The following is a 70,331-nucleotide window of genomic DNA, read 5'->3' as shown; positions in this document are numbered from 1 at the left end:
TGGACGGCGCCGTGTACGAGTGGAGCGCGTCGACTGGCCGCCGCGAGTCGGAGAGCGTACTGAAGTCCTGCAGCTACACCGGCGTGGCCGTTTCCCGCGACGCCAGGAGCATCTTCGCGGTGGGAACAGACTCCGCCCTCAGAGAGATTCAGGACTGTGAGGTACGAGCGGCGGGAAAACAGTCATTACCAAGTTTGCGTTTTTTGTGTTACGGCAAACGCTCGCGTTTCTAGATTGTCCGGGAGCTGCTGGCAGATGATGTGACATTCACGGCCATCGCCATGTCAGGGTCGGGTCGAGTCCTCTTTACCGGCACGTCCACCGGCGCCGTCAGGGCCATCGGATATCCCTTGCCCCTCCAGACAGACTGGTTCGAGTACCACGCCCATTCTGCCGCCATTTCCAAGGTATATAGTAGCCTGAGGAGATGTCATCAGGAGAGGGCTTTCAGTCCAGAGGCTTTCATGGTTGTGCATCTCTTCAGATGGTCGTCACGTTTGATGATCAGTTCCTGCTGACTGCATCTGAGGATGGCTGCCTGCTAATATGGAAAATCTCTGGCCAGAAGAGGGATTCAGAAACCAGCTATGCTGAGGAGGTCCTGGTTACCAAGTCTGACCTTGAGGAGAAGGTGAGATTCATTTTTTGCTCTTCCTGAAATGTTCATGAACCTCTTCCATGCCGTACGGGGTAGGGCCACAGCAGAGACACAAGCATGGACTCAGCTGGAGCTCTGAAGGTATCTGCTGTGGTATCTGGAGACAAGCTCTCAGTAGTCGGTCCTTTAAGTCCTATAAGTTGTGAGGTACGTTTACATTTACAGCATTTACCAGGCGCTCTTATCCAGAGTGACTTACAACCAGTAGTTACAGGGACAGTCCCCCCTGGAGACACTCAGGGTTAAGTGTCCTGCTCAGGGACATGATGGTAGTAAGTGGGGTTTGAACCTGGGTCTTCTGGATCGTAGGCGAGTGTGTCACCCACTAGGCTACTACCAGCCTGTGAGGTGGTGACTCCATGGACAGATTATCCCACAGATGCTTGATTGAACTGAGATCTGGAGAATATGGCACTGCCATCATGGAATGTCGTTCCATAAAGGGGTGGACTTGGCCAGCAATGTTTAGGTAGGTGCATCAAAGGAGGTCCTAGCTGTGACCTGCACTGTGTATGATTCCTGTGTGCAGACTCAGGTCATGTTGGAGCTGAAAACTCGAGTGGAGGAGCTAAAGATGGAGAACGAGTACCAGCTGCGCTTGAAAGACATGAACTACAGTGACAAGATCAAGGAACTGACTGAGAAGTTCATCCAGCAGGTGGAGTCTCTGAAGGCTGAGAGCCAGGTGGAGTACCCTGCTGTTATCTGCACTTTCTGCTACATCTTACAAGGTCTGAAGGTCTGACTAAATGGGTGCAACTGCTCCATAGGTTTTAAGAAGAGAAAAAGAAAAGCAGAAGGAGACCCATGAGAAGACTCTGGAAGATCTGGAGGAGAGACATTCCAGAGAGCAGCAAGACTTTGGTAAATTTATGCAGTTTTTTGTACCTGTGAAGAACATGATTGATTGATTGAGCCGCCGTATCTCGCCGGCAGAATCGACTCATAACCAGAAGCTGCTGCTGGAGTATGAACGGTACGAGGAGCTCCGGCTGAAGTCTCAGCGGATGCAGGAGGACTACGAGCATCGGCTGCAGCAGGTGGAAGAGGCTGGGCAGCGGGCGCTGGAGGACATCACCGTGTCCTACGAGGACAGGCTGCAGGAGAAGGTCGTGGAGCTTGACCAGGTCAGTGTTGAGCTCATGGAGATGAGTTCAGGGTTTGGGAGCCATGATGTCACCTGGCCTTCTTCCCCCCGGGACAGTGTCAGGAAGAGTCGTGCAGACAAGTGCAAGAGTTTGAGCAAATGAAGCTGCTGCTGGAAGAAGATGGAGATCAGGAGATCCACAGTATCCGTCTCAGATACGAGAAAATGCTGCAGGAGGAGAAAGAGACAAATGCACGCCTGAAGGCCGACTCAGGCATAATGAAGAAGAAGGTACGTTCATAACAGGTCATTAATAACCGAGATCGCTGGATCCATTCAGACACCTTGAGGACCTTTCCATTCTTCTGTAGTGCATCAGCTTGCAGACAGACGTAAAGGAGCGGAACACAGAGATCCTCAGGCTGAAGGAGGAGCAGCAGAAGCTGGAGGGGGTCATCAGATCGCTGGAGAAGGACGTTCTCAGGCTGAAGAGGGACATCCAGGAGCGAGACGAGACCATTCAGTCCAAGGTGGGGAAATAAACAGCAGGACTTCTTAACTTTACGCATGGTGGGCATGACGGGAACGGAAGTAACTTCTCTCTCACAGGAAAAGAGAATCTATGACCTGAAGAGGAAAAAGGAGGAACTGGAGAAATTCAAGTTTGTCTTGGACTACAAAATCGAAGAACTGAAGAAGCAGATTGAGCCGAGGGAGAACGAGATGAAAGAGATGAAGGAGCAGATCCAAGAGGTGGAAACGTGTTCATCAAATGCTGAAAAGCTTCTGCAGAAGGACCTAATGTGCTTCTTTCTCTATCAGATGGAAAGTGAAGCGGAGGAGTTCCACAAGAAGAACACACAGCTGGAGATAAACCTGGCTGAGATGAAACACAAGCTGAAGGCCACAGATAAGGAGATGCACAAGGAGATGCAGAAGGTTGGTGTGGCCACATTACATATTTGACAGGCCCTTCAGTAGTAGAAGGTCCCAGAAAGAGTGCTTTCCCATGACCTGGTCTTGGTGTTCAGGTAAAAAAGGTGGAGGCCCTGGTGCACCGCTTTAAGACGGACCTGCATCAGTGCGTGGGCTTCATCCAGGAGCCCAAGAAGCTGAAGGACAGCGTGCGAGAACTTTACGAGCGCTACGTCCAGCAGAGCGATGTGGTAACGCCAGTCGCATTTGGGTTGTTCTTCTGGAGGAAACCAGAATAGGAATAAAACGCTTTCTTTTTTGGGTGAGGCTGAAATCGTGGGCGTGGACGCGGACATCCAACGGGAGCACGGTCGGCAGAAGGAGCTGCTGGAGAGGAACGTGGCCTCGCTCAAGAAGAAGCTGGCCAAAGACAGCGAGGTCCACCGAGTCAACAAAGTCAAGATCATGAAGGTCTGTGTGTGTGACCAAATTACGGGGACCCTACCACCAGCCCCCCTGGTTCCACGTTTATATTTATATTATCGGGACAGAGGAACGAACTCTGGTTTCATCTGACAGGAGAACGTTACCCTGATTAAGGAGATAAATGAGCTGCGCCAGGAGCTCCGTGGAGCCCGGACTCATCTCAGCGGGTTCCAGAGTCAGGAGTCTGTTGGCAAGAGGAGGAGGAGCTTCGGAGGTCCGAGACGTGAGACGCGCACCCACACCGAACCTCGTCAACGGTGAGACACGGCGCGAAGTTCCATCTTCACCTCTCCGTCCCCTGTCCCCCACCAGCGAGGAGCCCCCCGGACACGGCGGAGCGGCTCGCGCAGCTGCCCAGGGCGGAGGTCCCGCGCCCCCGTACGGAGATCCCGCCGCGCCCCACCTCCAGCGACACCAGGCTGCCCGCCGTGGTCACCTGAAGTCCTGCTGAGGACCAGCGTCACCTTCTCTCACGTGTCACCGCAGTAATAACAGTTCAATAAAGTTTTCCTGTCTCCAGTCGTGCTGACTAGACTCCCAGTTCAGGTGAATCCGGAAGAAAACGGGATAAATAGGGTGTGGTGGTAGTAGCCTAGCGGGTAACCAGAAGACCCAGGTTCAAATCCCACTTACTACCATCGTGTCCCTGAGCAGGACACTTAACCCTGAGTGTCCCCAGGGGGGGACTGTCCCTGTAACTACTGACTGTAAGTCGCTCTGGATAAGGGTGTCTGGTAAATGCTGGAAATGTAAATGGATAAATGAGCCGTACGGGGGAATTCTGCTCCGTTTCATCTCTGCCACATGAACAAACGCAGAAACACAACGGCGGCTTGAGAAGCAAGTGGCCGCAAGTGATTCTTTTCAATAAATCACATAAAGAATTTCAATAAATTCCCAATAATTTATGTATTTTGTCATCCAAGTTTGAAGGGCCCCTCAATTTAGTGCCACCTTTTGAGGCCATAAATATGTGTATAATGTCACATTTGACAGTCTTGGGTTGGAAATTAGGGTGGTAGTAGCCTAGTGGGTAACACACTCGCCTATGAACCAGAAGACCCAGGTTCAAACCCCACTTACTACCATCGTGTCCCTGAGCAAGACACTTAACCCTGAGTGTCTCCAGGGGGGGACTGTCCCTGTAACTACTGATTGTAAGTCGCTCTGGATAATGGCATCAGATAAATGCTGGAAATGTAAAATTATTATTACCAGGGGTCTTTACCAACAGAACCAACTACGGTCCCAAAACGGTTAAACCGCAAGCATGCAGAGGGATAAACGGAACATGGACGTTAACGGGCCGCTGGCAGGTGACGGGGACATCAGCAGTCCCTCTGCATGCTTGTGGTTTAACTAGTCTACTCCTTCCACAGCCCCATATTCCCAAGCCGCCTGTCTGTGCGCCGGCTTCGGCTTCAGGGCGCTGTAACGGGAATGAATAATTTAAGGGGACGTGCAGATTATTTCATTTTTTTAAAAGGTTTAAAGCGGCAGGATTTCTACAGTTTGCCATCTGGACTGTCTGGATGGACGAAGTCCATCTCCAGTGTGTCCAAGGCCCCGTGTCCATTTATTTAATTGCCGAGCAACGTCCACATATAGTTCATGCGTCTGTATGTTCGCTAGAAAAAACTATTTATTCTAGAAGCACTGGCGTTGGCCCGAATGACAGAAGCCAGCGCTTGGCTGGCATTAGAAGCCAGCGCTTGGCTGGCAGTAGTCATGGCCGCTGCCACGTCTCCACCACGGTGGGCCACACAGATGTGCTGTTTCAGAGCGACGGCAGCGGCAGAAAGGCCCCATTGTCACAGGCCTGAGAAGCAGGCTTAGATCACGTTATTGTCACCAACGCCATGGTGACAAAATGGGCATTATCTGGTCAGAGTGACATCAGAGCTTTAGTGGACGGCAGGAGACACCCCCCACCCCCCCCACCCTGTCTGCACGGTTGGACCATTGTCCTCCCATAATGCCTGGGAAGATGTCACGACCCCTCAGAGACGGCGTACAGTCGGTTTTACTCCCACGTTGAAGGGAATTTGTGTGTGTGAGCGCGGTTATATGTGTCGGGGGGCGTATACGTGACAGTTCGAGTGACGGCGCTCGTGGGACAGCTGGGTACTGGCGCCATGTCTGCAGCAGGAACTGGCAACCTGGAATTTTCTGCCCGGCAGCCTCGCCGGGGGCTGGAGAGCTGGGTGGAGACCTAGGAACATCAGGCCGACCCCGACATACACCTGCAGGGTCCAGAAGGTCACCGGGCCACCAGCTGCTGAAGACCTCGCCTGCTGGGATGAGTCGTGTGCCAGGGTCTCCGCTGGGTTTGCACCGGAGTGGATGGGTCAGTGGTGCATGAGGTGAGTGACTCGGTACGTCTTCATGTCATGGACCGGCGTGGCGCCATGGAAACGGGTTTTACTAACAACAATAGCACGAACATGCACACGAATATACCCTGTACATACTGCATTTATTCTTTTTTAAGGTGAAGTGATTGCAGTGTGATACACAGCAGCACAGCACACGGTGCACATGGTGAAACGTGTCCTCGGTATTTAACCATCACCCTGAGTGAGCAGTGGGCACTATGACAGGCGCCCGGGGAGCAGTGTGTGGGGACGGTGCTTTGCTCAGGGGTACCTTGGCGTATCGGGATTTGAACCGACAACCTTCTGATTACAGGGCCACTTCCTTAACCGCTAGGCCACCACTGCCGCTTTATACACGTAACGTCAGGAATTAAGGCGACAACAAAGACACCATGAAACTGGCATACGGAGCCGGGGTTCACTCCAGAACCAGAATCCTTCATCGTTGGTGACAAAGCACACGGTCTTCATCAATAATCAAAAGTGTCTTTTTTTTTAACATCCTTGCTCAAGCTGCTCAGGACAGTATAGTGAGGTTACAGTGGGCCACAACCATCCTCTGCTAATTTCCTCTTTTTTGGAGCAGCGGTGACCTAGCGGTTAAGGAAGCGGCCCCGTAATCAGAAGGTTGCTGGTTCGAATCCCGACCCGCCAAGGTACCACTGAGGTGCCACTGAGCAAAGCACCGTCCCCACACACTGCTCCCCGGGCGCCTGTCATGGAGCCCATTGCTCACCAAGGGTGATGGTTAAGACACATTTCATCCAAGTCGCCGTGTGCTGCTATGTACCACAATGACAATCACTTCACTTTCACAACTTATTAGCAAAAATCACTTTCATAAGTTCCCATACCAGAAGTGCTGATCATTTTCATGTTGGTGTTGGTAGTGGGCATGGTGACATCTGCGAAAACAAGGACAACTTAAATTCTGGAAACGTAAAAAAGTTTCAGATAAGGGACCCATTTAGATGTCTGTATGTATCTAACAGCCACTGTCCACCCCACAGCTGACCAGACTGAGAGGCGGTCAGTCATGGCCGAGATGGAGCCTCTCCGGCCGGTGCGGCCCAGGTCCGCGGGTCTCCGTCCGGACGTGACCTGGCTCCAGCGGCGGGTCGTGGAGGAGCAGGTGGAGATGTGGTGGTTCGGAGAGCCGGCGGTGTCCCTGCTGTGTTACTGCGCCTCTGTGGCCCTGGTGCTGGGTTTGGGTCTGGGCGGCGTGGGGCTCCTGTCCACAGCCGCCTCTGCGGTGGGGGCGTCGGCCGTGTGGAGGCTGGGCGTGGGCTCGGCGCTCTGCCTACTGGCGCTGGTGGTTCTGCTGAAGCAGCTGCTGAGTTCTGCAGTGCAGGACATGGGCTGTGTACGAAGCCGGCGGCGGGTGGAGACACTGCGCAGCGGCGGATGCCTGGATCCCGCCCTTCTACTGGCTGCCGGCCTCTCAATGTCCATTTGTGGGGCCACGCTGATGGGACTCAGTAGACCAGACATGCTGGTGACTGCAGTGGTCCTCCTGGCCTGCGGGGGCGCTGTGACACTGGGTGTGGCCTTGTATTGTGCAGTCGCGTTCATACGAAACAGAGAGAGGAGGAGGCAGAGGAGGAGAAGAGGGAGGCGGAGGAGGGTCTACACCATCACTGGACAGAACAGCCAGCCATGGAGAGACTCCGCCTCCAGCCAGGCTAGCCTCATATGAAACAATAAAAACGAAACAAAAAAATGAGGCAAGAGGCTCTGAAATGAATGACAGTTGATGTATCAGTCAGGCCTGACACTGGACTACATTTTGGACTTCCGAGGACCTCTACAACTGTAGGACTTTTTCTCTTATTGGACAAACCATCCCCAGCCCTGACACCATTTGCAGGGTCACTCTACCCTCTCTCTATCACTCCTTCCCAACGTTTCTTCCCACCTTTTTCTCTCTGCTAGAGTTTTTTTGTGTGGAGTTTTTCTTTGTGTGCAGAAGGGTCAAGTGTTGGGGTGTCAACTGTAGGGTTAAAGCCCATTGAGACATACTGTATGTGATTATGGGCTAAATAAGAAATAAATGTTGTTGATGTTTTTTGTGATTGATTTCACTTTCACATGTAAATTTACAGACGAGTTCAGGTCTTTATAAGGACTGTTGCATATTGAATATGTAAAGTCGCTTATGTTTCCAGAGAGCGGGATTTCCTGGGTTGATCAGAATGGCCACCCACCCAGTACACAGGGAGGAGCTCCTCAGACACAATCCAGCACCCTATGAAACAGCCATTCACATTTCACATAAAAATAACAAACATGACAACTAATTCATTTTTAGTCCGGTCAAGTGTATCTACATCAGTCCAGAGTATCAGATTTTTTACTTTATTCTTAGGCGCGCATAATATTTATGACAGTAAATGTTTGTGATTAACTTTCTTAATGATAACCATGACCGATTACTTTATTTGGTTAATTAACGAAAAAAAGAGCCTAACCCTGATTCAGATTCCAATTCAGTCTCTACTGGCACCAGTCCGTCGGAGTCTGTGACTGTAAACAGTAAAATGGACATCAGCAGGTCCACCTGAACAGTAACCCATTACATTCAATGATTTAGTCAAGGGCCGTTGCAACAGCGTGAACAGTTCAAACTGTATACTATATAGCTGAAACTTGGCAGGACTGTAGGTATTGAACATTTTTAGAATAAAAGAATACTAATTCATCGCACATTGACCTGTTTTAATAAAGATGGGGTGAACTGTGGCTGCTGGAAACTCTTCCATCACTCAGTAAAAGGATCAATAATAGCAAAGTTTATTGATTGTGTCAAAATTGTTTGCAATGTTCATCATGGTCCAGCTTCTGTTTCCTTCATCCTGACTGATTTAAGAATAAAAATGGTCTGAGAATAATTACAGTATTTATCAGATGCCATTTAATGGACATTCATCCCATCCCACCTAATGAATGATATGAATGAGTGAGTCTGGAAACTCTGCAGCAAACTGTGCATGAATTGTGCAAGAAATCAGATGCAATCTGAAATATCCCAGTTTTTACTAACGAAATGAAATGCATTTGTTAACTGATATATAATTTGTCAAAATTGTTGAAATAAAGTTGGTGCCTTTGGAGATGTAAATGTTGGTGAATGTTACATCTGGACCAGCTGCGTATTTCTGACATCAAATGTGAAATAATTCGAAATGAAAATTTGTCTTCAAGATCTTTGAGATGGTTTGGGGGATTTTAGATGGATTCTCTGTGTTCCTCCTTTATAATGTGAAATCAACATTCAGAATTGTAAGGAAATTAAAATATAACTAAATAACCCTTACTGGGTTGCCTGTATTTAATGCATTGTATTTTATGAAATGGTGGTCGCCTAGCGGTTAAGGAAGCGGCCCCGTAATCAGAAGGTTGCCGGTTCGATTCCCGATCCGCCAGGTTGCCACTGAGGTGCCACTGAGCAAAGCACCGTCCCCACACACTGCTCCCCGGGCGCCTGTCATGGTGCCCACTGCTCACTCAGGGTGATGGGTTAAATGCAGAGGACACATTTCACTGTGTGCATTGTGTGCTGTGCTGCTGTGTATCACATGCGACAATTACTTCACAAAAAAAGAAATGTATATTTATTATATAAGATGTCTAAAATGATAATACTGGATGAAGTTGAATGTTATATCACGAGGGATGAGCCCATTCTGCTTCTACGTTATGTGACGATTTCTGCGAGGTACAGACAAACAAGGACACTTTTAATCATCAGCATCATTTTATTTCTCAACTAAACATCAGGTTTTACAGAGAATAGAATCACTATCACACAATGGTAACCAAGGCTGAATGAATCTGAGGATCTAATCCTGTCCTGGATCTACAGTGCTGTGGACATGGTGGACATAATTACCATCATGTCTTTGTATTTAAAAATATGCACGCAGCTGCAGATTTGTCCCCTGTCTCTCCCTTGGTAGGCCCTTCCCTAAAACACTGATGAATTAGTTGGAGTTATCCACCAGACGCACTTTGCAAGGTTGGCCATCTTTTATTCCACAAAGGTCATTTAGATGAGAATGTGAATTCATGTAATTCATGTGACGTTGGTGAAAATCATTTTGTAAACATACAGCGGCTGAGCCCCGAAAAGCAGGTACAACAGTATGTGGTGATGGTGACAATATGGTGCAGGCAGGGGCTTTCACACACGTTTCATTTGCATTTAAACTAATCTTTGTGCTCACAGGTGTATAAAATCAAATTATAAAAGTGTCTTTCTGTATAAAAATATCAAGATTTTTTAGGAGGTGATTTGCTCGTTTGCAGCAGATTATTGAAGTGGGTTTATCAGAATGTAACATGAACTTGGCCAGAAGGAGAACTGGATCAGCCGATGGTGAACTGCTCAAGATCAAGTTCATCGTCGCTATTACCGCCCATCACCTCGTCTTCCCACTCAGCTTCTTCCTCCTCCTCCCGGTCCCTGTTAGGGACTTCTCTCTCGCAGGCCTGGATGTAGTTGTCCTCGATGAACCCGTCGTCATCGTCCTCGCACAGCCCCCTGGGGGACAGGTGTCCTGTGATGGTGCTGGGGGAAAAGCTGATCTCCAGGGACTTGTGGTCACACTGGCTGGTCGTGTCTCCCTCTGGCAGCAGGGCGTGGCGGTAGCTGTCCAGGTAGCGCTGGAAGAGGTGAAATTTCACTGCCGCCACCAGGAACAGGGATACGGCAAGAGCTGTGATGAGAGTTGCCACCAGGTACGGCCAGAACCTCGTCTGGCCAGAGGCTTCCCCACTATCTGTTAATTCTTAATGTTAAGAGAAACATGAGAGGATCTGTTGCAATACAACAAATGTTGACATATTTACATCATGAACTGTGTGGTGCATCTTCACAAATGTCACATTCACCAGTGGACCCAACAGAAGTCTTGATGTTGTTGGCGTGGTCACTAATGTTCACAAAGTCACCAGTTCCCCCATCAGAACGCTGGAATTAAAGCGCCTGATAACCTGCATGTTGGTAGTGGGCGTGGTCACTAATGTTCACAAAGTCACCAGTTCCCCCATCAGAACGCTGGAATTAAAGCGCCTGATAACCTGCATGTTGGTAGTGGGCGTGGTCACTAATGTTCACAAAGTCACCAGTTCCCCCATCAGAACGCTGGAATTAAAGCGCCTGGTAACCTGCATGTTGGTGTTGGGCGTGGTCACTAATGTTCACAAAGTCACCAGTTCCCCCATCAGAACGCTGGAATTAAAGCGCCTGATAACCTGCATGTTGGTGTTGGTAGTGGGCGTGGTCACTAATGTTCACTAATTCACCAGTTCCCCCATCAGAACGCTGGAATTAAAGCGCCTGATAACCTGAATGTTGGTGTTGGGCGTGGTCACTAATGTTCACAAAGTCACCAGTTCCCCCATCAGAACGCTGGAATTAAAGCGCCTGATAACCTGCATGTTGGTAGTGGGCGTGGTCACTAATGTTCACAAAGTCACCAGTTCCCCCATCAGAACGCTGGAATTAAAGCGCCTGATAACCTGCATGTTGGTAGTGGGCGTGGTCACTAATGTTCACTAATTCACCAGTTCATCCATCAGAACGCTGGAATTAAAGCGTCTGATAACCTGCATGTTGGTGCTGGTAGTGGGCGTGGTCACTAATGTTCACTAATTCACCAGTTCATCCATCAGAACGCTGGAATTAAAGCGCCTGATAACCTGCATGTTGGTAGTGGGCGTGGTCACTAATGTTCACTAAGTCACCAGTTCCCCCATCAGAACGCTGGAATTAAAGCGTCTGATAACCTGCATGTTGGTGCTGGTAGTGGGCGTGGTCACTAATGTTCACAAAGTCACCAGTTCCCCCATCAGAACGCTGGAATTAAAGCGCCTGATAACCTGAATGTTGGTGTTGGTAGTGGGCGTGGTCACTAATGTTCACAAAGTCACCAGTTCCCCCATCAGAACGCTGGAATTAAAGCGTCTGATAACCTGCATGTTGGTGCTGGTAGTGGGCGTGGTCACTAATGTTCACTAATTCACCAGTTCATCCATCAGAACGCTGGAATTAAAGCGCCTGATAACCTGCATGTTGGTAGTGGGCGTGGTCACTAATGTTCACTAAGTCACCAGTTCCCCCATCAGAACGTTGGAATTAAAGCGTCTGATAACCTGCATGTTGGTGCTGGTAGTGGGCGTGGTCACTAATGTTCACAAAGTCACCAGTTCCCCCATCAGAACGCTGGAATTAAAGCGCCTGATAACCTGAATGTTGGTGTTGGTAGTGGGCGTGGTCACTAATGTTCACAAAGTCACCAGTTCATCCATCAGAACGCTGGAATTAAAGCGTCTGATAACCTGCATGTTGGTGCTGGTAGTGGGCGTGGTCACTAATGTTCACTAATTCACCAGTTCATCCATCAGAACGCTGGAATTAAAGCGCCTGATAACCTGCATGTTGGTAGTGGGCGTGGTCACTAATGTTCACTAAGTCACCAGTTCCCCCATCAGAACGCTGGAATTAAAGCGCCTGATAACCTGCATGTTGGTAGTGGGCGTGGTCACTAACGTTCACTAAGTCACCAGTTCCCCCATCAGAACGCTGGAATTAAAGCGTCTGATAACCTGCATGTTGGTGCTGGTAGTGGGCGTGGTCACTAATGTTCACAAAGTCACCAGTTCCCCCATCAGAACGCTGGAATTAAAGCGCCTGATAACCTGAATGTTGGTGTTGGTAGTGGGCGTGGTCACTAATGTTCACAAAGTCACCAGTTCCCCCATCAGAACGCTGGAATTAAAGCGTCTGATAACCTGCATGTTGGTGCTGGTAGTGGGCGTGGTCACTAATGTTCACTAATTCACCAGTTCATCCATCAGAACGCTGGAATTAAAGCGCCTGATAACCTGCATGTTGGTAGTGGGCGTGGTCACTAATGTTCACTAATTCACCAGTTCATCCATCAGAACGCTGGAATTAAAGCGTCTGATAACCTGTATGTTGGTGCTGGTAGTGGGCGTGGTCACTAATGTTCACTAAGTCACCAGTTCCCCCATCAGAACGCTGGAATTAAAGCGCCTGATAACCTGCATGTTGGTGTTGGTAGTGGGCGTGGTCACTAATGTTCACTAATTCACCAGTTCACTAATCAGAACGATTAAAGCGCCTGATAACCTGCATGTTGGTGTTGGTAGTGGGCGTGGTCACTAATGTTCACTAATTCACCAGTTCACTAATCAGAACGATTAAAGTGCCTGATAACCTGCATGTTGGTGTTGGTAGTGGGCGTGGTCACTAATGTTCACTAATTCACCAGTTCACTAATCAGAACGATTAAAGCGCCTGATAACCTGCATGTTGGTGTTGGTAGTGGGCGTGGTCACTAATGTTCACTAATTCACCAGTTCACTAATCAGAACGATTAAAGTGCCTGATAACCTGCATGTTGGTGTTGGTAGTGGGCGTGGTCACTAATGTTCACTAATTCACCAGTTCACCCATCAGAACGATTAAAGCGCCTGATAACCTGCATGTTGGTAGTGGGCGTGGTCACTAATGTTCACTAATTCACCAGTTCCCCCATCAGAATGCTGGAATTAAAGCGTCTGATAACCTGCATGTTGGTAGTGGGCGTGGTCACTAATGTTCACTAATTCACCAGTTCACCCATCAGAACGATTAAAGCGCCTGATAACCTGCATGTTGGTAGTGGGCGTGGTCACTAATGTTCACTAATTCACCAGTTCCCCCATCAGAATGCTGGAATTAAATTAGGGCTGTCAATCATGCCTACAGGCTCCTCCCCTTTTTCAAATATTGTTCATTTAATCTTAATCAGAAATGAATACAGTCTAGTTGCTAAGACACCCAACTCTGAACCAGTTGATGTCACAAAATCCCCGGTTCAAACCCACTTACTACAATTGTGTCCCTGAGTGTCTCCGACCATCAGAACGTATTGTAAGGCGCTCTGGATAAGGCCATCTGATAAACACAGTAAAGGTAAAGGGCTGGGTGGGTAATTAGAAACGCTTCCTGTTTCTATCGGCTTAGTTTCCTCAAGTCTGAAGACACAGACTGAGATGAGTGACCGTGACCCACTTTGCACGTATTATATCACCCTGACAAAATAGGGCTCATACATTTTTTTGGCCAATAAAATGCATTCTGTAGTTCACTGATGTGAATAAATTGGCGGTGTGGAGGCCATACATAACACAGTGGGTGGAAGGCGGTTCTTACGGCTTTTGGAGACTTCTGTCTTATTGTTGTCACCCTCCACAGCCTGGAGTCTTCGGCTGAAACCTCCGACGCCTCCTTCACCCGCTGCGAGTCCTGTGAGAGACGAGACTCCGCCTTTACACCCTCGCCCGAAACCGCGGCCTCCGAAGCTGTAAAAGCCGAGTCGGGTCGGTTCTCACCATGCTGGGGCGCAGCTGCAGCGTCCAGCACCACCCAGACACACAGACACACGGCGCCACTCCACCGGTGGAGTCCCATGATGCAGCGCTTCCTGACGGGACATCCCAACATTTAACCAGCTGCCCGAGGAAATATGGCTCCCATCATCCACACCATACGTACCCAGAGAAGACACGGAGGGTCAGGACGGCGGTGTGTGTGGGGGACAGCGGCTTCTCCTTCTGCTGCAGTCATGTTGAGCAAAGGTTGAAGGAGGCGGAAGGAGCCGCACTCATGACTGCGGTTAATTAGTAACGTTTATTACACGTCAGGTTGGGGGTCTGCAGCTCATTTCTCATTTCAAGCAGACGCATGAATATGAAAGTGAAGTGAAAGTGACGTGATTGTCATTGTTAGACACCGCAGCGCAGCACACAGTGAAACGTGTCCTCTGTATTTAACCTAAAAAGAAGGGGACAAGCAGCGTGTGGGGACGGTGCTTCAGTGGCACCTTGCCTCCGATTCCGGGTCCCAGCATGTGTGGTGGTGAAGGGGGTCTGAAGGAGGAACTCAGGATATGGAACATTGGGATTCGACTGCAGTGCCCTTGTTGTGGACCAGTGAGCAGAGGACACAAATGCTGAAGAAAAAAAACTAAGCCATTTCCAGCATTTACCAGAAGCCCTGATCCAGAGCGACTTACAGTCAGTAGTTACAGGGACAGTCCCCCCCTGAAGACACTCAGGGTTAAGTGTCCTGCTCAGGGACACGATGGTAGTAAGTGGGGTTCGAACCTTTGCGATTACAAACTAATGTAAACGGACGATGACCTTTGGCATTTAAAACTATTCTGTGAATTTAGGTGCAGCAGTACAGTGACCAGCAGGGGGCGCTACACATTCCGTCCTCCAGCAGGGATCCTGTCAAGTAAGCTGTACTGATTTTTTGTTTTAATAACTTGTTCAATTATTAAAAGCTTTAAAATAACCGATTTACTCCACAGCAGGGGCAGTGGTGGCCTAGCGGGTAAGGCTGCCGGTTCGAATGCCACACACTGCTCACAGAACGTCACTTCTATGGAAGCGTGACAGCTGGAGAAGTCGCAGTATGATCACATGACTGGTGTCAAGTCATGTGACGTTTCTTTCTTTCCACAATCACGTCCAGACAAATGAAGGTCACCAGAGAGACACAAATGTGATTTAATGACAGGACGAGCAACGCAGAGAGCCTGCTGGCTTTAAAATAGCTTCTGGAGAGGTGCAGTGTGTGTGACAGGAGGTGACATGGGGCTCTTGGAGCTTTTGTCCTGACGCCACCACAGACGTCCTGGCACTCCACACTGCCCTCCCTCACCTACAGAAGAAGGGCACATATGTAAGAATGCTGTTTGTACACTACAGTTCCCTGGACGCTGGACAGGAAACTCAACGTTGTCCACCAGCGATTACCATCTCACCTGGCAGAACAGGAGAGGATCTGCATGGAGGAACGGCAGAAGATCTCCAAATCCTGGTGTGAAAAACTTTCCCAAAAAGACTCATGGCTGTATTAGATCAACAGGACATTTCTACTAAATACTGAGCAAAGGGTCTGAATACTGAGGACCATGTGATACTTCAGTTTGTCTGCAAAATTTCTGGGGTGCTGTGTGTACATTAACAAGGAAAATAATTTACTTAAATTATTTTAATGATAATAGAAGATTTTCAAGAGTGAAAAATTTAAGAGGGTCTGAATACTTTCCGTACCTGCTGTACATACGTGTTTGTCACGTGAGATTCTTTGTGGACAAGTATTTCACTCACGTGTACCTGCGTGCTGGTGTCACGTGATGTGACAAACAAAATGATCTGCTTTGTCCTGCTCCAGCATGAACTGGAAGAATAAAGCTTTATAATAAAGCTTTATAAAGCAGAATAAAGAATTATCTGTTATGCACTTCTCATAATGTGACTCATCAGACCAACATACGTTCTTCTCCTGCTCCACGTGGCCAGATCTGCAGCCACACGTCCCCATGTTCTGACACCTTCTAATGTCCAACATTGATTAGATGGTCTACTCTTTACTAGCTGTCCTCCCTCAGATTCCCCTGCTCCTTCCATGGTTCCCATCAGCGTTCTTCACTGGGTTTCCACTCCTTTGCAGCCCAACAGGAGAAACTTCTGCTGCTGAGCTCATTTACAGAAATGGACCATCAAGCATTAAACGTCACACCTTCCTGCTCTGCGTTCCAGGAACGCCGATAGTAAGAATTTGCTAAATAAACTCTCAACATCTGCAGTGGAAACTTGGCTCAATTATCCAGCGGCCCAGTGCCCCTTCCTGACAGGAGCACCTTCGATTCATTTCCTGCTCCGGGTGTGACGTCTATAGAAACCTTCAGATGTGACTTGGTTCCTGCCTGAAAAGGCCAGCTGCTACGTACACAACATGGACAACAAGCGCCTCTGATCCCTGCTTGAGTTCACGTGTTTGAGTCTGAATCCAGGCCATTAATGGAGTGGTATGTGCGCTGGATTCCATTATAGAGTTCATGTCCAAGTTGGAGGGCTCTGATTTGGTCAAAACGCAGTGGACAAATGCGCATTCAATAAAACATGCAGAGAGCCCAGCATGCAGGTGGAGCCTAAAGCCCTGTCCCACCAGCAGATGTCCAAAAATACAACCTCACCTCGAAAAACCTTTGGTCAGAGGTGATGAGGAAGCCATCAGTGGTATGGGGTGCTAGTAGCTTAGTGGGTAACACACTCGCCCATGAACCAGAAGACCCAGGCTCAAACCCCACTGAGCAGGACACTTAACCCTGAGTGTCTCCAGGGGGGGGACTGTCCCTGTAACTACTGACTGTAAGTCGCTCTGGATAAGGGCGTCTGGTAAATGCGGTAAATGTAAATCAGTGATCCTTGGTCTCAGCATTCTAGTGAAAGTGAAGTGATTGTCACTGTAAAGCGCAGCACACGGTGAAATCAGTCTTTTGTCTCGTTTTAGTCAATGACAATTGTATTTAAGTCTTTTTTTAGTAACAGTTTGTTCTTTTAGACAAACCCATTTCATAATTAAAGATCTTATTATTATATTATTACTTTATAGACTCAAGAATTCGTCCATTCCAGACACAAAAGACGCTGATTTGTTCCGTGTCGTTCTATCTTCTTTTCCTCTTCACTGTAAAGTGCGCTTTGTCACTTTCTCTGAATCTGCTGAACCACCACAAGTCTCCTGAACTCTAATTAAGAGTTACAGACTGTCCCTGTCACTCTGGATTAGGGCGTCTGGTGAATGCTGTAAATGTAAATGTAGAGGTTTTTCTCGTTTTATTCAAATGATATATTTCATCATAGTTATCGGCACAACAGCAGCATTTACGTTACAGCTCGTATCATTATTATCTCAATCGAATCAAGATATTTGCCATAAATTTACATTTACAGTATTTACGAGACGCCCTTCTGCAGAGCGAGGGTCAGCAGCAGGAGCTTCAGGTTGGTGTTGATTTGAATAATGGACTCTGTGATAACAGCAGTGATTACAGATCTGGAACCAGCTCTTCTGAGTGCTGCAGGATAATGGAAAGATGAAAGAAATGTTTCTGAAAGGACAAAGGCAAGAAAACAACTTACATCTCTCTGAACAGGAGCAGCATCTCTTACAGACAGTGTAAAAACGGCAAGGTCCTAAAAAATAGTCTTCTAAAGTATGTTATTTGGATAGAGTGGTGAACTTCAAACCTTTAACACTCAGTGGAGACCATCAGAAGCTGCCCCTGTAGTGCTGAAGAGAGGGTTTAATAAAAGCCAGTGGGTCCAGTTCCAGAACCCACTTATCAGAGCTGCCCACCACTCACACACTTCAAAATGAGCCAGGGCTATGTCTCCCGAAAACATAGGTGCTAACACACACACACACACACACAAAATCACACCAAGGTCTTGATTCTTCAAGTCATCCATAAATAAAATAAAAAAATGACCAACATTAGAATAACACAGACTCATAATTCATACAAGATGCATTTTACAAATACACATATAATCCATACAGTTAAGTGAGGGGCTGAATACATTGTTCTAATGCTTTAGAACCATAAAGGCATGTATTCAGAATACTTTTAGAATACATATGAAAGTGAAGTGATTGTCATTGTTAAACACTGCAGGACACACATGTTGACGCAGTGAAACGTGTCCTCTGTATTTAACCATCTGCCGTGTGTGGGGATGGTGATTTGCTCAGTGGCACCTTGGCGGATCGGGATTCAAACCTCCAACCTTCTGATAACGGCGACACTTCCTTAACCGCTAGGCCACTGCTGCCACTATACAAAATGTATATACAGTTTTTAAAAAATACTTCAAATGGTATATTCATGTCAACATGAATATATACCATACATTACCAAACCATATAATATAATATAATATAATATAATAGAAGCATATGAAAAAACAAGCACTTCTTTACAACTTCAAGCTAATTAAAACATAATGAAACCACACAAGAGCCAATAATTGAATACAATGACAAAATGAACAAAAAAAAAAACACAAACCAAACAGTACAGATGTATTCTAAAACACTGAATTCTGAAAATGGAGCTGGGGCTGAATATATTTCTTATGTTTATCCTAAAAACAACTTTCTGTTACATGTTTTCTGTGACCTCCTAACCAATACACAGAATACCCTGTACACCAATTTTGAGTTCATAAAGACTGGTGGGAGATGCTAGCGAGCCACATTTTCACAATGCTCTATGAGATGTAACACATGGGGCGTGGTCACTAATGTTCACTAATTCACCAGTTCCCCCATCAGAACGCTGGAATTAAAGCGCCTGATAACCTGCATGTTGGTAGTGGGCGTGGTCACTAATGTTCACTAATTCACCAGTTCACCATCAGAACGCTAGAATTAAAGCGCCTGATAACCTGCATGTTGGTGTCGGTAGTGGGCGTGGTCACTAATGTTCACTAATTCACCAGTTCCCCCATCAGAACCGTGAATTTAAGGCGCCTGAATAACCTGCATGTTGGGGTAGTGGGCGGGGTCACTAATGTCACTAATTCACCAGTTCCCCCATCAGAACGCTGGAATTAAAGCGCCTGATAACCTGCATGTTGGTGTTGGTAGTGGGCGTGGTCACTAATGTTCACTAATTCACCAGTTCACCCATCAGAACGCTGGAATTAAAGCGCCTGATAACCTGCATGTTGGTGTTGGTAGTGGGCGTGGTCACTAATGTTCACTAATTCACCAGTTCCCCCATCAGTACGCTGGAATTAAAGCGCCTGATAACCTGCATGTTGGTGTCGGTAGTGGCCGTGGTCACTAATGTTCACCAGTTCACCCATCAGAATGCTGGAATTAAAGCGCCTGGTAACCTGCATGTTGGTAGTGGGCGTGGTCACTAATGTTCACTAATTCACCAGTTCCCCCATCAGAACGCTGGAATTAAAGCGCCTGATAACCTGCATGTTGGTAGTGGGCGTGGTCACTAATGTTCACTAATTCACCAGTTCCCCCATCAGAACGCTGGAATTAAAGCGCCTGGTAACCTGCATGTTGGTGTCGGTAGTGGGCGTGGTCACTAATGTTCACTAATTCACCAGTTCCCCCATCAGAACGCTGGAATTAAAGCGCCTGATAACCTGCATGTTGGTAGTGGGCGTGGTCACTAATGTTCACTAATTCACCAGTTCCCCCATCAGAACGCTGGAATTAAAGCACCTGATAACCTGCATGTTGGTGTCGGTAGTAGGTGTGGTCACTAATGTTCACTAATTCACCAGTTCCCCCATCAGAATTCTGGAAATAAAGCACCTGATAACCTGCATGTTGGTGTTTGTAGTGGGCGTGGTCACTATTGTTCACTAATTCACCAGTTCACCCATCAGAACGCTGGAATTAAAGCGCCTGATAACCTGCATGTTGGTGTCGGTAGTGGCCGTGGTCACTAATGTTCACTAATTCACCCATCAGAATGCTGGAATTAAAGCGCCTGATAACCTGCATGTTGGTAGTGGGCGTGGTCACTAATGTTCACTAATTCACCAGTTCCCCCATCAGAACGCTGGAATTAAAGCGCCTGATAACCTGCATGTTGGTGTTGGTAGTGGGCGTGGTCACTAATGTTCACTAATTCACCAGTTCCCCCATCAGAACGCTGGAATTAAAGCGCCTGATAACCTGCATGTTGGTGTAGGTAGTGGGCGTGGTCACTAATGTTCACCAGTTCACCCATCAGAACGCTGGAATTAAAGCGCCTGGTAACCTGCATGTTGGTGTCGGTAGTGGGCGTGGTCACTAATGTTCACTAATTCACCAGTTCCACCATCAGAACACTTTCATCATATGTAGCATTGAAAAACTATGGCTCAAAATGACCCTCTTTGGCAGATTCTTCAGACCTGTGGAGTGATGCTGAAAGCCCTTCTTCTTTACGCTTGATGTAGTCAACATAGGAGTTGACAGATAAAGTCCTGCCCACTTGGTCCATTTCAGAAACCAGGTGAAATGGTAAAAACTACCAGGATCTGAGACAGTGCAGGTTAGCAACAGTTGCTATGAAAAGAGGCACAGTGATTGGTGAACAGGTGGAAATTCAGGCTGAACTAGGATTGCTGAGCAGGATTCAGGTCAAAGGCCACAGTGTTGGTCACACAGCACCAGTTATCACCAGTAATTTCCCTCCTGGCTGGACTCTGGTGATATCAGGTGCTGTCTGCGCCAATGTCCAGGTTCAAACAAGAGGTCCAGGCTGCAGAAAGGCCACGTGCCCTCAGGAGGGACCTTCGACCTTCACCGTGGTGATGGCGGCCATGAAGCAGCGCTGGAAGAGGCGCTCGGGGTCGGCCGGCTGCGAGTCGCAGTCCAGCTTCGGGCTGAGGAAATGCTTGCGGAGACCCCGGGGTCCACGGGCAGCAGGGGCCACAGAATCACTCAGGACTTCAGTGGGTTCTGTACAGACCACAAACCACGCGGCCCTCTCAGTAACAAACACACTTGAATAGTCAATCTGTTCATATTTATTGATTTATCCTATTAAAAAAAGCCAGAAGCAGAACTTGCGGTTTTCATAAGCAAATCCTGCCTATAAACAGCCACTTACTGACCATTAAAAGCGATGGGTGTAATGATTATATACATTTCTTCCATCAGCACCACAGTAATTGAGTGTAAGAAATAGAATATAAGGTGGGTGAACCTGTGTAAGAGTCCCATTTTACTCCCTGAGCCTAGACAAGTGTACTCGGGCCTGGTGTAACCAGGCCAGAGGAAATCCCGAACACGTGCAGCTTCCTGCCACGGCCACTGATATTTCCACGTAAAGTGCAGCAATTACCTTTTAAAAAGCACGCAGGGTCTGACGTTTCGACGCATAATTACAGGGCGCCGCGGTGAACTATTACAGAAATGTCTCTGGCACCACAGGACACTCAGGTTATTTTTACGCAGACCATTTGTTCCCTGTTCATGTCCTGCTGTGTTATCTTATTGAAACGTGCACAGGAAACAGAACTCAGCTTCTGCTCTTTTTATCACGGAAAGAAAAATACAGAATGACCAGGATAGCATTATTATTATTCATATCTAATGACGCTGCGGTGCGAATGATGGACTCTTACAAAACCAGACGTCCCAAATAATGTCAAACTTGACCGAACACATCATGGCCACGCCATTTTATGTTCGCTTCATTCTGAAAATTTAAAATATTCTGATGAAAATCATTTTTGGAAATGAAATTAGCGCTGATGGTGGCTTTATATCGCAGCTGGCAGGACACCGTGTCCACAGGAAATGTTTGTCTGCATTTGGAAGACGCTACTTATAAACGTGCTTTAGAGCGTGGTTCGCTAGGACCCGATCTGTCTTAAGAACGTCTGAAAAGGGAACCCCCGCTAGAAACTCCGCCCTGTGCTGCAAGCCTAGCCCCGCCCCATGACCGCTAGTGTCAGGATGTTAACATATTGATGCGCTGGCCCCGTCCCATAATCAGTTAGAATTAATTCGATTTGCCAAATCACTGCATTCAAAAGAAAATAACCGGGGTTATAAATGCAAATATGTCTGTTCAGATATTAATTGATCTGTGAAGGGTCCCGAAAATGACATGTCTACTGTATTTCTAATCAATTCATTCTAATGACCTCAGTGTGTAACCTTCTGCAACGCTGAAGAGTTCCAGTCTAATTAACCGCCATTAACAGCGCAAGGGCGGAGTCTCTCACCTGGTGCTCTGAGGGGCAGGCCATTGTCGCGGCGGGCGGGCTTGGTGGCGATGAAGAGGTAGCACAGGACGCACACGGTCACGAGGAACGCCAGGAGAACAACAGCTGCTATGGACAAGCCCACCAGAGCCCCCACGCTGCAACACAGAGGGAGGGGCCGTGACACCGGGTTCATGTCGGCCTGACATTTCATCCATCTCGCCGTCATGGCAACTAATCAACATCTCCGGCATCTCACGACTCGGTTTTAAATGCGAATCTTGTATTCATCCATCCGCGCCACTCCGCACCATCTGCTGCTGCATATTCAACTTGATGAACAGTTGAAGCGAAGGAGAAGACATCATCTCAGACCAGGGGTGCTGCTGCAGATGAAACCCTACTGGTGCACCACCCCCGGAATTCCAATTCCCTCATTTACTCCCTGACGCGGCTGCTGCTGCTGCTGCTGCGTGGAGGAAACGTGCAGCGACCACGTACACTTCTGGGACGCCGAACTGTTTCATAGGGCCGCCTTTCGCCTTGGCTGCGCCGCTTCAAACCCTTTTCAAACCCGTACAAGAGGATTGTGTCCTGGCACTGCCATCTTGGAATGTGACCCAGTCGTTATGAGGTCAGTTATGAGGTCAGCTGACCTCATAACGTAGCCAGATCATAGCCCCGCCCCCACAGGCTGGTACGGTAGGAACTGGGCATGATGCACCACCACTCAGGGACCATCATTCCATGGTCTAATCTAACGCTGGAGCCTTTCTTCTCAGATTGACCACATTTAGTGGGGTTAACATCGTTGGTGTGGAAAAGCAGATTTTTTACAATGAAAACATTTACATTTACAGTATTTACCAGACGCCCTTATCCAGAGAGACTTACAGTCAGTAGTTACAGAGACAGTCCCCCCCTGGAGACACTCAGGGTTAAGTGTCCTGCTCAGGGACACGATGGTAGTAAGTGGGGTTTGAACCCGGGTCATAGGCGAGTGTGTTACACACTAGGCTACTACAGCCCTCAGAAAACAGAAAAACGAAACGAAATAACTTAAAATGAAAAGGTAAAATGATCGTACATCACGTCAAATACACAGGCAATGTATTTGACAGCTGAATAAATTAATGAATTTTTCGTTTAATCGAACTAACGGAACGGCGTACTGCGCATGCGCAACAGGCGACCCGCCACTTGGTGCGTAAAAAGTTCGCAAACGGCGCCCGAGGGGTAAAAAGTGACAGGTGTCATGTGGCTAAATGTCTGAGAAATATACAAAAAAAAAAACGGGACACAAGCAGATGAAATAAGACGGGAAATATTCGTATTGGTAGTAGCAGCCAGGTGCGTACTACCATCGTGTCCCCGTCCACGACACTTGACTGTCCCTGTCTCGCCTCCGGATTAAAGTCACTTGCCTGAGCCACCACATGTACCCGTACTCGTAGGGGAAGAAGCCGTTGGGGTCGTCGCAGCAGTACTTGATGTCGCTGAAGCCGCAGCAGAAGGCGGCGCGCGCGTCGCCGTCGGGTCGCGGGCACGAGAAGCCGGCGACGTGCGCGTGGGTCGCGTTGCGGTAGCTGGAGCAGACGGCGCTCATGGCGGCGCGTAAAGTTCCGGAGTTGGGGCTCCTGCTGCGGGTCTGTCGGCGGAGCTCTGGCTTCGTCGTCGTCGTCGTCATCCTCACCCTCCTCGGCAGGTCCCCGTCGTGCGTGCGCACGTCACCGCGGTCCTCGGCTGCCCAGGATCGCAGGATCGATGCTTCATTTCACATTCTTCCGTTCCCCGCAGCAACAGCTACTGTGCATCTGCACCTCTTCTCCAAGATCTCCAGGCAGCAGGATGCATGGTTATTAAAACCATGGAGGACTGTCCCCCTGGAGACACAAGCATCATGAGGAGGACTGCAGATGCCCAGTAGCTGCTCTCCATCTCCAAGATCTCCAGTCAGCAGGAGGAAGCAGGCTGCAGCATGGTTATTAAAACCAGGCAGGGAGCACAAATCCTGGACACTGGAGGACTGTCCCCCTGGAGACACAAGCATGAAGCCATGTGCCCATCATGCAAGTGTATTTCTGAGGACGTTCAGACACTTACCAAAAGACATTTCGTCATATTCACTTTTTTTTTTGTCCTTTCTGTGAACGAAAAAGTGACAACATCTTCCTTCTCTCGTGACAGAAGGTTCATCTTTATGTGGACAAAATGCAAGTTGACATAATTCATTTCGTGTCCCAGAAATAAGCACTTGACACTTGGTGGCCCGTAAGTGTCCCCTCTGTGCAGGCCTGTGGTGGCTTCAGTTGGTCTGATTTGACATCTTTCCTGCTGGATTCACAGAGCTGTGCTGAAGAAGACATTTCTTTCACCAGAAAAGGTTTCTACTAAAACAATGTGATGGTGGATAAACGATGATGAAGCAGCGTCCCCGTCTGATGGTTCGAGAACAAAACACGACATTGCTGCATTCCGGCAGTCGGTCAATCAAGCAGAATCTTCTAAACGGCAATGAAGAGACTAACGCAACTTCCATTTAGAGTTTAGTGAGAAACGTGGCCTTGTAAATTTGTTCCTTCACTTTAAAATCTCAGTCACTTTTTTATTCCACTTTTTCCCGAAGATCTGACACTATCCCAGAGCCTCTAAGGCTTCTGATGATCTACATCACCTGATGGAGCTCCTCTAGTTTTGGATGCAGGTAGGAAGGTTTTGGATTCCACCCAGAGCTCTTTAGCCACCTGTTGGTGATGCAGGTGGTGTTCAGAGACCATGGAGGTCAGTTGAAGGTGAGGAGCTGGTGAAGGTCTCCTTGTTGTTGTGCTACAGTGCGTCAAGGCCACTTCTCTTCGTACGAAAGGAGGCTTCCTCTGGATTTTCATTGCTTCACCATGCAGTCACATTCATCATTTATTCATACAGAGAGGAATTGACTTCAAGCATCCAAGAAAATTTATTAAATATAATTCAAACCAAATTCTAAATCACAGAAATGGACCAGTTCAGAGAAATGAAAAGTCCAAATTACCATCATTTACCGTCATGCCTGAGCATAAATTCTGTTATCTGTCATCAGATAATTTGTCTCACATGCATTACAGTTTAATTCTAAACCCTTTTTTTTTACCATATCCAAACCACGAGACATTCTCAATAGCCCAAAACCCAGAGGACCTGTGTCGGCCCCATTAAAGGTGTAATCGGAAGGTTGTTGGGTTCAAATCCCGAACCGGCAGGGTGCCACTGAGCACAGAATCGTCCCCACGCACTGTCATGGCTGCCCACTTCTCGCCAAAAGGTGATGGTTAAAGCAGAGGACACGTTTCGCTGTGACAATCACTTCACTTCAGTGGTCCCCTCGATGAAGGTCCCGTCCACACATGCTGCTCCCCAGGCACCTGTCATGGTGCACACTGCTCACCAAGGGTTAAATGCAGAGGACACTTTTCACCGCGTCACCGTGTGCTGCGCTGCAGTGTCTCACAATGACAACCACTTCACTTTTTTCCACTTTTCTCTTTCAGACGAGTGAAACTGATCATCAGCGAATAATTCAGTGGCGCAGAGGCGACCCCCGGTGGCAGAGTCCCGCCAGTGCGAGATCTGCATGCTGTACAGAACACACTCAATATGAGCAGCATGCGTCCCTACATCATGTCCTGAGGGTGTAGCAGCATCACGTCCACCCCAATCTTTTTATGTCTGTGCTGGTAAGAATAGGGACCGATATTTCATCTGTACTGTTGGTGTCACATTTAGATTTCTACGTACTGTAAAATGTCCGAATTTAAATACGATTTGTGACCGCCTGTCTCCGAGGTGGATGTCATAAAGAGATTTCTCTGCACGTATTCCAGGAAGAAGCCGGGATCCATGGTCACCATCAATGTTTGAGCGACGTCTCGGTTTTATCCGGTAGCTGTGGATAAGTAACACAGTGACAGTGTTTACCCTAACCCTACCACTGTTATTTCATGAAGGTCCATGGTGGGAGGATCTCCACGTTCATCATGTCATTTCTGTGCGGTGAAGTGCATTTTCAGTGAAAATCTGCCTACAGAGGTGAGTTTATGAGAGAATAAATGTACTTATTAATGCAGAATCCAGCTGGAATAAATATGTGGATCACCCGATAACCCACGCCTACACGTGCATCTCAAAAAACAAGAACAATGTGGAACATTTAACTTATATATCCTTTATTCATTACATGCACACTGTAAACTAGATTATTTTTTGCCTACAATCAATAAAAAATGATTTCCAAAACTGAAATGCCCAACTCCTGAGAAGCATCTTATATAGCCAGAACCGAATTAAATGAACACAATCCACCTTATTCTGATGTAAGGACTACACCCCTGCGGTTCTCGAATGGTTTCTCTCAGCAGATATAAGTCAGTTCAGGCTCCCGCTGCACCGCTGGAGTTGCTATAGAGATGCTATAGAGATGCTAAATAATAAAGTGAAGTGATTGTCACATGTGATACACAGCAGCACAGCACACGGTGCACACAGTGTCCCTGAGCAAGACACTTAACCCTAAGTTGCTCCAGGGAGACTGTCCCTGTAACTACTGATTGTAAGTCGCTCTGGATAAGGGCGTCTGATAAATGCTGTAAATGTAAATGTAAATGAAATTTGTCCTCTGCATTTAACCATCACCCTGAGTGAGCAGTGGACAGCCATGACAGGTGCCCGGGGAGCAGTGTGTGGGGACGGTGCTTTGCTCAGTGGCACCTCAGTGGCACCTCAGTGGCAGCTGTCAATCATGCCTACAGGCTCCTCCCCTTTTTGTACTCTTTTGTGTGGTAGGGTGGTAGGAGTCTAGCGGGTAACACACTGGCCTATGAACCCAAAGACCCAGGTTCAAACCCCCCTCTCGTAAGTCGCTCTGGGCGTCTGATAAGTAATTTAAATGTAAATGTGTCACCTGTAAATGTGCTAAAGTATTTTTTTATGGGAGAAAAACCACCCGCTCCATCTAGAGTGCAGGGTGTCAGGGTGTCATTGGAGAGTGTGATTATAATTTTTTTTTATCAGGTTCCATAATTTGTCAGTTCTTGATAGATTTAGTTCATTATGATCACTTTTTTTAACCATTTGACTGTCATAAAAACAAATCAGAACTGTTCCAGTAACAATAACCCAATGTCCTTTGTAAAATAAAATAAAATGAAATTACTGGGAATTTGGGCAGATAAACTAGTTATTGTGGAGTCTGACTGACACCATAATACCCAACACTAAATCTAAAAAAGCTAAACAATAGCCAAGAACTGTGTGTGTGTGTGTGTGTGTGTGTGTGTGTGTGTGTGTGTGTATGGTTGCTTGGTCCCTGCACTGATTCATTATTGACGGCCTGGAGTCCCAGTGAAACCGCTCTCCTGGATAAATCAATAATGAGAGTAGAGCGTTCTGATTCGCTGGACAGGGGGCACTGAGTTGTTTCCACTAAGTGGGGCTGCGTTCACAGAAGAAGTCTCCATAAATGGCCTCCAGACAGTCAGCACATGAAACAAAGGGCCATGGGGTGGAGGGATTTGTTTCTTTGGCCTTTATAGTGGAATATGGTGAAAAGGTTCATTGTTTTCATAGTTGAATTTAAAAAGAACATTCTTTCCAGAAGCTGGACATTTCTGTAAACTTATGAATACAGTTTTTGTTGAATCATTCGAGGTCTGGGATTTCAGCCATAATCATTAACACAAAAAAAAAAATATTTACGTGTAATGAAAAAATCACAGTTGACCTTTCTGAATCAAATTCCTTTACAATGTTGTACTTTTTACATGCAATAGTACGTTCTGTTATAAAGTTGTATTTATGCATGTAACTTTACTATGCATGAACCAAACTGAAGGTCAGGATATGGTTTTGGAGTAAAAGGCAGAATTTTTGCCTCCATAAATGTCATGAATGGCTACAGGAAACGATCAGCACGTCTCATCAGAGCAGCTCTGGAGGATTTGCCCGGGAGGCAGAGAGGAGATTTACATTTTACATTTACATCATTTACCAGACGCCCTTATCCAGAGCGACTTACAGTCAGTAGTTACAGGGACAGTCCCCCCCTGGAGACACTCAGGGTTAAGTGTCTTGCTCAGGGACACGATGGTAGTAAGTGGGGTTTGAACCTGGGTCTTCTGGTTCATAGGCGAGTGTGTTACCCACTAGTCTACTACCAGCCAGATGGGAGAAGAAACAGAGAGCGCCGCTGCCTCCTGATTAAAATTGCATGCTAATGTTCAGTATTAATGTGCAGGGCTGTGTACATTTTTTGGTGCAGGTAATCAAGCAAAAAAATAAAAAATATTTTTTGCATAAATTGCATGAAATTGCATTGCATTGCATTTCATTTAACACCCATTCATTCATACAGATGTCCAATCTTCAAACAGAAAAATATCAACAGATTAATCAATTGCTTTCTACAAAATCATGAACTAGCATACACTGAGATGGTGATGGTCCCGTAATTTACAGTTTCGTGATTTATTAATAAGTACCTTTACCTTGTTGAAATGGTAACGGCCAAACCAAGGAAGGAACTGCTACATCACTGTCTGGTACGGGACCTGCACCGTCGCTGAGCAGCGGGTAGTGAAGACAGCAGAGCGCCTCATGGGGGTTCCACTTCCACCATCTCCCAGCTCTACGAGGAACACCTCATCCGTCCAGCTCGGAACATGATGAAGGACTCTCACCACCCCTCACGTGCCTGGTTCTCCCTCCTTCTGTCTGGCAGACGGTTCCGCAGCACCAGAACTGTAACCTAAGAGCTCCAAATGCACCGCCATCACTGGAACATGGTTAAACTCAACAACAATACACTTCCAGCCTTATTCATCTGATCTTTGCACATTTTGCACATGTTTTCTCATTGTGCACACGTTTGTCCTGTCTTGTGTGTCCTGTTTGAAATATCCAACATATCCACTTACAAGCGTCCTACATGATGTTGTCCAGTTATGTCCTGTTCGACCTGTTCATTGTAAAGAAAAGTTTTACTTTTCTCCTGTAGAGATAACCTGTACAGTATTTAGGTTTTAGTTAGTTTGTATAGATTAGTTTAGTGTGTGTATATATATATATATATATATATATATATATATATTTTATGATTACACTGTGGGGGGTCTGTATGAAGCATTATTTTAATACACGGTATATACTGTGTATACTGTCGTACTGACAATAAACCAACCTTGAATCTTGAACATGAACTGTCTTGTGCTTCACTTGTTCTTATTTTTAGTTATTTTTTGCCAGTCATGCCAGAGACGTGATGCTGCTGGTTCTTAACCAGGCCCCGCCCCCTGGACCGGCCATTTCAGGGATGTGAAGGCTGCCAAAAAAAGGAAATGTGCATGAATCATACAAAATTGACATTCAACGCGTCATGTTTGAAGAGACGGATTTCTTTATTTGAAAGGTGTGAAGGGAGCTGGATTTCATGATTTATTTTACTGGGAAGTGCGCCATGCAGCGCATGGAGGAAGAGGGAAATGATGGCGGGTAGTGATGCTCTCATCATGTTTGTTCAGGAATGTGATGAGACTGTCATGTGGTGCTGCTGGCATCGAAGTGAGGAGGTTTGTCACACGGCGCTCAGAAGGGCCATTAGGCGAAGCCCACACCACCCTCAGCCTGACAAAACGATGGTCATTAGGAGGGAACGGAGCAGCGCCCAGGGGTGTAATCCCATCTTCCCAGACTTACTGCTCACCTGCAGATGCCACAAAATGTCCACATAATGATCTGTGTGTGTGTGTGTGTGTGTGTGTGTGCGCGTGTGTCAAGAGATTCACATAACAGTGAAATCCAAGTTGTTCTTCTGCTCTGAAAGTTCTGAACTTTACAATTTTCCCCATAACCCAACAAAACCAAGCATTAATAAAGCAGGGCAAATAAGTTTACATTTACATTTACAGCATTTACCAGACGCCCTTATCCAGAGCGACTTACAATCAGTACAGGGACAGTCCCCCCCTGGAGCAATTTAGGGTTAAGTGTCTTGCTCAGGGACACAATGGTAGTAAGTGGGATTCGAACCCGGGTCTTCTGGTTCATAGGCGAGTGTGTTACCCACTAGGCTACTACCACCTGTAAAGAAAAGAAGTAAATTCACATTTAAATGCTCACCAAGGGTGGTGGTTAAATACAGAGGACGCGTTTCACCGTGTCACCGTGTGCTGTGCTGCAGTGTTTCACAATGACAACAACTTCACCTTCACTCAGCCACCATCAGGTGATGCAGGAGAGAGAGATGGGAAAATGGATGCTGAGGAGGTGAAACGGAGGTTACGTTTTAAACCCGCTCGTGTCACCGCACATTTTCTCTTTTGAAGAGCTGTTCTTGTCGGTCCGGGTTCTGCTGGTCTCGGGTCAGTCAGGTCCATCTTTTCCCTGGTGTGCCCTGCTGTGTGTGTGTCGAGTGTGTTGGGTTATCGCTGCTGCAGATCAGTCCGCCGGGATTAGGATTAGAAAGTATCTCAGTGTGTCAGGGATGGGCCTGGTTCACCGCCCACCGCTCGTGGGCGTGGCTGTCACGATAATACGAAGACGTCCCGATCGAGAATTTAAACAGAAGAAGCGGATTTGGTGTCCACGTTGGAGTCAGTAGGCCCGGGACCGGCAGCAGGGCCGCCATTCGGCGCTGCACGTGGCCCTGTGGTTTCCAACCACAACACTTCCCCCCTCGGTTGATAATTTTGTTCCTGTTTCCTGTTTTCCTGCAGCTCCACGCACTGCAACAATCCCCTGTCCAATTGTTCAGAGATCCGTAATCCAGCTTGAGATCCCCTTAATGTAGTGCGGCCCTAATAGGATCGCTGGCATTAACCTCAGCCACAATACCGCCAGCTGTCACATGGTCCCCTATTGGCCAGGCCGCACACTGAGGAGGGGGCAGTGGGGGGACAGGGAACGTGATCCTGAGGAGCGTGATGTCCCGGGTTCCGGAGCGGAGGCAGCCTTTTCTCGACCTGTCTGCTCTCCGTCGACTGACCGGGTGCCGGGGAACGTGGACGCGTTGCCATGGCGCTGGGTGCCATGTGGGGCCGGGTGAAGAACGTGTGTCAGCAGAACGGCCTCCTCATCCTCTCGGTTCTGGCCGTGGTCATCGGGTGCCTTCTGGGTTTCTTCCTGCGCTCCAAGCACCTCTCCGTTCAGGTCAGTGCCCCCTTCCCGGAAAATTTCCCAGGACTCCCTGCTCCCTTCTCCCAAGCATCGCCTCATTATGGCGATAGATAAAAGATACAGCAAAATTCCGATTCATCCACAGGCAAATCCGTACATCTGAGAATTTTAAAATCCCATATAGATGTTGGGAAATTTGTCCTCAGTTGAAACCTAAAAAATGAGTATAAATGTGGCGGGAAGCTGTGAGTCTGGATGCCTGGTGGTGGGTTCTTCAGCTCGGAGATGATAGGTACATTCCCCACAATGCACTGCTGCCACCCATAATGTCCACGGGACAGAAATGTGGTTGCTGCAGTCAGACCTGCTGCAGATTAGAGGTCTCAGATCTCAGCTTTTTGTCTCAGTAAAATGTTCCAACCAGAGAAACAGGTTTGCAGGTCGAGGTCCTTAATGATGAATAATTTGCTTTGATGAAGTTTGGAAGGAGCTCAGCAGAGAGAGAGGTCGTGGGGCGCTGATGGAAATCACTACTTTTATTGTCCAGCGTTGCTACAAAAGGTCAATCCCGCAGGTCCGGCTTTTCACACCCAGACGGCGGCACCGGACGCCAGGGTATCCCTGCCCACCCAGCGTGCCAACGTGCTGGCAGATGCCAGGGCTCGTGGCAGCTGGGCCAGCGTCGGCTCGGCACGCCCGCGTTCCACGCGCCCGCGTACCAGCTGGCCTTTTGACTGCGTGATGTTGATCTGCGGCAGCAGACCTAAGCTCTGACTCTGCCTCCGTCGCCTTATCGACAGGCGGAAAGCTCTTTAGCCCTCGGAATGGGCTCCGCCCGCCCACGACGACCTCCTCATCTCACTTAGAAATTTCTCGTTGCTCCGGTTCATTCACCTCCATCACGAACACTGAAAAACACTGACAAAAGGGCCACGAGTGATGACAGACACACATACACACTTCCATTGGCAATTGTGTTACTGACAGGCTGGGGGTGTATGGATCTACATGGACCACGTGCACACACATGGCATTCCATTGGTCCAAATGAATCAAGTTGAACTGATAATTAAGCATCTATTAACAGAGAAGAATCTTTGCTCTAAATTCAGTGAGAAAGAAAGAAGTGAATAAAATGCGAAGTACAGAAGATCCTCACTGTGTCTATTCTGATTTGAAGCGGTCATTGTCTGGGGTAGAACGATTGTACAACATGCATCTTCAATGTCTTTTTGGCCAATTAACTTCTCGTTCTACGACCTAAGAAAGAAAAACTGTAGATTTACTCACAGCTATTGGGATGGGTCCCCACTTTGCTAAGGTCCCCAAACTGGCCGAGGTGCAGTTTGCTGAGGATCGTTTCATTGGTTTTTATTTTGGACGTATGAATTTATTTCAGACTGCATACATTGTTTTGGCCTTGCGTGGGTTTAAGAAAATCTTATGCACTTTAAATCCATTGTATTTTTTCTTCATGAAAATAATCCCACCCCGAAAACTGAATGGCCGTAATGAAAATGACATTCACGACCACGATGAGAGCGTGTGAACCATTATAACTGTTTATGTATTAAGGACCTCACTGCGTCTGGCCTTCCATACGGGCCTTGAAGCTGCGTTGCATTCTTAACGTTACGCGTCCTTCAGACATGCAGATGCACACTGGGATATCTGAAGGAAGAAAAAACATTCATTTCTTAACATTCTAATCCATGTTTACTCAAAAGGAGACAATCTGTGCAAAATAATCCTACAGTCCGTGGTAGTCAGAGGTCGCAGGTCACCAGAATACTTTATCTGTGCAATTAGCAATGCAAAGATGGCCCCTTGAATACCGAAATAGTTAACAGCAGCACTGGAAGCTGGAGGAATTTAACAATCATGTTAAACGTGTTTCCATATACTGCTTATGTCACACACACACACCCAAGTTCACCCAAGGCAGCTGATGCTCGTTCGCCATGGGGACCAGAAATCTTTGTTCGCTCCATTTAATTTTTTTTTACTAGCCAGCGTTATGCTGCTTTTCTGTTGCTTCTGTTGTGTTTCCTGTTCAGTAAAATCCCACGTTGAGGGTCATTTATGAACTGGGGGTGCGGCTGGTGAATATTTTTGTGCGTATTTTAGGAGGGTGGCCATTTATTACACAGAGAACCAACAGTAGCCTACAATATCAGCCGAGTTTTCCACAGTTGCCCCAGTTGCTTACACATTTGTCACGTCATGGGCGTCCTACACACCTATTCGTGCTAGTGGGTCGATTGTTATATGGAAATACTGCTATAGGCAGTATTTCGTCAAGAATAAAGTACGAATTACAGAATAACATCCTTTAATATTGAAGCATTTCAACACCTTTGACGAATGAGCATGTTTTTCATCATCTGGGTCCAATTCATTGGCGCCAACATATTTTTTTGTCAATGCAATCAATGACATTGACTCGTTGCCATAGCACCCAGGTATTTACTGTTCTACCTTTTGTTTTTGATGCCCATTTTGCATCATTTTGCTTTTCGGACTTGTAGTGAATTATTGATGGTGGACAATGTAAAGCGATGGACACAGGACCAAGTTTCTTCAATAAGAGTTGCGAGAACGATGCTCCAACGTGACCAAGAAGCGCTGCAAATGTCCAGATTTTTGATTTACAGTTTAAGCCCCTCTGGATCACCGTATTCACACCCATTCACATCCATTTACAGAACATATTCACCCCCGTAATTCTCTTAAGAGCAGATTATTACAGCCGCCACAGCTTCATTTCTGGTGCAACGTTCACCAGACACTGCAGAATGCTGGATTATGGCGTTTAAAACGCAGCGGCGTACGAGCATGTGTGCGCATCACACAAGTAAAGACAATAATAATAATACAAAAAACACAGACTAAGCCACCTGTGACCTCTTTGTCTGGTTTTACGGCCGAGGGGCTTGTGTTTGATATCTTCGTCTTTTCTCTGCGTAAGAGAATTAGTTTTGGCGTAATCCGCCGCGTTCGGCTTCCATGTAAATGCAGTCGTTCCAAAATAAACACAGCAGGTCTGTCTTTCTGCCCCCGAGCTTGGGGAGGGTAAAAAGGCCCTCTGCGCACGTTTCCATGGCGGCCGCGTTGGCATGACTCGGGCCAGAATGTCGCACGGCGAGGACGGATGAGTGACTTCCCATTTCTGTGATTTCCCGCAGGAAGTGAAGTACTTCCAGTTCCCCGGAGAGCTGCTCATGAGGATGCTGAAGATGCTCATCCTGCCTTTGGTGGTGTCCAGGTGAGTGGTGCAGCCCAATCTAACTTCACACGTGACTCGGGCCCCGCCCACACGAGAAGAACCCTGCCTTCTCCCCGGAGCGTCATCTGAAATGCAGAGAACGTTCCGAACGCTGTTTTAACCCCCTCCACGCCTGTAGGTGGCGCTGTAACTCCCCGCTCTCCTTGTTCGGCGTCTAGTTTTCCTATGCGGTGAGGATTTCTCGTGGCTGCTGCAGCACGACCGCCATTGTTGTATGTCGGACGCTTTTGGGGTTAAAGGTCAGGCTGGAGGTCGGGCTGACACCTCTGGAACCTGTTTTAGGAAATAATCATTCTGGGTCCCCTGAAACGCGTCTCCGTGTGGACGCAAGATGTTCAGTTTTAGGAGAAATATAACAACTCTCTACACGCAAAAGCGCTGAATTAAAACCGCTCCAACCTGATGTTACCTGGCAGAAAGGGGCGTGGCACAATGCAGGTTAAAAGGATGAACAGGTTCTAATTTATTAACACCAGTAGATTATTATTACAGTTAGGTGTGAATATGGAAGGCCCAGTTCCCAATGGAAAGGAAACGGAAGTGTCAATGTCCACAAGAGGGAATTCTTTTATACATCTCACACCCAGGAAGTTGTCACAGGCCAATCAGATTTTTGTTTCCGCCCTGTTGCTCTCATCGTCATTTGCCGGCCCTTGTCGTCTCCTGCTTGGGGCTCTCGATGCAGTTCTCGATGCAGACACAAGGGGAGGACCCCGAACAAATGGTTGACCTTTCACGCCTCTTGCTCAGGGGACGGCCGTTTGACGAAGATATGGAGAACAAAGAGGTGATGAACCTCCACACTAGACAAAGCTGCAGAACGTCAATGGCCCTGCAACTCCCCATCTTTCAAGAGAAGAAAGGGGTGGACGGGGACTCAGTTTACTCCGGGTGCCTCCGGCTTGGCTCGGCTTGTCGGATCCCCGACGAGTGAAAATTTCCCCGTTTGATTGAGGTCATGCAGGACCACCAGTGCTCACTTTTCCAGGCTCCTCCGGGTCCTGCCGAATGTTCGATTGTCCTGGAGACCGGAGTATTAATGTCCTCAACTGCTCTGTGCTTGATTGAGACATAAAATGAGAGCGAAATGAACTTTTAAAGTCTACAGATGACAAGCATTTTCAAAACATTTTCAGGCACAAGCAGGGCCATCAATCTATTCCAGACAACTTGGAGAAGAAACTTTTCCAAATATGCATGCGGCAGAAGGGCCAGTCACTAGACCAGAGACAAAAAAAGTCCAGATAAATACATGATGCACACATGTGCCAAAAATGGACAAAAAGCAGGACACTGGGGCACTTCCACAGACAGCCCGGGCTCTGTGTTCAGACGCCATTTGTGGTCCAGATTCGCCATGCATGTTCTGGCCATGAAATCAGGCAAATGGAATGATTACACGTGGGAGATCTTTGTGTGTGTGTGTGTGTGTGTGTGTGGACAGTAAGCTACTTAAGTCTGGATGAGAATCAGATCCCTCGTACCCACAACTCTCTCAGTGCGGAACAGACGGGCCGAGGTCAGCGTTCCAGCCTCAGCGTCAGGTTCGCCAGCAGCCAAAGAGCTTTGGTCACGTGAAGACCAGCTGCTTTAATTACCATTAATTAAGGCCAAGTGCACGGCCACGCCCTCACGGCCCACTGCCAGTCAGGGCGGAGCCCTGGGCTTTGTGGGAACATTGCACCTGTTGCTTCCCTTGTCCTCTCGTTTTTCACCAGTCCTACATGCGGCTCCTCTAATCTCCCCTTCCAGACCGAGGGGGTTCGAGCGTCCGCTGCAATCAAGACGCGCCAGCAGAGCGCTTAGGGTCGCGCGAGGTCTTAGGGTCAACGCGGTGCATTAAGCAGCATAGAGACAAATATCATATAAAGAGTCCAGTCAGGATCTTAATATGTAACCTGGAAACAAGACAGCACGGTGTGCATGATGTGCCATAAATGATGGAGCGTTTATATGGATATGGAACAGTTACCATGGTGCTGGTGGGAGGAGTTTATAAAAAAAGGGGGTGTCCAGGATGGAGTGTCTACTTCACAACACAGAATACTGGGTGGTAGTAGCCTAGTGTGTAACACACTCGCCTGTGAACCAGAAGACCCAGGTTCAAACCCCACTTACTACCATCTTAACCCTGAGTGTCTCCAGGGGGGGACTGTCCCTGTAACTACTGACTGTAAGTCGCTCTGGATAAGGGCGTCTGGTAAATGCAGTAAATGTAAAATGTAAAAATGCCTTCAAGTATACGTTCACATGATCTGGCTTTAACTCTGGGACATCTATGGTGACAAGAAAACTGGTGATTAACAGCAGGTCCATGTAGATAAAAAAAAGCCACCAAGTCACAGGTTCAAACCCCACTTTCTGCTGACTGTAGGTGAAGTCTGGATACGCGCCCCGTAATGCAACCTTGGCTGTTTCATCTGCTAAATGAACGTAACGTGATGAACCGTCCAGGAAGTAGAAGGAAGTAGAAGGTGTCCAGACAGAGTTTAATTAATTCGATGCATGGGATTTCTCTGACCCCCCACTCAGTAATTAGAAAGTCCACTCGTGGGGATAATCTCCTGGTCGTCCTCCTTCCAGCCCTCCATCACTCGGCTGTTTAAAACCCTGGAAACCGGAAACTTTATTGTGTAGTCGCGTTTTGAATGATTTAATAATTGTGCAGAGCAACACTCCAGAATGGCTCCATTTGAATGGCACGTTGCTGGAGAGGTTTTTTTTTTATGTAAAACCCTTCTGTTGGGTGTTCAAAACCACTCGAGTCTGCGTTTCAGCGCGTCTAGAAGGCGTCTGTACTGGCGTGTACTCCTTGTCGGCGCCGGATTAAGCCGAAGCTCCTCTGGCCCTGAGGTGCAGGACGCTAAAGCTCCGCTCCGCTCCAGATGGTGGCCGACTCCTGTCGCCTCAGATGTGACACATGCAGCGTCAGACAGCGAGGGCATGACGTGCAGCCGTCCTGAGCCACCGAGCGCATTCGCTTACTATTCCGGAAGTGTGGGGCTTGTTCGCTAGTGTATTTACACCGACATATAAAACATGGAACGAACCAGCTGTTATGAGCCGGTCTAGGGGTTCCGGCCCATAACAAACGAAAACCTACTAAGACGAAACGAAGAAAAAACAAATAAGATCTAAATAAAGAAGAAATACATACGAAACGAATAACGACAAATAAAACGGGAAATCAGAGAAAAACAGGGAAGCCGGCCTCCTAGGGGAAGCGCAGGGGGAACCGGAAGTGATGCGATCGGGAAACGGTAGGGAGGCGGGCGGGGTGGATGAGGCTCCTTTTATTCTCTCTGTCCACAACAGAGAACAAAAACACACCAAAAACAGCAGGACGTAACACAATTATTCATTACGTTCTTATAAATAGTGTTGAAGCGTCACTCGCACAAATGTCATTTAAAAAGCACCTTTCTTCTTTTTACCCTCTTTTTGTGGCCTATTTCTCAGATCTTTAACATCTCCTGTACGCACCGGCGTGTGGGACTAGTGGCCACTGCCGTTTCGAAAGCATTTAATTCATTCACAAGCTTCAATTAAACAAACGGGAAAGTCCGAAAATGCAGTTCTGCTCCATGCTGAAGCCCTCAGTGTGATTATTCATGCTGCTATTGGTGCTTATTAATGATGTCGGTCATGCTTTGCACATGCATGCATTTATCATCATCATCATCATCATCATCATCGCCTGTGTGTGTTGTCTGCTGCATATGTTCTATGCTGCCCGGTGATATTAAACAGGATGCATCCCAGTCACGTCCCTGGATGCATAATAATAATGGGAACGAACGATCCTGCCGCGCTCAGTTTTATCTGGGGACCCAGTTCAAAGCCCGGGCAGCTTCAGAATAAACACGGCCATAATACTTTCATAAAGGCTACGACTCCGGCTACGTGTGGCCATTCATATATTCACCGCTCTGCTTGCATAGCTGATGAAAAGGTCCTGATTTCCCCCTGCAGTCCTGTGAAACTACGACTGGTGACTGTATAAGACATTAGAATTAATCAGAGGAAAGCTTTTAGGACCAGCTCTGAAGGCGCTGCTTTGTTTGCTTTGTTAAACGTGCTGGTGTGTGAGGACAAATATTCTTATAAAAGCGTTCTAATGCAAAAAAAAATATATATATAGGATTTATTATAAATGGGCAGGCAATGAGGGTCCTGCTGAAACTGGTGATGTTACAATTCGAGCCACACAAGAACCGACCTGACCCGACCCGACAAGTACAGCTTGAGAATTTCACATCATATTAACATTTTAAAACGTATTTATGAGCAGTGGCCAGAATTTTGGTATGGGAATGGGTGGTAGTAGCCTAGTGGGTAACACACTCGCCTATGAACCAGAAGACCCGGGTTCAAATCCCGCTTACTACCATTGTGTCCCTGAGCAAGACACTTAACCCTGAGTGTCTCCAGGGGGGGACTGTCCCTGTAACTACTGATTGTAAGTCGCTCTGGATAAGGGCGTCTGATAAATGCTGTAAATGTAAATGTAAATGTTTTTACAGCATATATCAAACGCATTTACCAGACGCCCTCATCCAGAGGGACTTACACTCAGGGTTAAGTGTCCTGCTCAGGGACACGATGGAAGTAAGTGGGATTTGAACCTGGGTCTTCTGGTTTATAGGCGAGTGCATCACCACTGCAATGGACCACAAACGCCTGCAGAGATGGATAACACCTGCGAAGAAGGTCATCAGGATTTGTCACATACACAGTCGTACACGGTATGATATGCAGTGAAATGCTTTTTGCGACTGATACAGACATCAATATTGCAAATGTTGCAAGTAACAATGAAGACCGATATGCAAATATTGCAAACATAACCAAATATTACACTTTTACGTCTTTAACATAAAATATGTGTAACAGGTCGGGAGAAAGTGTGCAAAAAGACAATGTTTAAAATAAATAAATAAATAAATAAACGAGCAGTAAAGTAAAAAGCGCAAAGTGATTTTGTGCAAAGAGTCCAGAGTGAATGAAAGTCACGACTTTAGAAATTGCAAGAAGAATGGCAGTCTGTGGCCTAGCGGGTAAAGAAGTGGCACCGTAATTAGAAGGATGCCGGTTCATCCCCTTGATGAAGGTCCCGTCCCCACACGCTGCTCCCCGGGCGCCTGTCATGGTGCCCACTGCTCACCAAGGGTGAATACAGCGGACACGTTTCACCGTGTCACCGTGTGCTGTGCTGTCGTGTTTCACAATGACAATCACTTCAGACGAGAGACGGCTGAAGCAACTCAAAGCGAGACCTACACATGGTTTTCTGAACTCCTGGTTAGACAATAAAGTGCTGCTGCAGATTTCTGGACACTCAGACCCTGATAATACCAGCTGCCTCCATTCCTGCTTTGTGGAAGACGCTTTGCTTCTATTGGTCCCTCAAAAATGCTTCACAGCGTGCAGCAGTAAAAGTTCAACAAACTCACTTATCTTCATGAGATACGGGTCACATCCACCATATAATCGCCTGCGTCGCTATCTAGACACTGGTCCTAAATCCGTACAATACGGACTCTCTGCAATGCGTTCCTCCAATGACGTATGCTCCATTTTTACTTCCTGGCCTCCGTTAGAATGGGGGCATCATCGTGACCATGCGGCTGAAACCCACCCACCTTCTGCTTTGGTGTGAGCTCAAGCCGTAGAGCTAGTAGTAGGTTTCAGAGCAAAGTCGTGTTCGGTCTGAAAACAGCTGGAGCCTGCTGGGTCCCGGCGTCCAATCACGTTGTGCTGATGTCCCAGTATGAGACAGTCATGCTCACCAATCAGATGTGTCCCGTTTTAAAGCCACGCCCACTTAAACGCAAGCAAAGATGAGAAAGATGAGAACATGTGGGCCGGTCACATGATCGGAGCTGATCTGAACATCCTGGACCAGAATGAAGCTGTGTTTGGTCTGTGTTTATTCCGGTTCCCAGACTGCTCCATAGGGAGGGAGTGACCACAGTGTGCATCTTCTGGCCAGCACAAGATTACAGATTATGTACAGAACGACAGCTGGCCTGAGTTCTACATCCCATTCATTTTTCTATTTAGTGTGATGCTAGTGTTCGATGTTAGAATGTGTTAGATGAGGCCATTCAAATGCAGCCCTTGAATAAAAAGCCTTTTTTAGTACATTCATTGTCTTTTTAATGCACAAACAGCATGCGTGTATTTTTTTAAATACCTCTTTGCAGAACCCCCAAGGACACACATCAAGATAAGAAAGGCAAGTAGCGAGTGTGGCAAGGCAGTCTCCACATTCCGAGGAGAAAAAGGAGCGGCCATTTTTACAAAATAACAGGCATTGTGGTAGAACGAACGTCATTCAGGACACTCGGGGATCGTGGTTGACAGGAAACGTCCTCCAAAATGACAGTGAATTTCGAACTGGATGCGCTGCTTGTAAGGGAGGTGGCTTGTGTTGGTGCACGTGAGAGAGTTTGCAGGGACGTTAGTCAGAAATTCCCCTTTGAAGTGTGGGGATTACTGCGGATGGAGTAAAAGCTTATTTTCACTCATTTTCACTTGTCAGATGAACAGAAGTCATTACGAGCCAGCAGCAGCAGTGCAGATCTTCCACACTGTAATGGAAGTTGAGGTTGAAATGACAAATGTTCTAGCCCGGGGTAAGAATGTAAATGGTAAAAAGTAATGGACTGAGAACAAAGCCCTGAGGGATGCCGCTTGTTTGATCCGAGACCTTTCTATGTTCTGTGGCCACTCCCTGCTAGTCACATGAAGGCAAATAAAAAATAAAACACAAAATGCTAACAATAAAACATGCATGTCTGTATGTATGCAGAATATTAGCGAATGCCAGTTCGGGGCAGTGGTGGCCTAGAAAGATAGAGAGTGGACCTGAACCGCCAAGGTGCCACTGAGCAAACCCACGCACTGAAACTGTGTCACTGTGAAACACTGCAGCACAGCACACGGTGACACGGTGAAACGTGTCCTCTGTATTTAACCATCACCCTCGGTGAGCAGTGGGCACCATGACAGGCATCCGGGGAGCAGTGTGTGGGGACGGTGCTTTGCTCAGTGACACCTTGGCGGATTGGGATTCGAACCGGCAACCTTCTGATTACGGGGCCGCTTCCTTAACCGCTTAATATGTCCAACTGAGACCAAAAAAAAAACAGAACTTAACCTGTGAGTTCTCTCACTCAGGCCAATGAGCACAACTTGAAAACACGACAGAAGAAAAGCAGTGTCAATTATAAAGTCCAGTTTATCACAGAGTCCCCCTGTTAGACACAGACAAAGTTAAATTCACTCTAGTTAGGCTGTCCTAGTTAGGGTACCGGGCCACTGTAGCACCAATATACCACTATAACATATTTCAGTATCGGCCGTACAGTGCAACCGTCTGCCGCTGCTTCTGTTTGTTTTTCTCCGAGACACGGAATCAAGCACCCAGACTACTGGCAGACCCCAGTGATCAGACCAGCAAATAAATCCTGGTTCCTGACAACTGCTTAACAAGGACATACCATGAAACAAACCAGAGGGTCACCACAGCCACCACCACCGTTACAACTACAGCTTCAGGGATCTTCAAATGGACCAGTACCATCATTATGGACACGTAATCTAGACCATGACACTGACTACATCCTGGACTCCTCCAACCCTACAACCGTAGGACTTATCATTATATCATCCCCAACCCTGCACTGACACCATTTGCAGGCTCACTCTACCCTGGAAGGGGGTCCCTCTCTGTATCACTCCTTCCCAACGTTTCTTCCCACCTTTTTTCTCTCTCCTAGAGTTTTTTTTGTGTGGAGTTTTTCCTTGTGTGCAGAAGGGTCAAGTGTGGGGGGTGTCAACTGTAGGGCCTGTCAAAGCCCATTGAGACATACTGTATGTGATTCTGGGCTAAATAAGAAATAAATGTTGTTGTTGTTGTTGTTTCGGTGCAGGAAGTCCTTTAAAGCTCTCCCAGGGGCGGGGCCTGCGCTCAGTGTTCCTGGGATGAGAGTCAGATGTGTGTGGTTCTTTGAGAGTATTGACAGCTTGATGTGCTGCGATATGCTGTGTGCTCCCACCAACTCTGGACCCACACCAGTTTGCGTACCGCAGCAATAGGAGCACAGAGGATGCCGTCTCCATAGCGCTGCACTCTGTACTCACACACCTGGACAAGCAAAACACCCATGCACGGATGCTGTTTGTTGATTTCAGCTCAGCATTTAACACTGTCATCCCCTCTAAGTTCATCTCTAAACTTAGAGCCCTGGACATCAACACCTCACTTTGCAACTGGATTATGGACTTTCTGACCAGCAGACCACAGCATGTAAGGTCAGGCCACATCCGCTCCACTACTGTCACGCTCAACACTGGTGTACCACAGGGCTGTGTGCTGAGCCCCTTCCTCTACTCCCTCTTCACCCACGACTGCCGACCTATGCATGGATCAAACTCCGTTATTAAGTTTGCAGATGACACCACGGTGATAGGTCTCATCGACAACAACGATGAGACTGCCTACAGGGAGGAGGTCCAGCATCTGGCCACTTGGTGCACAGAAAATAACCTTCTTTTAAACACCACCAAGACCAAGGAGCTCATTGTGGACTTCAGGAGGGAGAGAAGAGGCTCGCATGATCCCATCCACATCAATGGGATGACTGTGGAGCCTGTTACATCCTTCAAGTTCCTGGGGACCCACATCTAGGAGGACCTGTCCTGGAGCATTAACACCTCCAGCCTGGTCAAGAAGGCTCACCAGCGCCTCTTCTTCTTGAGAACATTAAAAAAGAACCAGCTACCCACTACCATCCTGTTGAACTTTTACCGCTCTACAATAGAGAGCATCCTAACCAGCTGTCTCACAGTGTGGTATGGAAGCTGCACTGTTGCTGAGCGTAAGGCGATGCAGCGGGTGGTGAAAACTGCCCAGCGCATCACAGGGACTCCACTTCCATCCATTGAGGAAATCCAGAGGAAGCACTGCCTGCGTCGAGCTCACAGTATTCTTAAGGACTCCTCCCACCCGGCCCACGAACTGTTCTCTCTCCTGCCTTCAGGCAGACGGTTCAGGCTACCACGGACAAGAACCAGCAGACTTAGGAACAGCTTTTTTCCCCAGAGCTGTTTCCTTGCTGAACTCCTCTGCCCCCCCCATACACTCCTGATAATCACTGCACTGTACTACTCCTGCACATATCACTTTATGTATATATATAACTTATTTGAACTGTATGCTGCACTTGCTGCTTATTGCACTTCTGGTTAGACCTAAACTACATTTCGTTGCCCTGTACTTGTGTAATGACAATAAAGTTGAATCTAATCTAATCTAATCTAATCTAATCTATTGCGTGGTAAAGCTTCTGATGCTATTTTAATGCAGTCATTACACTGAAAATCAGATTTGCAAGTGGTCCGTCAGCCCTTGTGTACATCAGAGTCATTATTTCATTGCACATATTTGATATACAAACCTGTAAAATGCATCAGAAATGCTCTCTGATGATCTTAAAGGAAACTTTTTTACATTTATGACTATATAATATAATTGGTTAAATACAGAGGACACGTTTCCCCGTGTCACCGTGTGCTGTGCTGCACTTCACAGCATTTGCACTGGGACTAAAAGGTGGAAGACATATTTGTGGTTCTTTGTCTGATTATTTCACATCTGTGTCCTGCATTTCAGCCTCATGTCCGGCCTGGCAGCTCTTGACGCCAAGTGCTCCAGTCGGCTGGGCATCATGACCATCTCGTACTACCTGTGGACCACCTTCGTCGCCGTGGTGGTGGGCATCGTCATGGTCATTGTGATTCACCCCGGTGGCGCCGCCCAGAAGGAGGACTCCGAGGACAGTGGCAAGGCAATCATGAGCTCTGCCGACGCCCTTCTGGACCTCATCCGGTACGTCAGCGATACCGTGGTCAGGGGAACTTTAGCACTTGGTGCGTAATATAACGATTAAAAAATCATTTCTTGATGATTTTTAAGACTGATTCCTGCTTCCCGGCCAAGTCCATCCTGTTTCTAATTCCTGTTTGCTAGGACCCAAGATTAAAGGACTTACTGTTATGTCAAAAATGTCTTTAAGTTCCCATTCAACGCCAGGTTCGAATGAACCAGAATTATCTGCATTTATGAAATCACCTAAAATTGTAGGGTGTAAAGCTGGCGTAAACCACAACTGAATGTGTTCTTCTGCAGAGCAGAGTGACAGCAATGGATGAGCAGACAAAACTTGGTTTACATGACAGTGTGAGGATTGTGTGGAAAGGATTTTGTTCAGATTTTCAGGACTTCATTAGCACAGCAATGGGTGCTAGTAGACCCAGGTTCAAATCCCACTTACTACCATCGTGTCCCTGTGCAGGACACTTAACCCTGAGTGTCTCCAGGGGGGACTGTCTGGAAATGTAAATGAAAGTGACTAAAAGTGAAGGTACCGCATTCGCTCTAGAAACACAGCCAAAAAACGAACAGCTGACCGCCACCTGGTCACCTGCTGGTTAGCATTTAACCTGGTGACCCATATATGAGATTTGAAATACTGTATATTATATTCATTCTATACATTTTATTCACAGCCATCCTGGTTAAATGTCTACTGGGCCTGCTGAGGAAGATTAACGCACTCTGTGTTTTGGTGAATCCTGGAAAGTTAAGGACGTACTCCATTTTACCACTTTACAATAAGAAATAATCAATATTACGACATTTTCATTAGTGACAGGGGAATTGCTGACCTTAACTCAGATCAACAGCGGCATCAAGCAGGGATCAATAAATCCCATCCGGGTCCTTTTTTCCCCATATTGCTTTTTCTATTATTATCAATAGTAGATTGAAGGTTTTCACTCTGGAAGAGTTATTATCTTGTTTTTCGACTATAATCCATTTCTTGTACGTAAGAATCTAGCATCCAGCAGCCAGCAGGGAATATCATGTGTTCCACGTGCATTTATTAATGCGTCTAAATGCACTCTCTACATGCGCAGCGGGATCTTCCCTGAATAACTGTCATGCAGAGGATGCGCTACTGCAGCACATGTACATATTATGCTGCAATAATAGCGCTTGGAAGCCTGTTGCTCTTGTAAACACCGACCATCTGGTCTTTTAATTCCCAGAGAAGACAGATTTTAGGGAAAAGTAATAAGCTTTGGCCAAGAGCAGAATGGCGTAATTGTGCAGGTTTTGTTGCTTTGAGGCTTTGAAGCTTTACATGCCCTCTGGCAAGTGACTCTTTCTTATTTCTATACATGGTTTCAGATCGCGTTCATAAAGTTTGTAAAGTACGTAATATGAACCAAACACATTGTGTAGTAGGTTTGTCATGAAACCTAAAAATGATGTAGTTGTATTTTTAGATGATTTATGTTTATTATGTGGAGTACATAAAGAAATGAATAACTAAATAAATATAAGCCAAACTAATAAATAAATGAACAAATAAATGACAGAAATGTATTCGAATGTTTTTAAGACAGAAAAACAAAGCACTCCTTGGTTCTAATGCCGCAAATCTGAAAAATATGTGCGTTGTGCAATTACATAATTGTAAAACACGGAGAGACACAAAGGCAGCACAGCCAGCCTCACAGCAGGACCTGAAGGCTCACGCATTCACACGCTGACACCTTCTGTTCTAGTTTTTGGTGCATTTTGTACTATTTTCTTGTACTACATGTCTGCACTGGAGGAGTTGCTTTTAATCTCCTAGTACATGCATACAGTCACTATAAAAGGCGTTCTTAAAAGTTAACTTAAAAAGTTATCAACTTTACCGCACAGAAATCCTTGAATCGGTGAATCTGAGCGCCCCAACATGACCCCAGCCGTCTCACTCCAAGCCACCTTCAAAGCTCGACAGCCTGCTTATTCCAGCGCTAATTCAAATTTTCATATTACGTCTGAACTTTACCCCCTCTCGTAACTCCACGAACGATCCGGCGTGATGTTGTGTCAGATGCCAGTCGTGTCCTCGCTTTTGACATTTTCTAGCAAGCTTGGTGCTGCAGGACGCTGCCGTTGTTTGTCCCTCGTGCTGGAGGTGATTCTGGGGACAGTTGCGTGTCACCACTGGGCATCTCGAGAGAAGCTTTGGTCTGGAAGGTTGAGTGCGGTTGTTACTGAAATCCTTCCCACCGCAGGAGCCTGAGTGGAGGATAGAGGTTTATGGAAAATAATAAAGACGAGGCATCATGCATCGCGTTTCGGAGGTCAGGCGTGGGTCACCAATGGCAGTATTGCCACATGATTCAGTGACCTGGACGAAAGTGGAATGTTAATGAATAGCAGTTATTAAACGCTGAACTCTTTCCCTTCCTCACAGCAACATGTTCCCTGCCAATCTGGTCCAAGCAACATTCCAGCAGGTGAGTTGTCCAACGAAAAACCTTCTTCTTTCAGCGAGTTGAGTGTAGGCGTCTCTTTCATTTTCCTAATTTGTGGCCCGCAGTATCGAACCCAGAGCATCCCAATCCTGAAACCCAGACCCACAGTCAGCCAGGACCTGGCAGAGAGCACCACCAGGCGCATTTTCATCTACGGCGTCCAGGACGACAACGGCACGGACATCCAGAGCTTCTCCCTGGACCTCACCCCACCACCCGACGTCATCTTCCAGACCAAGCCGGGCACCAGCGAGGGCATGAACGTGCTGGGCATCGTCATCTTTTCCGCCACGATGGGTGAGGGTGAACTTTTCAGGCTTATCTTGACGCATCACACTTCCTGTGAAGTGTGATACACGTCATGGAAGTGTTATTACAGTGAGGAACATTCCCTTTCAGAGGGAAATGCAACTCAATTATTCCTCTAGATGTCTGCACGGTAGCCGTCACTCACGGACAAAAGCGACGGCGTCTTTACTACCCGACCATTTTAATGTTCCATTTCCATTCCTGCCATGTGGAATAATGCCGTTTCTCCTCTCTGCAGGTATAATGCTGGGTCGAATGGGGCCCAACGGCAGCGCCCTGGTCAACTTCTGTCAGAGTCTGAACGAGGCCGTGCTGAAAATCGTCGCCATCGTTATCTGGTAAGAGCCGTGGCGGGGAACGTGGGACTGAGCCGCGCCTTCGAGCAGGGTGCACTAATCCAGACTCGACCAGACCTTTTATTACAGGTGTATGTGTGTGTGTGTGTGTGTGTGTGTGTGTGTATATATATTCTTAATTTCACAGAGTAGAGCCTGCTGGCCGATTTCTTGGGCCAATTGTCTCCCAAGGAGGAATAGATATCTGAAGTGAACAAGCCTTGTATAGTTTAGATGTGGAGCGTGGAACTGCTCCACCAAACTGCTTTAAACAACAGGGAATTGTGGAATTATGAACCAACAGGCCATTTGTACGTTCAACTGGATCCTTTGCAGAATTCACCACTCTGTGGTTATTTCATGTGATTTTTCAATGTTCCACAACCACCACCAGGTACTTTCCATTTGGAATCGTATTCCTGGTAGCGGGGAAGATTCTGGAGATGGACGATCCTTCCGCGATGGGAAAGAAGCTGGGATTCTACGCCATCACTGTGGTGATGGGCCTGATCCTCCATGGCCTGTTCATCCTCCCGGCCATGTACTTCTTCATCACCAAAAAGAGCCCCATCGTCTACATCAGGGGCATCCTTCAGGCCCTACTCATCTCCCTTGCCACGTCGTCAAGGTAACGGACCACAGAATTTCATTCTGTTCTAAACATTTTTAGTAAAAACTCATTAAATGTTCTTTAATGCTTGTCAAGGGCTGAGTATCCAGATGGGTTCTGCACTTAACATGAAGCCATTAAGCTCTCTATTAGCACAAACACAAACATTTTTTCTCCTTTTAAATATATTAACTGCTTGATAAGCGTGTCAAATCCAGCCCACACGTCCCAAACGGGGACAAAAACACAAATTACAGGAGAAATCGTACCAAAGCTGCCAAAAGAACTTCTAAAACATAATGAGCCCTATTTTCAAGGAGCAGAACTTGTGGGGCTTGTTCACTGTAAGGTCAAGTATGTTCTCAGGATGTACAGCAATAAATAGAACGAAGTGCCATTATTCATCCAGAAGATTTTAATGAGGTTTCCGATATTGAAGGGGCAGTGGTGGCCTGGTGGCTTGCGGGTTCAAATCCTGACCTGTCAAGGTGCCACTGAGGTCCCCTTGATCAAGGTACCGGCCCCACATGCTGCTCCCTGCCCACTAAGGGTCATGGGTTTGTCATAATTGCTGGACATGGCGAGGAAGGAGGATGCATATCCGCAACGTCACAAGACAGGGATTAATATAATTATATAACCAGAAAATTATTAACATTATGTTTACTAACCACAAAAAAATCCAATCTGGCAAGTTCTTGTTTCCTCTGAATCTAACACCCATCTAATTTAGGCCCAATAATTTAATGACAACTTTAAAACAATAAAACATGGCCTACCACCCGTCCCCCCCATATTCCCTCTACTTCTCCTTGCAGCTCTTCCAGGGTTCAGGTGATTTATGGGATGATGTGTTATAGTATATTTCCATACTGTCCATGGAAGCAGCAGATAGGCCTCCTGAAAGTAAATATGACTCAAACAGCATCACAGTGACTGACGAGAGGAGACACTGGAGACAAGTTCTTATTCATCTCGTCTGCCATCATCTGTCCCATCAGCTCTGCCACTCTGCCTATCACCTTCAAGTGCCTCCTGGAGAACAACCACATCGATCGGCGGATCATCCGCTTCGTGCTGCCCGTGGGGGCCACCATCAACATGGACGGCACGGCGCTGTACGAGGCGGTGGCGGCCATCTTCATCGCCCAGGTCAACAACTACGAGCTGGACTTCGGCCAGATCATAACCATCAGGTGAACCTGCAGATCTCTGGAACCAGATTATATTCTGAAGACACCATTATACGTCAGATCATATTTAAACACACAGCTTCCATTTATCTCCACCAGCTCATTATTACATTTATTTTACTGGGTGTGTGCCGCTGTATTCATTTTTAGTCACTATTAAGGTGGCTCACGTCTCCGGCACCCCAACAAACAGCATAACAAGATCATTATATCATCATGGTCAGCACTTCTCAGGCCTACAAAGACCATTCAGTTTGGTTGTGATGCCGAAGTACGGCTCGTTTTTAGGTGTGAGCCGCGCCCTCTTCAGACCCAGTACAGCACTCGGGCACCAGAACCACGGAGAGCAGATTTTAACCAGCCTGTCCACCTTCTCCACAGCATCACCGCCACGGCCGCCAGCATCGGTGCCGCCGGCATTCCGCAGGCTGGCCTCGTCACCATGGTGATCGTGCTGACCTCAGTCGGCCTTCCCACCGACGACATCACGCTCATCATCGCTGTGGACTGGGCATTGTAAGTCATTTCATTTAAAGATAACGGACATAATCCACTGCGTCCCGTATTAACAATCAGTTTAAACCAAAAACAAGTAAAATTATGCCATGAAAATTACATTCTTACCTTTACAGCATTTATTTACCAGACGCCCTTATCCAGAGCGACTTACAGTCAGTAGTTACAGGGACAGTCCCCCCCTGGAGACACTCAGGGTTAAGTGTCCTGCTCAGGGACACGATGGTAGTAAGTGGGGTTCGAACCTGGGTCTTCTGGTTCACAGGCGCTAGGCTACCACCACCCTGTAAACTAGTACCGCTCTTACAGTCTTTTGCAAAGTTTTTATGCGGTTAGTTGTTGTCCCACCTTCCTGATTTGATTGGCAAGCAGTGAATTAAATTGTTTAACATTTTTTAAGAAATGCAAAGCAACAGACCCGAAGAGCAATGACATGTACAAGAATACAAGTATTATACTTCATTTATTATACTCATCCATGGACATGTACATTCCTTCATCTGCTGCATTATTTCCCATTCAGGACAATCCTAAATGTCATCTGAGATAAGGCCAGGGCTCTTCAGATTTTCCACGATGTGTCCGAGTCAGACGTTATTTCAATTCCTGGGATTTGGATTAGATGGCCAGATTTGGGGCGCCTGGCAGTAGGATTTCTAAATGTCATAGAAAGTTGTTTTTTTTATGAACCAGCGGTGTTGAATATCATCTTTTCATCTCGTCATCTATGGTCAGATTTATAGAAGAAAGCACATGGACTGATTGTGATGTTTCTTCAGAGACCGCTTCAGGACGATGGTGAACGTGATGGGTGACGCTCTGGCCACCGGCATCATGGCCCACATCTGCAGGAAAGACTTTGTGAAGGAGGGGGAGGAGGTGAGTTCTGCAAAAACAAGTCAATTAACCCCGAGGAACTTCCTGGTCTTCACGTCGTGGTCCACGGTGGTCCACGGTGGTCCGGTGTTGGAGAGAACTGCCGTGTTTCGCTCTTTCCGGAATGTGTCTCATCTTTAAAATACACGAACGAAGCAGCAACGTCCATGAAAGTTTCTTAATGAACATGAACAGAATGGAGATGAAGTTGGAAAAGCTGAACTCATTCATTTGAGTTTTTATTTGTTTTAGTCACGTCCAGACTCCTTTTATTCTAGTCATGTTTTAGTCGATTAAACGTTTTTTTAGTAACGCAATTCTATTGAAGCCGGTCAATATAGTCCAAGTACCGAGTAGAACAGACAAAAACAACCTTCTCTTATCACATTCAGTCTCGTTTTTATTCAACAATATTACATATTATATATTTTCTTCTAGCATTTACATTACCCGCTCTGACGCCCCGCAGATCCCCCTCATCTGCGAGACGAAGCCCATGATCAGCATCCAGCAGATGATGGCCTATCAGAAGAACGGATGCTTCCAGCCGCCGCCCCCGGGGCCCCTGCGGAAGGCGGGGCACCTGTCGCCCGACGTGGCCCGCCTCATCCAGCTGGAGGAGGGCATCCGGCCCGTGGACAAGAAGCCCTCGCACCTCTCGCCGCACCGCCACAAGCGCGAGCACAAGGAGAAGGACCACTGTGCCATAGACATGAACGGCCTGGAGACCAACGTATAGAAGAGCACACACTCGCAGAGCCAGGTGGACAAGCAGAGACGATGTCCCGGCACGGCCCCGCCCCAGGAGGCGAGGGACGGCCTTTTCATGCTTTTGTCTGTACTCTGTCTGTCATGTTTGTTTGTGCAGCTTCGTCTGTGTTTGGTGTTTGTGCGCTTGTGCTGGTTGAAAGGGAAGAGGCGGAGTCATGCAGCCACTTCCTGTTCATCAGCGTCGCAAGAGATGGCGGGGACCCAGATTACGTCCTCGACACCTTTTATTTACTACAGACTTACTTTTTCTCTGCAGTTTCCGACTTTTTTTTATGTTATTCTTATGATCTGGTTGGGAGTGAGGCAATAATCCGTCCTGGACGAAATCTCCACACATGGAAATGTGAATGTGCGAGGACAGAATCTCGTGCTTTTTCTGTTTCAAATGTTCCTTCCCTTTGTGCAAACAAGTGGATTTCTTTCCACGCCCGCCGTGTGCGAGTGGATTTTTATATTTCTTTTTTTTACAGGGTTGTAGACGCCAGCCAATCACATTCACCAGCAGGACTGGCCGTGTTCCCGCCCCCAATCCGTGTGAAAACTCGTCTATTACTGATCCCTCTTTGCATAAAACCATGAGGGCAATTGATAATGTAAATCTCATTTGCATAAATTAGAACATTATGACTAGAACAGAGGTGGAAAACGGTCCGATTCACGTCTTGACATGTATGTCTGTGGCATAATACGTGGACTGCACATACGGCAGTCTGATTTAATGGCCAAGCCGAGGTGCCATGCCAGTGTAACCCTGACACTGGGTGGGGTCACCTGCTCCATCTGCCAACCGGCGGGTCACTGATCTGTGAGCGGCCACGCCCTGCAGGGTGGACAAGGAAGTTAGAAGAAAAGCGGCACACCGGGCCGGTCCATCAGTTTCTGAAACCGTGACCTTCAAAACCTTGACCTGTCTGCAGACAGAGCTAAGAAATGTACTAAAAACGAGACATATCACAGGATTATTTACCATATTCTAAAATGCAAATGTCGAGAATTGTAAAATATTCATATATTCATAAGCATTCAAATAATCACAGCTGAATCAATTTTACTTGCAATTGAAAAAAAAAGTAAACAATTGCAGGTGATGAAATAAGAAAGTGGAGGTTTACATGCACAGCACGGCAAAAAATCGACCAAAGACAAACTATTTGAATTAGAACTTCCGCTTTCACCCGGTTCTGCGTCAGTTTTTGAAGCGCTTTCTTTCATCACATCGAGCTTCCTGTCTAATGGACCCATGCACGTGACGTTCCCCCGGTGGGCTTTTAGGCATGAAGCACTGTAATTAGGACCTGCTGCCCAACATAAATGACTTCTACTCAGAAAGGCTCCGATGAGAATACACTTTCAAATAAAACTGGAAAAGATGGACGTTCTGTGAAATGAAAAAGGCGAGAAGAGCTGGAATTCTTCCTCTTTTTTTCCTCAAGGCTGCCGTTTTCAGAACGTAATGAGGTTCAGCAGGTTCTCCCACTGAGCACTTCAGATCGAGGCCACTGCTACAACCATTCAACCGATGTGTGACAAGACGGCCTTCAAAGGTGGCGTGACCTTCAGAGAGTAAAATGGGATGTAAAATACTAAACGTGATATCTCAGACTCTGAAGGAGCCGCGTTCCCCCGCAGAACATTATTTTAATTGTTACGATTGATGGAACGACAGATGAAGTGTCTCCCGTTTTCAATGCGGAGTCTGAAGCGGAGGAGAACAGGGTGCTCTCGGCTGTGGAGACAAAGGAAGGAAATTCAAGATACAAACGGATCTTTATTATTCTCATTATGAAGCAGGTGCAACAAAGAGGCGTAATGAGCGAATAAATTGTCTCTGCAAGTTCCAGTGAAGTTTTGCAGCTTCTCCTGACGTCAGAGACGATTCATTCAGGCATTATTGCAGCAACTAAATAACTTTCATTATAAATAAGACACTTAAAGTCTTATTATTTGGAGTCTAGACCACTTAATTGGGCAAGAAACAGCGTTTCAGTAGATTTTTCTCATTCCCAGGCCAGGAAGTCGCTCTTAGAGCCACATCCTTACTAAGTCCTGGAGAACTTGGCCAGTTGGAGCCACCACCTGTTGCAGACGTTCCAGGATGAGAGACATTATGGCAACTAATGCTTAATGGAAATTCTTCCTAATTGTTTTTCTGCCTGCAATGGTTTTGTGTTTCACGTTCTGGTCGCTTCATGCACCCAGAAGCTATGCCTCTCCTGCATTACACTTCCACGCTGTGTGCTGAAGGACAATATGCATCCCAAAGCCATGCAACGATGTACACAAGGTCAATCATGTGGGATTTTTTAATATAAGCTTTATTCATTAAAATAATCAATTCCATTAATCCAAGACACTCATTTAATAAAAAAAAAAAAAACTTAATATCCTTGTCTCACAAGGTCAAGACGAATGCTTAATCATTCATGTCATCTGTACTGGAAACAGCCGTTCTTAGATACATAAATCATCTCCATCTACGTTCAAATATGCACCACCAAATTATGTGCTTGATTACACATTAATGACTTGTTACGCCCAACTCATTGGCTTTTTGTTAATGCTAGAGACGGGGAAACGTGGACATTAAAAACTTTTCTGGAAATGAACGAGCCTCAGTGCCGCTGAAGAGGCTGCAGTCGGGGATCAGGGTAGGTTGGAAAAGGGGCGAGGAGGAAGCCGCTGGCCACAGTCCCTTCACAGCTTGGCTTTGCCTGCAGTCACCTGCAGGTTCTGCAGCTTCATGGCCATCCCCATGTTGCCGGTTATTTTCAGCTTTCCTTGGAAAAATGCCTTGCAAGAGAATTATGAGGGAAAAAAATTTATTACTCTTCTGTTTTAGTACATATACAGATACACAGAGAGAGAGAAATAGTCTGTCTGTGTGTGTGTGTGTGTGTGTGTGTGTGTGTGTGTGTGTGTGTGTGTGTGAGGCTCTGATCAGCATGCAGCTCAGAGCCTCTGCTCGAGTCTCAGATAACGAGACCCTTCATTTGGTTGTTTAATGCTGGAGGTCAACACTAATGAAGTGTGTGAATGGATTCAGAAGAAGAATGGAGGTCTATCATTTCGTTCAGGCTCTTATCACCATAAAATTCAATGAGGATGAAAAGCACGATCATAACACCAAACACACAAGGTGGAAACATGAAAAGATTTTAACTGTGGCATCATTATTGGCTGCAAGTAGCCATACTTCTCCATTTAATAAACAAAACAGAACCTGGGACTCTGGGCTGTATTATCTGGCCAATATATTACACATAAAGAGCGTGGTAACTAATGTTCATTAACCAGTTCCACCATCAGAACGCTAGAATTAAAGCGCCTGATAACCTGCATGTTGGTAGTGGGCGTGGTCACTAATGTTCACTAATTCACCAGTTCACCTATCAGAACGCTGGAATTAAAGCGCCTGGTAACCTGCATGTTGGTGTTGGTAGTGGGCGTGGTCACTAATGTTCACTAATTCACCAGTTCCCCCATCAGAACGCTGGAATTAAAGCGCCTGATAACCTGCATGTTGGTGCCGGTAGTGGGCGTGGTCACTAATGTTCACTAATTCACCAGTTCCCCCATCAGAACGCTGGAATTAAAGCGCCTGATAACCTGCATGTTGGTGTCGGTAGTGGGCGTGGTCACTAATGTTCACTAATTCACCAGTTCCCCCATCAGAACGCTGGAATTAAAGCGCCTGATAACCTGCATGTTGGTGCCGGTAGTGGGCGTGGTCATGTTTGTGGGCTATTAGGAGTGTAGAAAGCTGAGAAGAACAGAGGAGAAAAGAGAATAGATAGACTCTATAGACCCTGGGCGTGTCACAGAATGAGGAAGTAGGGTGTGCCCAGACTTTCATCTTCTGGGTGTCAAAAATAATTACACACGAACAAAAAGTGCTGAATAGGTAGTTATTGCTCCTCTCCAGCATACAGATGAAAACAAGAAGTTGCTGCTTGCTAGTTGACTCGATTTCCTTTTATTTGAGTACTAAACATCAAGATGAGGTGAAGTTCCCAGCATGCAAACTGGTTCAAGAATGACAGAATGATGTATTATAGAGAATAATTATTGGTTATACAGAACATTGTTGGGGAAGGCAGCATGAGGGCTTCAGAGTTTTTAATCCTCCATGAACAGCTCGGAGCAAACCCAACTCAGACACCCGGTCAAATCTGATTTAGTGGCCTACATACTGGGCCAAAATAAGGAATTGCGTTGATCCAGTCCAGAAAAAAAAGAACAATGTAAAACATTCGTGTCTAATGGAACAGAAGGTTCATAAAAAATTAAAAAACAGACTAATATAAAGAGGAGTTCTGATGAGACGGAATCATGAATCCAATAAAACATGCGAAGCTCCATATGGCACCACGTCATCTTCAGCGGTATTACAGATGGCCGGGATTAAATATGAACGTTGTGGAAACACGCTGGAGACGGCACTGGGATTACACTATTTTATCTTGAGGCACTCTGCTGAATGACAGGACTGCTACAGAAATGGCAGAAGGTGACGTTATTCTCTACCTGGCAACTTAGGAGGCCATAAATCCGACCTGTTCCTGACCTGAACATTGCTGGTTGGCCTTTTTCAGAGAATTCATTTCAGCTTTCATGCAGCAGTATGGCAGGAACACACAAATAGAACCAGATGGTACAGAGTCCCGGTCCAGGTAACGTTTTTTGGACTTCGCGGGATCCGGCCACCCACTTACCGTCTGAGGATTCATCTTCCCCATCATCAAGGCCAGCAGGTCCTCATCAGACATGGAGATGGTGCAGTCTGCCTTCTTATCTGTGACAGGAGGACAGATCTATATAAACACTCGATCTAGTTCTATGCAGAATGTTCTTTTGTAGGCTTAAAATGTTCCGTACGGTTTTTCGTTTAATGTCATGCCGTTTATAAAATGTCCAGGTTGGGCTTTTAGAAAGCTGATGAATTTCACTAAAAGATGTTTGTTATTCACAATGTTCACCTTTTATTCCGACCCACTCTGGTTGAAAATAAAAACCAGAGACGGACTGGCATGGTGCTGTGAGCAGAAAGTAGTCTGGGCTCAAACGGAAAAAAATAACGGAATATATCTGCCATTAATCCACTCCGGCCTCCGGTCGGTTTTCCTCCTGAAGGTGACCTTGGCTCGAGAGCTTTTATCATCAAAAAAGCAGCGCGAGCTTGCGTACCGCCGGAGAACTCGGAGGGCTCGCTCTGAGTCAGCGCAGTCTTTAAATGGAATTATCCGAACGCCAATTTGCTGTATTGGACCTTTGACGTGCAGATGTCATTTTTCCTTGCGTACAGCGTGACCCAGCACAGTTTGACCTTTTTCAGGACATTTGCACGTGATTACACTTTCGCACGCTTAACTGCATGGAGACTTTTACGTATGTTGGTTTTTAATTTTGGTTTTAATCCAGTCTTCATTTTAGTCTTTATTAGTCTCAGTCACGTCCAGACTCATTTAAATTCCAGTCAAGGTTCAGACAACTAAACGTCTGAGTATTTTAGTTTTATTTTAGTCCAAATTATCCATGAATATTTTAGTCTAGTTTTAGTAAATGAAAATTGTATTTTAGTCTCTTTAAGAAATGCAATTTTATTTAACCCAGTCAATATAGTACAAGTACCAAGTAGAACAGACAAAACCAACAATTTCATTTAGTCAGACCCATTTCATAATGAAAACAAGGTTTTCTTCTTATTATATTATTGTTACTTTATAGACTGAAGAACCCTCGACATCCATTCCTGTTTTTCGACACACGTTCTGTCATCTTTTCTACTTCATTGTAAGGAACGTGTGACATTTTCTCCCATCTGATAACCCACCACAAGTATCTCCAAAACTAAATTATGCCATGAATGCATATTGAGGAAGTGATGTCATCTTCGCAACAACACGGGAGTCACAGGAAACAGAAATACTGCATAATAATAATAATAATAATAACGCGATCTCGTCTTGTTTTCATTAATGAAAAGACATTTAAGATTAGATTTAATTTTTGTAAACCATATTTAGTCTCGTTTTTATTTGTCAGAAATATTACATGACATATTTTGTTATACAGGGTTTAACAGCATTTATATGGGTACACCTTAATAAAATGGGAATGGTTGGTGACATTGAACATATTTTATAAGTGGTCAGAAAATAACTCATGAAAGAATAAAGTTAAGTTAAAACCAAGCACACCATTGTTTTTCTTGTGAAATTACCAATAAATTTGATGTCACATGACCCTCTTCCTATTGAAAAAACAAAAGTTGAATCCAAGATGGCTGACAAAATGGCCACTATGGTCACCACCCATCTTGAAAAGTTTGCCCCCTCACATATACTAATGTGCCACAAACAGGACGTTAATATCACCAACCGTTCCCATTTTATTAAGGTGGATCCATATAAATGCCCCACCCTGTAGTTAGCGTCACATGACCAGCTGTTATGTTGTGTCACCTCACTTCAGTCACGTCACAAATTTAGAAAAAAAAACGCAAGAATTTCACCTCACATGCACTTTCCCTGTGTACCAGTGACAAGTGAGGTGACAATAAAAGCCATCTTGGATTTGATAGGTCTACAGGTATCAGGAGTGTCTTACTGGCGTCGTTGTCCACAGATCCTTTGCCGTTCTTCACATCCACGACCCAAAGCGCCTCCTTCCCTCCTGGTCCATCCTTCACCTTGAAAGCGAAAATGCCACCGATCTTCTTCACAAAGCCCTCGCCCTCCTGAGAAGGACCGTCACAGTCAGCATTTCTATTCATCTGTATGTCATTCAAAGTTTTCTCTGTGCGTGCATCATGCTGATGCTCTGGCCGGACACTTTATAATCCCAGATGTACAGAACTAGAATAAAGAACTATGGCATGAACACTAACAAACAGGAAGTACAGTCCAGGGCAGAGAAAAAGTGAAGAAAAGAAGAACTTGTGTGCATTCCTTTATTTATTAATGACATTTAGTCACAATCTGTCTACAGGCGGCGTAATAGAGGCTGGCGCCGGTGTAAAAATCCATGCCACGTGCTGTACTGAGTGCCATTATTACCCCACCGGAGCAATTTCTCCACAGCTGTGAGCTGAGAGTTGAAAGGTCAAGAGTCAGGGTTCACGCCCAGCAGTAGGTACCTGTTCCAGTCGTTTAGAAATCTCATTAAAGACGGCGTAGGACTTGAAGGTCTTCAGGTCGTTGCTCGCGCTGGTGGGCAGCGCCGCAATCGCTCGCCTTGCGGAGGATAGAAACAAAACCACACGACCCGGTTCATAACATTACTGCACATGAAGGTGTACAAGGCGGAAGGTTCAAATCGAACAATAATCAAACAAACGAAAATTATTAAACCAAAGATTGTGTTGAAATGTGCATTAAACTGGCAACAAGGCTGAAAAAGCAGGAATGAGCTGAGACACCAGAGGGACTTACAGGGACAGTCCCTCTGGAGACACTCAGGGTTAAGTGTCCTGCTCAGGGACACAGTGGTAGTAAGTCCACAAGAGTGATGAACAGAGGACAACAGTCAGAGCTTCTGCGTGTCTATTGGTCGTCTGAGTTCAGACCGTTGGACTATGGCACAGAACCCGGTGCAGCGCGGCACTAATATAAATCTATGTTCCTGATCATACAGGACAACCTTGACTTCTGCCAATGATTAACGGCGGGCCACATTCGATAGGTAGAAACGCAACGTCCATACGGTCCATCGGCAGAATGCCAGTTGACTGGCTGCGTACTGGCGGTGTGAATGCGCATGAATCAGTTATTTACATTTACAGTATTTACCAGACGCCCTTATCCGGAGTGACTTACAGTCAGTAGTGACAGGGACAGTCCCCCCCTGGAGACACTCAGGGTTAAGTGTCCTGCTCAGGGACACGATGGTAGTAAGTGGGATTTGAACCTGGGTCTTCTGGTTCATAGGCGAGTGTGTTACCCGCTAGGCTACTACCACCCTTTTCATATTTACTCATGAAATCATCCCAAACTACAGGCTCCATACCGTTTCCATTTCCAATTCACATAATTAGTCCTTAGAGAGTTTAATAGAAATTAGACTGCAGCCACAAGCAGAAATGAGGAATAAATCACAGTACTTAGATTTGGTAAAAAGTCTGATTGCATTATTCTAGTGAATAACGAGGTTAATAAGCAGTTAAGAGGGTCCCAACCTGGTGTCCTGAGGGAAGCCCATCCTGTAGAGAGTGACCACCACCGCTCCTCCCAGACCGATGTTGTGCTGCAGCGCGACCTTTGCCCCCGGGACCTGCCTCCTTCCGGCCACGCCCCGCAGCTGCCAGCACAGCTCGGCACACTGAGCCAGACCTGAGCAGTCGGGCACGACAGAGGCGATTATTTCCCACAGTGGACATGCGAATCAGGGCCGTCCCCGCGACTCAACATGGACACGAAAAACAAAAACGCGCTGGATCTTAAGAAAAGCAGGAAAACAAGATTTTAGCCCCCAATTTTATTGTATTCTTTCAATTGCTCCAAAAAGGTATTCTCAAAAGTTACATTCATTTGCCAGGAAATGAAAATTCTTAGTACCTCACTACCTTTGAATAGTTATAAATCAGACAAGTAAAAGGCATTAAACACGGTTTAGTGTAAGGCAAACTGGCTGAATTTCACATTTTCATTAATTAAATATGAAGTTCTATAGGTATTAGCATTCTTGTTTCTAATATCTACAGTACAAACCAGTATCTAAGACCATGTAGACTTATAGCATGTAACACTGACTTTGGCTGTGACCTACAACTGAACAAGGCACTGTTAAATATTATTACAGTCTTATAAAAGTCTCATAAAAATAACTGGTTAGAATGTCATGAGCCCTATGACGCAGATTAAATTATTTTGATTAAAAGTAAAAAAAAAAAATCTCAGAAACATTAACACCAGCGTTCATATTCCACTGATCATTTTGCAGCATATTTTATTTAAAGAAATTAATGTTTTTCATGCCGATATCTAAATTAGAATATATAAATGGATACATTACTGGAAAATATATTAAATAATCGAGAATCAAATCAAACCCACTTTGTAAAATATTTATTGTTAAATGAATCATAAATCTAATCGCTAGATTAATCGTTAAAAAAATAATCGTTTGGGGCCCTAATGCATATATATCACTCATTCTTGAGAAGCCTGGTAGGAATTTTTTTTAGTCTTGCCAGGAAATTTGCAGGGAAATTTAAAGTCTTTGCTATGAAACTCGAAGTGATTGCATTTGTATTTAAAATTGTATTTTTTGCAGCTGACTGCTTGTACTTTGCCAACTTTGCCAGGCAAATGTTTAGTATTATAATGAAGCATGAAGAGTATTTAAATATTTTATCAATGTTGTATTAGAAACAAGATCATTTAATTAACTTTACAATAAAAAAAAAAATTATATAGGAAATAAATGCCTTCTGATAAAGCATTTTGTCTTTGGAATAAACATGTAATATCATTTATAAAATAAAGGACACATATTGTATGTACTACTAAAACATTTTAGGACATAACCATTTCCAATATCATTATTTGGAATTTATGGCATTTACCAGACACCATTATCCAGAGCGCCTTACAGTCAGTAGTGACAGAGACAGTCCCCCTGGAGACACTTGCACTGGGACACGATGGTTGTAAGCGGGATTTGAACCTGGGACGTCTGGTTCTTGTGGTTCAGAGGCGAGTGTTTTACCCGCTAGGACACTACCACCCCCCCCACCACTACCACGAATATGTATATAACACGTATAACACAGGTTAAAGTGAAGTGATTGTCACATGTGATACACAGCAGCACAGCACACGGTGCACACAGTGAAATTTGTCCTCTGCATTTAACCCATCACCCTGAGTGAGCAGTGGGCGCCATGACAGGCGCCCGGGGAGCAGTGTGTGGGGACGGTGCTTTGCTCAGTGGCACCTCAGTGGTACCTTGGCGGATCGGGATTCGAACCTTCAACCTTCTGATTACGGGGCCACTTCCTTAACCGCTAGGCCACCACTGCCCCTGCATCAGGGTTATATCCATTTAACAGAGTTGACCACCAGTTGTGGAGAACTGGGACAAGACATGTCCAACAGGAAACTGCAAATAACGAAGTGCCAACATGTTATTGCTGAAAATATATTTAAGTGACCTGGAAAACATGTAAAAGTATTAAAACTGCAGCAAGACCTAAGGTGGCTCCACATCTCAGAGGCAATTTTCCTGATGGTTCCAGGCAGCCAGTTGATACCTTCAACTAACTGGCAGGAATCTAGCCTGTGGTAGATGCTTGAGGCCTCCCAACACCACACAGAAAGCATGTACATGCATGTGCATGATTTATGTGGTTCAACTGAAGACCATTTATTGCATTCCTTTGTTCAGCAGCTGAGCAGGATGTCCTGCAACCAGACCTCCACATTGTATTCGCTTTGCATGAAACGTCTGCATCGCAGAAACCTTGCGTTTTCAGACTAATTTAAAATATATTTATTTATAACAAACTTTGACAAAATTAACCCCCAAAACCCCCAAATATGTTGCTAGGCAACAGCAGCCTGTTAATGAAGTGCGATGCACCTCTGCTGTCAGGTGAAGTGAACATGCGCTGCATTCAAACAAGTCCGTGATTTTCCAAACTTTATACGAACAGCCCATAATTTCATAAGTTCAACAGCAGCAATCGCCCACCTGGTTGGCATCTGGTGGATACAGGAGGACCAATGGACAAGCGTCAGGACCTGAGCGACCAGACTGTGACGCTGAGTGATGTTCTGAACAATGTTCAATGTTCTGCTGGGAAACACCTACCACGCATCTAAGTGCTGTTGACTAAGCGATGGTGGTGGGTGTGTCTGCTGTGGTGGGCGTGTCAGGAGAGTAACCAATCATTTTCAAATGTGGTTTTTATGGGGTAATTATAGCACTGACTATAAAACACACAGACAGGGTTTTTATGCGTCATCATTATCATTAAGATGACAAGGCAGCCCATGCGGGGTTCTATTGCTGTTTGGTTTTCATGTCATCATGTGTGAGGTTATGAATTGTAAACGTGTTTTTTCGACGCTCATTCCATCTTAGTCAATGAAAAAACGTGTAAATCTTTACCAATTAACCTTTTAAACACATGACAGTTTGTCCCATGATTGCCTGATGTATGACAGAATGGAATATAGAATAAGAGAACGCCAGCACCTGACTGATTATACACCCACCCTGACTGGTGATGTGGGAAATCAATCCTGCTGCTCTACACCAGCCGCATCCATAATGATAATTGGCCGTAAAATACATCCAGGCAGCTTTTAGTCATAATATTTCGCCTCGCTGCTTTAACAGGGCGGCGTGAGTCCAAGCCGCTCCGAGGGCTGATGGGAATGTGACACGGAATACAGAATAATAGAGTGTCGATGTGCAGGATCAGTTCTGTCAGAGGCGTCGGTTCAAGTTCTAATTGTTCTACAGAAGCCTTGGGGTGATCCGTACTCTACAAACCCAAACAAAAAATGTGAATTAAGGTTACGGGATTATAATGACTATGCAAACAGCGATTAATATAATACTGTGATTAATGTAGAGATTAATTTTAAAATAATTAAAAAAAGAACAAATCAAATTTCAATCCGCCTAAAAGTCCAATTTACTGACAAGGACGGTACATACAAGCCACAAAAGGCTGTGGAGCTGCACAAGGTTGCCAGGGAGATTAAGGATTCTTATAGTTTTGTGTTTTAATGTCAGTTTTTTTGTTGTCCTTGAAATATCTCATTGACAAAAAAAAAAAAAAAAAAAGACAAAAAAGGCACAAGATAATGTAGAAAGTTGGCATCACACAAACAATACAGTAATAATAAAGGCATGCAGATTAGGGCTGGGAAAAACTATTATTTTGAATTTACATATACATACATAAAAACATTTCAGAACATCTTTATTGCTCTTTAAGTCCAATTAGCAAAAAAAGTGCAATTTAATAAACAGAGGTAGGCGTGAAGGTGAAAGTGAGGCTGGTCACGATACTGACATTTCAAGCTTGATATCAATACTAAGGGTGGTACTCTAGGCTATTTTCAATACTAGAGGGGAAGGAAAATCTATTTATAGATTCTTCTAGACGTAAACGCATTTAACCTCGTCATATCAGACCAATGAAATTACCCAACAGGTCACACTGGACCAACGAAGCGCGTTCAGCAAACTCACACTTAATTCTTCAGATCAGCCATTTTGGGCTTCGTGCACAGACCTTCATCATGGGAAAGACAGGAAGAAATGCACATGATGCGACTTTCAGGTTAAAAGCACTCAGCCTGGCTGTGGAAGAAGGGAATCGAGCTCGAGAGCACGAGAGGACGATGGCGATTCTGATCAATGATGTTTGCTTTTCCCGCTGTTCCTGTTTGCAGAGAAGGTGCGTGACAAAGTAATATACCTTCAGGCTGTTCAATACCGATACTGAAGAAGAGAACTTTAGTACCCTTACAAGCACTGTTCTGAAAAAAAAAGATATCTATGTAGTTTTGGATATTCCCGGCATTTTCCTGTATTATATATTATATTATATTATATATTATAATATTTATCTAAAATTTCTAGCCGTGGCCTACATAGGAGCGCTCTACAGTCTGAAATTTACGGTAGTTAACAGATCTTCACAAGATGCCCGTTTATGCATTCATAATATATTCTGGCATTTGTATTCATATTTATTAGGTCTGGATGTGCAGAATCCGTACTGTAATTTTCCTGGTGTCGTTCCTCATCAACTGGACATGCAAGGCCATATTATTTTTGAAGTCAGTGTCTTCTTTTAAGACTTATTCTACTGGGCCCTTCATTTGAATTTTAATATCTAGTTCAGGACCCCGTGTGATTAGTGCCACTCCCTTCATTCCTCATTTTCCGGTCTCAGACTTCCGAGTGGTGCTTAGCTGTATCCTCCATAATTTAAGAAATAATCTCTTTTCTTGCCATGCTGGTCAATGAACATTTAAAGCTGTAATTCTTGCATTTATTATATGGTGTGATGTACACAGTGTTAATCTGGTAAGCACCACATGTGCATGAATGACATAAAAGGATCTTTTACATGAACAAACACAAGGACTTTTTGCACATTTAAAAAAAAAAAAAAAAACATAAATTCAGCATTCTATGAGGACTAATTTAGTTCCATTTTTTGGTTTGTTTTACCAACGTAGCCCTTTCTTCAGAGCCTGTGGTCCTCTCACCTCACCATCCACTAACCCGAGGAGGGCCATCTCCTCCGCGCTTCCAAAGCACTAAAGCATTTTATCCTGTTTGCCTAATGGGCTTTTTGCTGTGGACATTATGGCAATGGGATCAGAGACTTAACAGTAAAGACCTTCCCTGCAGGTCAGCGGCGCATCTTTCACCCTGCTGCTTTCTGGAACGCGTCGCTTCGAACCCCCGCTTGGTGCAGCTCGTGCGCGTGGAGGAGAAAACGAATTACTGAAGTCTGGAATTTCCCCCGTGTACGGACAGACGAACAAGGATTTAGCAGCTACCTCGTGCAATATTGATCTACGACACGGTTGCAGAAACGCTTTCAGATGGCCGAAGCCCCTGCCGTGATTAAGCCGTAGGTCCACCGTCACGACATGAGGCGAATTCTCTCTGGACTAGCGGCCCCGCCCTCCACGCGTCGGCCCTAATGACGAACAGATGAATAAAAATATCGCCGGCTTTTACCAGGAGTGACCAGAGCTGCGCTGTACTGACCCCTGGTGGCCGTGTCTGGACACAGACAATTCTTCTGAGTTGGGAATGCTGGTTTATCTGCGAACGAGCGAGAACGCCTACCTGTGGCACCAAGCGGATGTCCTTTAGAGATCAGGCCTCCGCTGGGGTTCACCACCCACTTCCCTCCATAGGTGTTGTGTCCCAGGTCAATCAGCTCTCCAGCCTTACCTGGGAACGGAGGACAAAAGGTTCAAAAACCTGTTTAGACGTGCGGGACAATACAGGTCCTCCACATTTCTCACAATCCTGACATTTTAGTTTTTAACACTAAATTAGAAGCCACCCAATGACAAAAAATGGTACATTTTGCAATTGAGTCATTATATTAAAGCAGCTACACGTTGCATCGGCGCTTGAAGGTGGGTGTGTCTGACGTGCAGGGAGCACAGGAACGGCAGCCAATCGTTTTTCTCGATCACGACCACAGCGCCGCATTAAACCGGACAGGAAAAACTTCACATTTCTGCCGCAAGCAACGCTGAGTTTAGACATTCCAATAATCATGGACCTGGGAAGGAAACCGTCCACCCTTATCATCTGGACGAGATTTCGAGCGTAGAGGCGTGGCTGGCTTTCTAAATTCAAGATGCTCACTAGTTATGAAACGATGGTTTTACACAAAACCTTTCAAATTATTGGCACAGATGTCAAAATATGTCAGAGGGCAGGATATACAGAAATGGCCAAAGCTGCTTATGAGTTTTGTTGATAGAATTTTTTAATCTTATGTTTAACCGTGAACCTGTTGAGGTCTTCTCCATGTGAGCAAATAGCACAGCATAACATCCGAATAAGATCATGTTTCCTTCGATAACAGAACCCTTTAAATATCGGCTAAGTAACATAATTAACGACAAGAATTATTGACAAAAAGCACGGTCCTTAAAATAAATTCCAAATTTGACTGAAATATTGCTGCTGTGATGAATGCATCTTCATCCAGTCCACATTTTGAATATTACTTTACTTTACTTTACTCCAAAGCGACTTACAAGAGGACGACACCAGCAATTCTCATTAGGTTTCTATAGATTTTGAGTTTACAAAACTCAACCCTGAGTGTCTCCAGGGGGGGACTGTCCCTGTACCAACTGACTGTAAGTCGCTCTGGATACGGGCGTCTGATAAATGCTGTAAATGTAAATATGTGTCACTTGATGGACGTCCTCTACACCACGTTCCAAATTATTACGCAAATCTATACGATTGTTTTTCACATTTAAACTCATTGATTATATTGTGTCTCAGGGCTCTTCTGGTCATGGTCACAGAAACCTGCGGCCATTAAGTTTGCCAGGTGAGTTGAAATAAAGTAAAAACTAACGCCTTGGACAAGGTATGAAAACCCTGAGTTTTATGACCATACTGTTAAGATATAGATCCGGAACGAGGAAGTTTCTGCCAGATGAACACATCGGATTAACAGAGCAGCTGCTAAAATGCCGTTACAAAGCAGCAGTCAGCTGCTGATGCTTCTGGAGACCCCCGAACGTCAAGGTGTAGGTCCTCCAGAGGCTTGCAGGCATGCACGAACCTTCTATTCAACCACCGACCAACCCTCAGAAGCAGAAACACACCAAGACTCATTTTCAAACTGTCGTGTTCGCTGATGTTTTTCGATTGAAATAGCGTTTGATTTCAATAAATTTGACCTCCTAATGCCGCAAAAAAACTTCCAGTTTATTACAAGTTATAAAATGTTTTGAAAGTCTGTAGTGCAAAATAATAAAAATGTTCATTCTCTAACAGTTGACTACTTCAGACTTGTGTTCACGGTCATTTGCACATAATTTGATTAGTAATTTGAATATTGATTTGGAAAGCAGTGCATGTGTCTGCATGAAATGTGGCTACGGAGGACAGCGAAGAGCAAATGATGGAGTCGCACTGACCCTCTGGACAAAGTCCAAGCGCTTCGTACGTAATCAGCTCATTGGCTGAGAAGCAGTCGTGCAGCTCGATGACGTTGACGTCCGACGGACTCAGTCCAGCCTTCTGGAAGCATTTTTGGGCCGCCACTCGGGTCATGTCATACCCCACCTGTGCAGAAGATCAGCCATGAACAGCTCTTACCTCAACCGCCAGATAATGGAAGCTGATAATGCGACGCAAAGTTCAGCGGAGGTGGCGCCTGGGAATGGCGGCTCACCATTTTTATGCAGCTGTTCTCCTCGAAGGTTGAGGAGAGGTCAGTAACCATCTCCTGAGCGATGATCTCCACCGCTTTGTCCTCCAGGCCATAGCGCCTTACAAAGTCCTCGCTGGCCAAGATGGCCGCTCCAGCTCCGTCGGATGTGGGGCTGCGCACGGAAAGTTGTGTAGAATTTCAATCTGCACCCGTTTCTCGCCAGAAAACCCAATGCGGACGCGCCATACCAGCACTGCAGAAGGGTGAGGAACTGGAAGACTCTCCTGGAGCCGAGAACCTGATCCAGGCTGTATTCATCGCGGAACTGAGAGTAGCTGGAAGACAGCAGAAACGCACCTCGTACCATCTGAAACGTCACGAGCCATAAAACATGCGAGCGGCCCAGAAGACGTACGGGTTGTTGGTGGAGTGCTTGTGGTTCTTCCAGGCGATTTTGGCAAAGTGCTCCGGTTTAGTGCCTGGAAACGAGCCGAACGTTAATTCAACCTTCCACATACATACATACAACACTGATAATCCCAGAGTAAGATCCCAGAAGCTTTTAACTTTTTGAGGGGGGCCATCAGTCAAGATGTCTCATCTAAATCCAGGATGTGTCTCCCACCCGACAAATTCTTTGAGAAACACCACACGAAGGGACCATCGCCCAAGAAAAGCACTTTTAACTGTTCCTCATTTTCTGCTAAATAATCATTTTGGATTCTGGAGAAATTGTCATCATGTCCTCCCTGAAGAAGATTTAGAAATGACGTTCTTGTCCCTGACAGCCTACCATATCTCTCCATGTGCTCCCTGCCAGCGTTGCCGAACATCTGGGGCGCTGCTGGTGCCGCTGCCAGCCCGTACCGGTTGATCATGACCTCCATGTGCTTGTCCATGGGGTTGGTTCGGTCCATGTACTTCACCCAAAACAATCAGGCACCCGTGAGAGCAGAGACACTCAGAGCTGGCTGCATGGCATTAAGCAACTTCTGCTCATACCTTGGAAGACAGGGACCCCCTGTCCATCTTCTCAAAGCCCAGGGCGAGGACACAGTCAGCCAGACCTACAATAGCACCACAAATCACCAAAAAATTCCATATCAAATTAATGGTGGACGGAAGTGTGCAGCGTCTGAAGGACTGAAGGCTTGTTCCTGCGTATCTCCTCGCTGGGCTATTCCAGAAATCCAGCAGGTTCCCAGCATCAAAAACGGTGACATCGGGCGAGTTGCGGCCTTCTGTCCCAAAGCCCCACTTCAAGCCTGATGCTCCATTTACAGAAGCTTTTCATTTATTACAGGTTTGTTTAGCATTTAAAGCATTTGTTGTGTTATTTGTATTGTTTTAAGCTCTTTTTCATTATAAAATATTTAACATAGAACATTGTAGAACATTTTCAATCATAATTTGTACGCAGTTAAAACAATTGCGAGAAGACTGTATATTCTGAACTTAAATCATCTGAATCGTGCCAAAGTGCGTACACATGTAAAAACTATTTACATATACAGCATTTTATTAAATAGGTTCCTGAGAGCGTCCTCAGCACTTGTACCGAGTCACATCAGGTCAGCATTCTGCTTCTTCATGTCGTCCTGAAACATAAGAACCATCACAGAAGGACACCAAAGACCAGAGGACTCCAGATCTCCTCACCTCCCTGTACCAGCTGGCGAGCCATGAAAAGTGCCGTGGAGCCGGTGGAGCAGTTGTTGTTCACGTTGACGATGGGGATCCCGGTCAGGCCCAAGCTGTGGTAGATAGCCCTCTGTCCACAGGTGGAATCACCTGGAGACGGAAAAATGTTTTAAAGGTCCCTCTATTATGAAAATGTAACTTTGTGAATTTATTTAACATTAAATGAATTAAATGCTGTAAATGTAATTCGAGTTCCCCCAGCCTGTCTATGGTCCTGCAGAAATGGCGGTCGGTGTGAAGAGCGTTTGGTTCATTTTACTTCACCGTTCAAAAAGCGGCAGCTCAGACGGTCGGATCTGGAATTTGTCCCCCTTATGACATCATAAGGGGAAAGGTTACCTCCTATGCCCCGCCCCTAAAACATTCTGTTTTCATTACATTTTTTTCTGAAAAAATGTCAACACAACTTCCTGTCTGTACCAAACATTGTGGTTGGTGGATGGTGTTGATGACGTCATTTCCCCGAATGTTCCCTCAACTTCTATTGGCCGCTCTCCTCCTGGTCCCGCCTCTCTCCTCCTCATTAGCTACAGATGGTGAAACGGCGCGCCCTGGGAAATCTCAAAGTGGCTGTAATTCTGCACCGAGTCTGAATTTCAGCAAGAGACTTCAGATACAGAATTAGGGGACCAATATGAAATGATGTAACGTTAACCTCCATTTAGCACGCCTGATTCAACTTCTGTACTCATTATGTCCAAGTTCTTGGGTTGAATGAGGTGTGGTGGACCATGGAAAGATCTAAGCTGTGCAGGACTGGTGGTGACTCCAGATCTAGAATGGTGTTATTGTCATTTCACTACTAAGCTTATGAAAAGTTGGAATTATTGAATGCACCTACCATACACATATCCCACACATGCTTGTTTAATAGCAGAGTAAGGGATTCCAGCATCTGCAAGGGCCCTTTCACCTGAGATAAATGCAATCAAAACTATCAGTGTGTCCTGTTGAACTCAGCAAGTCATGGAACTGCTTCAGGACGGGTAAATTACACACGGGTGACCTCTCACCAACTTACTGTACCTGCTTCTTTCGCCATGTCAGGGTAATCTGCATCTCTTGCCCCCGGCTTCTCAAACTGAAAAAAAGATCCACTTCATTTATTACGCAACACACACACACACACACACACACAAAGCTGGGCGTGTCTCTACAACACAATCAGAATCACAATCAGAATATCTTTATTGTCAT

General features: G+C 46.1%; 5 protein-coding genes across 9 annotated transcripts in view; 3 read left to right on the top strand and 2 right to left on the bottom strand.

The window, feature by feature from the left end:
• cfap57 (cilia and flagella associated protein 57) overlaps nt 1-5,408 on the top strand; it is a 14,938-nt gene extending 9,530 nt beyond the window's left edge. Inside the window, exons 9-22 of one of the 4 annotated variants that reach the window (XM_028976518.1) lie at nt 1-161; nt 234-407; nt 485-631; nt 1,188-1,343; nt 1,429-1,522; nt 1,595-1,785; nt 1,863-2,036; nt 2,117-2,275; nt 2,355-2,684; nt 2,777-2,911; nt 2,988-3,131; nt 3,240-3,369; nt 3,459-3,631; nt 5,327-5,408. The exon at nt 1-161 is cut by the window's left edge and continues 52 nt beyond it. In XM_028976518.1, coding sequence (XP_028832351.1) covers nt 1-161; nt 234-407; nt 485-631; nt 1,188-1,343; nt 1,429-1,522; nt 1,595-1,785; nt 1,863-2,036; nt 2,117-2,275; nt 2,355-2,684; nt 2,777-2,911; nt 2,988-3,131; nt 3,240-3,369; nt 3,459-3,586 — 2,123 coding nt within the window. In that variant the 3' untranslated portion in view covers nt 3,587-3,631; nt 5,327-5,408. Of the gene's footprint in view, nt 162-233; nt 408-484; nt 632-1,187; nt 1,344-1,428; nt 1,523-1,594; nt 1,786-1,862; nt 2,037-2,116; nt 2,276-2,354; nt 2,685-2,776; nt 2,912-2,987; nt 3,132-3,239; nt 3,370-3,458; nt 3,666-5,326 lie in introns of those variants that run through there. The other 3 variants (XM_028976520.1, XM_028976519.1, XM_028976517.1) reach the window with 3 other exon arrangements.
• LOC114789282 (transmembrane protein 125-like) lies at nt 5,376-7,415 on the top strand. Its single transcript, XM_028978527.1, has 2 exons — nt 5,376-5,509; nt 6,532-7,415. Exon 2 carries the CDS (start codon nt 6,558-6,560, stop codon nt 7,215-7,217), a length of 660 nt encoding a protein of 219 aa, XP_028834360.1. The 5' UTR covers nt 5,376-5,509; nt 6,532-6,557; the 3' UTR covers nt 7,218-7,415.
• Nucleotides 7,416-20,118: 12,703 nt separating this feature from the next.
• LOC114789079 (protein shisa-like-2A) lies at nt 20,119-24,063 on the bottom strand. Its single transcript, XM_028978154.1, has 3 exons — nt 23,542-24,063; nt 22,139-22,275; nt 20,119-20,864 (listed from the first exon to the last, which is right to left on the bottom strand). The coding sequence occupies exons 1-3, from the start codon at nt 23,802-23,804 to the stop codon at nt 20,686-20,688; spliced, it is 579 nt and encodes a 192-aa protein (XP_028833987.1). The 5' UTR covers nt 23,805-24,063; the 3' UTR covers nt 20,119-20,685.
• A 6,981-nt stretch (nt 24,064-31,044) lies between these two features.
• On the top strand, nt 31,045-51,970 carry LOC114789198 (excitatory amino acid transporter 5-like). The gene is made up of 11 exons (XM_028978359.1): nt 31,045-31,294; nt 34,447-34,526; nt 44,227-44,442; nt 46,871-46,913; nt 46,997-47,228; nt 47,479-47,578; nt 47,970-48,203; nt 49,187-49,381; nt 49,760-49,894; nt 50,674-50,773; nt 51,240-51,970. Exons 1-11 carry the CDS (start codon nt 31,160-31,162, stop codon nt 51,507-51,509), a joined length of 1,740 nt encoding a protein of 579 aa, XP_028834192.1. The 5' UTR covers nt 31,045-31,159; the 3' UTR covers nt 51,510-51,970.
• A 1,865-nt stretch (nt 51,971-53,835) lies between these two features.
• Nucleotides 53,836-70,331, bottom strand: part of LOC114789199 (non-specific lipid-transfer protein-like) — a 17,721-nt gene continuing 1,225 nt past the window's right edge. The window contains exons 2-16 of one of the 2 annotated variants that reach the window (XM_028978361.1): nt 70,161-70,215; nt 69,976-70,047; nt 69,093-69,224; nt 68,436-68,500; nt 68,227-68,353; nt 67,849-67,912; nt 67,682-67,768; nt 67,455-67,605; nt 67,198-67,345; nt 65,366-65,473; nt 59,715-59,868; nt 58,677-58,773; nt 58,148-58,277; nt 56,254-56,333; nt 53,836-54,331 (exon numbers count right to left, since the gene is read on the bottom strand). In XM_028978361.1, the coding sequence (XP_028834194.1) occupies nt 54,236-54,331; nt 56,254-56,333; nt 58,148-58,277; nt 58,677-58,773; nt 59,715-59,868; nt 65,366-65,473; nt 67,198-67,345; nt 67,455-67,605; nt 67,682-67,768; nt 67,849-67,912; nt 68,227-68,353; nt 68,436-68,500; nt 69,093-69,224; nt 69,976-70,047; nt 70,161-70,215 (1,566 nt within the window). In that variant the 3' untranslated portion in view covers nt 53,836-54,235. Of the gene's footprint in view, nt 54,332-56,253; nt 56,334-58,147; nt 58,278-58,676; nt 58,774-59,714; nt 59,869-65,365; nt 65,474-67,197; nt 67,346-67,454; nt 67,606-67,681; nt 67,769-67,848; nt 67,913-68,226; nt 68,354-68,435; nt 68,501-69,092; nt 69,225-69,975; nt 70,048-70,147; nt 70,216-70,331 lie in introns of both variants that reach the window. The other variant, XM_028978362.1, reaches the window with a different exon arrangement.

This window comes from Denticeps clupeoides, chromosome 4 (assembly GCF_900700375.1).
Source record: "Denticeps clupeoides chromosome 4, fDenClu1.1, whole genome shotgun sequence".
Lineage (NCBI taxonomy): Eukaryota > Metazoa > Chordata > Actinopteri > Clupeiformes > Denticipitidae > Denticeps > Denticeps clupeoides.
The sequence above is the reverse complement of the archived record's forward strand: the minus strand, read 5'-3'. Positions and strand labels throughout refer to the sequence as shown.

Bases quoted from the DNA above. Each gene is read 5' to 3' on its own strand.
- LOC114789282 (XM_028978527.1), top strand. From the start codon at position 6,558: ATGGCCGAGATGGAGCCTCTCCGGCCGGTGCGGCCCAGGTCCGCGGGT.
- LOC114789198 (XM_028978359.1), top strand. From the start codon at position 31,160: ATGGCGCTGGGTGCCATGTGGGGCCGGGTGAAGAACGTGTGTCAGCAG. The intron at 47,229-47,478 runs GTGAGGGTGAAC...TCCTCTCTGCAG, and splicing joins CATCTTTTCCGCCACGATGG to GTATAATGCTGGGTCGAATG. The intron at 49,382-49,759 runs GTGAACCTGCAG...CCTTCTCCACAG, and splicing joins GGCCAGATCATAACCATCAG to CATCACCGCCACGGCCGCCA.
- LOC114789079 (XM_028978154.1), bottom strand. From the start codon at position 23,804: ATGACGACGACGACGACGAAGCCAGAGCTCCGCCGACAGACCCGCAGC. The intron at 22,276-23,541 runs GCAAGTGACTTT...TCTGTGTTGCAG, and splicing joins GGGTACATGTGGTGGCTCAG to CGTGGGGGCTCTGGTGGGCT. The intron at 20,865-22,138 runs GTGAGAGACTCC...TGGTCTGTACAG, and splicing joins CCTGCCCCTCAGAGCACCAG to AACCCACTGAAGTCCTGAGT.